The sequence below is a fragment of the Malurus melanocephalus genome, unplaced genomic scaffold (genome assembly GCF_030028575.1).
Source record: "Malurus melanocephalus ecotype Western Australia unplaced genomic scaffold, MMel_1.1 scaffold_669, whole genome shotgun sequence".
In the NCBI taxonomy this organism is placed as follows: domain Eukaryota; kingdom Metazoa; phylum Chordata; class Aves; order Passeriformes; family Maluridae; genus Malurus; species Malurus melanocephalus.
Window position 1 is genome coordinate 573 of NW_026623901.1, and position 69,133 is coordinate 69,705.

Here is a 69,133-nt window from a genome sequence, read left to right on the forward strand (position 1 = left end):
CCACATTTTGATGCTCTGCTGCTTTTTGAAGTTGCAAAGAGTCATGAACATAATTTTTGGTTTGTGTCTGGTTTCTATTTTGCACCGTTTAGTCTTGTAAAGTTAATCAAACACAGGGAAGAATGAAGAGATTTTTTTCTTTCCATGCCCATTGTGTTTATGCAAATTTTTATCCCCAGGGCTGGGCTCAGGACCCCTCTCAGAGCCCAGATACACAGAAATYACCCCCAGCCCCAGAAGGAGTTAAAGGAACTCAGGCTTTCAGGTCTGGCTCAGATCTCCTTGTAGGGTTTTTGTTCCTTCAGCTCCCACRTGTGCAGTGGCCCAGCTGTTGGTGAGAGCAGCACCATGAGTATCTCCTCTCCACAGCAAACATTCCCAGCTTTCCCCTGGGAGTGGAGATGAACCGCACAGTGTAAGGCCTTGAGCAGGGTAAAACCCTCCAGCTCCCTTGGTTTGCTCCCTGTGCCTGTGGCCTGAGCTCTCTCTCCCTCCCTGCAGGGACACTGACCGAGTTGATCAGCTCTGGTGAGCATTTCCAGCAGCATCTGCCCGTTGTCCGTCTGCCTGTCCTGGGTGACTCCTCCCAACTAACTCAGCTCTTGTCCCTCTTTGTTTCTCACTTGCCTGGAAATCACCAGAACTAAGCTGGGGGTGGCCAGCACAAGCTGCTGGGGTTTGGATCCGTGTGAACAGGCTTCTCTCCTCACAGGAAGGCTTTTAGGATTTGGCTTTTGGGAGCTTAACTGGGATGTGGCTCAGACTAACATTCACTGTCAGTCCATGTGTGTACTGCTCACTGACAGGAGACTGGCCTGCAAGTTTTGTATATTTGGTTTTGATCTTTTCCCTTTTCCCCCATATTTTTGGGAGAGGGCCATGTGTTGCCAAACAATTCCAACATTGCTGTGTAGGGTGTTGGCAAAATCCTGCCCCTTGTTTTAGAAGGACTGAAAATCCCATGGCAGGAACMGGTGTCATAGAGCTGCTGGAGGATCAGGGTCACCAAAACTGGATGAACATCTGAGATTTGGGGATGAGGAGGAGGTATGGGGAGCATTACTTTCAGCCCTCCTTCCTCAAATGAGCAACATCCCTTTTCCAGCCTGTTTTTAACATCTCTTTAATCTCTGAAGCAAAGCAGGGACCACCAGCATAGACGGATGAGCTGTCCAGAGCTTTCCAAAGCTCAGGAGAGAGCAGTGTCAGAGCACCATTATTTAGGATAAAACAGTAAAAACCCCGAGCATATGTTAGCAATGGTGAGCTCCAACAGAGAGATCCTTGTTTTAATCCCTCTGGTTGGTTTTCCCCTCATCCATCAGCAGCGAGCTGCTGGGATAATCATTCCTTGAGCAGCAAGGTGGGGCTGTGGGAGCTGGGTGGCACCTCCCAGGGCTGTTCCCTCTCCTGCAGGTGCTTCTGGCAGGGATTCCCAGCAGGGCCCTCCAGTCTCCAGCAGCTCTGSAGAGGGGCTGGTCCTTGTCAGCCTTCCCGTGCTGGGGTTCGGCTCTGAGGCTTGGAGTTGCTGTGTGGAACTGAGGAAATGAGCCCACTGAAGTGGGAAATGGGATTTCTCTGCTGCCTCTCTCCCCATCAGTGACCAGCAGTTGGAAATCTCCTTTCTTGGCAAGGAGGGATTAATGAGAGCTGTTGGGTGTCAGCAGAATTCCCCGGCAGTCTCTCAGCAGCAGCAAATCCCCAGTGCAGAACAATGACAGCACCAGATCCTGCTGCCAAAGAGTTAATGGAGAGGGCAAAACCCAGAGTGCTGCTTCCAGCTCCGTGTAGGAATTGAGGAGCACGGGGGCTCCCAGGTCTTGAGGGGGGCTGCAGGAGAAGGTAATGAATGAGTCTGAGCTGTAAGGAGGTGCATGTGCCGGTGTGGCTCTGCCAGTGCCGGGAATGCTGTGAGTGCCCACCTGTGCATGGAGCAGCTGCCTGCCCACCCCAGGCTTTGCATGGTCCTCCTTGGCTCCATTTCCCGGAGTGTGGGGCTGCTGGAGTGGGTGTGGGGGCAGTGGGAGGATGGCAGCGACCGAGAGCTTTGATATTTCCATGCTTAAACCTTTCCARCTTTCATCAGAGCCTGGGAGCAGAGTCCAGCCTGGATCAGCTGYGTGAGCAGGGCCAGAGCCCCCCATTCCCAATGTTCCCCATCTTGCCCACATCCTCGCTCAGGAAGGGCCCTTGGTGGCTCTGCTTCAGCCCCTCAGCCCCATGCCCCAGGGTGGCACTGGCACCATGCTGGAGCTCCTCTGCAGCACATTCAGCCTGGCAGGGTCCAGGGCCAGGTCCAGGTTGGCTTGGAGCACCTGGGGACAGTGGAAGGTGTCCCTGTGTGGACACAGAGGACACACACCTGTCCAGCATGGCACAGGGCAGTGCTGAACARAGGCATTTCATGGCCTGCAGCTCCACACTGCCCCTGGCTCCACGCTCCTTCCTGTGTCCATTCCTGGATCTCTGCTCCAGCTCTAGAAGGGAGCAGCACAGACTTTAGAGCTGTGCCTGCCTGTGCTCTGGTCCATAGGGAGGTACTGGCATCTCCCCCATCCCAGCACCCAGAATATCTCATTTTACAGCTTGRGTAACTTTGTCAACCTCCTAATCTTTTCCATTTCTCCTCTGTTCCTGCTGCAAGGAATTGTGGCAACGTGTTCTGCTCCAGTTGCTGTAACCAGAAGGTGCCCGTTCCTAGCCAGCAGCTCTTCGAGCCCAGCAGAGTCTGCAAGTCTTGCTACAGCAGCCTCCACCCCGGCAGCTCCAGCCTGGACCTCGAACTGGACAAGCCCATCACTGCCACGTCCAACTGAATTCCTGGCCTGGGAGCGGCGGGGGAGCAGCCGAGCCGACCCTTGCCCACGGACACGCGGATTGCCGGGGGCTGAGGCTGGGAGCTGCGCGTGGAGCCGGGGGCGCTGCTCGGCGGGACAGAGCTCGAGGATGTGCCGCTGGATCGTGGGATTCTCCTTGTCCGGCTCTTCCCCCTTTCCTGCCTGTCCTGTCTGTGTGTCCGTGTCCCCGCGCGTGCGTGTGTGTATATATTATAATATATATATGTTTGTTTGCGGGAGGGCCGTGGAGGTGGGGAGGGAGCTGGTGCCACGGCCGGGATCCCCGGGGTATTTATCTGTCCCGCTGTGGAACTGCTGCAGGCCGAGCATTTGGGGGAGCAGGGAGCAGAGGGAGCYGGAATAGCTGCAGCCTCCAGTGCTTTCAATCACTCCTGTTATTCCAAACCCGAAACTGCTGTTTGGGAACCCGTTGCTGCTAGAAGAGGTGGGAATCTCCTTCCCCAGAGAGCCCTYTCCCTCTGTTCTCACAGCGGGCTTGGCTGCCCGAGGGTTCCTCAGTCAGGTTCCCGTGCTGGTGGCTCTGCCCTTGCGCACACAGCCCTGGAGGTTTGAGCCCTGCAGGGGCACAGCTGCAGTGCTGGCTCAGGCATATACGTGCTGTTGGTCAGAGCTGAGCCAGGCATCACACCGGGCCTCGCCAGGGGTCTGTCCGTGCAATTCCTGATTTGATCCAACTGGGACAGGAGCACACCTTTGCCTTGTCCTTGCCCCATCCGTGTGAGATTCCCTGTGGGAGGCACTGTGGGAGCAGAGCATTGCCATGGTCAGGTCCTGGCCGGTCACTCGCACTTTACTGGACGATCCAAACCAACAGAAGGTGGCCGGGACCCGCCGCTGTCCCCGGGCTCGGCCCGTGTGGAGTGCACTGGTGCTGGGCACCCCCTGGGATGTTCCTCCTTTCCCAGGCTGTGTTCAGTGTACTCCAGATAGGAAAAACCTGCCTGAGGAGCTTAGAACAATCCAAAACACATCATGGATTCCCCTTCCTCCTCCTGTCCCAATCAGGGTCACCTCATTGAAGGGTGAAACTCCCAAATATCCGTTTTAACCGACTGGTAGGTGCTCATCCCATTCCCATCCCATAGATCTTGCTTTGTGCAATCTGGCAAGGAGGAAGAGTAGATCCTGCTCACAGTGCATTCCCTGGGCAAAATCCCAAATCCTCGGTGGTATTCCCAAGAATCCTGCTGGAGTATTTGAGAGTTCTAGAGACAACAKCTCAAAATCTAAGAAACCTCGGGAAAGGAGCATTTCTCTTCCCTGGARTGTCACAATCACATCATCCAAAGGGAGGGTCACGCAGAGAAAGCGTCTGGCAGAGCTCGGTCTGAGGGGCAGTGCTGAGGTGTTGGAGCTTCCCACCCTTCCCACCCTGCCAGGATCCGTGCACTGSAGCGAATGTCCAGGAAGGAGGAGGCTGCGTCCTTGCGGGAAAGGGGTCTGGGGACGGACGGAGCATCTTGGGATCTCCCTGGCACAGGCTTAGAGACAGAGTGAGGGAAAAGCSAAGAGAAGGATGGGTTTTCCAGCCAAGGCGTGGGTAGGATCTGTTCCTACCCCAGCAGTGGAGGCTGGAATGGAYGCACAGGCGGCGCTGTTCCGCACCGAGAGGGCCGAGGGAGCGCCCGGCTCTTCCCGGGAGTGGCGACGGGGAGGTGGCGGGGCCGGGCCGGGGGGACAGCCCAGCCTTGTGGCTTTGTGGTGCAGAATCGGCCGGAGCCTCCGCACGTGCCAAGAGGGTCCGGGCCGGGGCTGGGATGTACAGTGTGAATAAAAGCTTGCAGCTCTTTAGGCTTTTTTGGATCGATGAAGCACTTTTTTTATTAATATTATTTTTCTTTGTATGTAAAGGAGGAAGCCGTCTCTCCGTAGCTGTGTACAGAAATAACCCTTCTCTCCACAAGAGAGTAAAGTGCTCCTATATTTTTCATTTTTGTCAAAAGCGAGAAGTAAATACTTTAGAATTGTTAAATATATAAATAAAAGTGAATAAAGTTTAGACTTTTGCATGGGAGCATTTGCTAACACACTTTCTAMTTTTTTATTTTTCTTCCCTGTCCCTTGGAGGGGATATCTTGGAGGCTCAGCMGGAACAGCGGTGCCATGGAAAAGGAGGCTGCAGCTGCTGCCCTGGGCTTTCTGTTCCATGCTGTGTCTTTCCAAGGAACAACCRACTGTTGCTCCTAAAATTAAATTTTAAATCTTAAGCTTGGTTTTCTTGGGTGCAGGAATCTCCCTGGAATGGGGAAAGGCACAACCCACACATCCTATCAGGTTCTCTTGGAACAATCAGCGTGGTTCTCCGAGGATGGAGAATGGTGCCGAAGTCTCAGCTCCCTCCATACCGAGTTTTTCTTTCTCCCCTTAAGCAACCATTGTATTTCAGTCCAGCGATGTTACCCAGATGTTACCAGACTGGTACCCAGTCCAGCTCAGATCTCCAGGGAATTCCCTCTGCTTTCAGCAGGGTTTGGCAGAGGAAGCTCCACATCTCCCACATGGCAGAGAGGTCAGATCTCCATTCCCACCTGCACCTGCCTTATCTGGATGGTGGATCTGTGCCTCTGGGGGAACAAACCAAACTCAGGTTTAAGATCTTTTTCCTAGAAGGTGGAAAAGTCAGCTGATKATTGTCCTGCACAAGGATTATTCCCGTGTTCCGAGCACTGCCTGCTCGTTCTGGCTGTGCACAGTCCTGTCCCCTCAGCTCCCTCACCATCACATTTTCTCTTAGATATTTGAGGATGTATCCTGTATTCTCAGGGGTCTGAGCAACTGTGATGAAGGACCAGCCCTGTCTAATCATGAGACCTTGAGCACAATCACTATGATTTGTTSGTGTTCATTAAATCAAATTAAACCAGGTTGGGGCAGAGCCGCTGGTGGGATCTGGAGGGGAAAAGAAGCAGAGACCATTTGGTGCTGTAAAGGACACAGGCAGGGTTTCAGTTACCCCCGGGATGGGATTTCCTAGAGCTCCTCTCATGCCTGAGTTTCTGCTGAGCGGTTTCTCGGGAGCTCATTGCCCTGCAGACCTTGGGAGCCCCGGACACGGCGCTGCCGGGATATTTTTTGATCTGGGAGATGCCGAGTGTGGATCTCTGCCCCTGGCGGARGGATCGGAGTTCTGAACTTCCCCGTGGTGCAGAAGGGCTCCTGCCCGAGGAGGACACGGCTGCCCGTGTGTCAAAGTTCATTTCCCCATGATTGGTTCTTCCTGAGGAGCCTCCTTCCCCCTTTCCTTTGTCCCAGCTCCCGGACAGCCCATGGCTCTGTCAGCGGCGCTGCTGTCGCGATGGGCGGCCTCAGTACCCCTCCCTGGGCTGTGGAACCTCCTGAGGCAGAGCGGCTTTGGGTATCTCACAAACAGCGTGAGGAACCTCTGGGAACTGACGGATCCTCTCATCCCCGGCTGGAACAGTAACAGGGCCGCCTGTCCCTGCCAGGGAAGGGGGAAGGTGGCACCGGAGTCACCGGACAGGAGCGATCTCACCCTGGCAGGGCTCAGTTCCCMGAGCTGGGCACAGGTGAGTGCGGTGGTAGCAGGGGCAGGGTGGGAAACCAACAGCTCTGGTGGGGAAGGAAGGACAGGGAGGTGTTTGGGAACTGCTCCACTGCTCGGGAAGGGCTGTAGGGGTGGGAGGGGGCCCACCCTGGGAGAGGTTTGGAGGTGTCGGGAGGCTGCAAAGGGCAGTAGCCACGTGCAGGAAGCTGATCAGGTTTAGGGCCCAAGGAACAGATGGAGGGGTCCTGGAATTACCCAGGACGAGGTTTGGAGTCAGCACTGCCAGGTGCAGGATGGCCCAGGTGTTCCATGGTCCTTGAAGCTGTCCATCCCACAGTGCAGCTGACAGAGCTCCAGGTGTTGCATTTCAGGATTTCAGCTCACCATTCTTTGGACTTWGACATTCTTTAAATGCTGCTGAAGTTTGATTTTATTATTTAACAAATCTGGGTTTTAAACCAATTTCCCACAGCTCTGTCACAGAGTGGTTTTTAGACCTTGCAGTGGCAGCAGGTGATGGGTTTGGTTGTCCTCTTTTTGGGCAGGATTTGTATTAAAATGACGTCTGAAGTCTCAATTACTTGAAGAACATGGACTGTCTGAAACCATGCACAACTCTGAGGGCAGAGCTGTTCAGCAGCACTGGAAGTGTCAGATCCTTGTGTGTGTAACAGCCTTTATTGTGCTGTAGCCTCAGAATGAAGATTCAGATCTTAATAAATTTGTCATTTTCCTACTCGGTGACAATTTCATAATCCCTTGTTCTMTGTGTTGCTGCWTCTGCAGAGCTTCCAGTTTGAGGGKCTTATTTTTAGGCAAATTATAGCCCATTTATGAAGAAAAAATAGTCCTGGTGTTCAGAAATGTAAAATGGGCTGGGAAAAAGGAAAGCCTGGATTGGCAGCAATTGRAGATGAGCCCTTAGGGAGAGCAGGGCATCCCAGGGGTTTATCAGCTCTGCAAACACTTCCAGAGCTGCCTTTCCCTCCTGGGCCATATCCATCTYCTGCTGTGGGATCCATGGACTCATCTGGGGGTGGACATTGCTGCCATCATCACTTAGAGCTACGAGCTGTTCCCTCACTTTCCCCTTCTGCTGAGTTTTACARGGCATTGACACCTGTGACATCTCTGACACCAAACTGAGGGACAAAATGCTGAAGCCAGGACACAGGGAATGGCTTCCCAGTGCCAGAGGGCAGGGATGGATGGGATATTGGGAAGGAATTGTTCCCTGGGAGGGTGGGGAGGCCCTGGCACAGGGTGCCCAGAGAAGCTGTGGCTGCCCCTGGATCCCTGGCAGTGYCCAAGGCCAGGCTGGACATTGGGGCTGGGAGCAGCCTGGGACAGTGGGAGGTGTCCCTGCCATGGCTCGGGGGGGAATGGGATGATTCTTAAAATCCCTTCCATCCCAACCCATTCCATGGTCCTGTGATTCTGTGATGTAGGAGATTGTTCAAACCCAAATTCTCTTTATACCCTGCAAGGCACAGACAACAGAAGCCCTTTGGTGCTGGGGCTGGTTCCTGGCATTTGTGTGATTTTGGGGAAGCTCTGCTTGGCTCAGCCTGTGATCCCCATGCCAGGACCTATTGGGATTGCCCCACTCTGCTCCTCCCTGGAGCCACCACTTGGTGCTTTTGTCCTCCTGGCTCTGCCAGCTTTGAAACTCTGCACAACTCCATGCCCAGCAAACAGCCCCTTCCCACTCAGTGCAGTGGCTGCTGGAGCACTTCCCAGCTATAAATTCCAGCTGTCTTTGGTCTATTAGAGCCTTTCTTCAGCTATTAGCAACTTCTTAATTAAAAACTTGTAGCCAGCAGGGCAATACCAAGCAGGTCGACTGATGGGCTGAGGAGGAGGAGAAGCCCACAGCCAGTGCTTAGGTGGAGAATTACTGGATTTCAATCCAAAACTTCTGTAGGATTTATGTCAGAATAGATTGCAGCATCATTAGGACACGTGCACAGGGAATTAATCAACTTTCTGGAGGGCAGAGAGAGTAAAAATCCCATTTTTCTTCAGAAAGCAGCAGTTCCTGAGGAGGTCAATGTTCACAGCCACGGTGGGYGGAAAGGGCTGCCCCTGGAGCAAACCCCATCCAGGGGTGGAAGTCCTTGGTCAGCACTGGAAAGCAGGGAATAAACAGGGGGAAACTGGTTTTCTGTATTTAATCAGCTCCAGATAATTTTCTGTTTGATTTTTGTTGGTTTTGTTCAAAAAGAACATTGTCGGCAGTTGAAGTGCTGCTGCTTCCAGTCATTGACTGGATTTTATYGCTGGGGCTTTGCCTAAAGCCCAGGGAGAACACTGCAGCTACTTGGAGTGACTCTCAGTCTGTGTCTGCATCAGGAAACCGCCAAGCCGTGGATTTCAGCCCGGGGCAGGCAGGGTCACTCCTAAAGGGTTCGGTCTGGTCCCTTGTGGAACGGGACATTCTGCCACACCTGGAATTTGCAGCTTCCTGAGGATTTGGGGGATTTTTGGATCACAACCCACCTCGTGTCCGTGCTGGGGCTGCGGGGGCTCAGAGCCGGCTGTGCCCGAACACCAGGGCGCTGTCCTGGAGCGCTGCCCCGCCCCTGTAGCTGCCCCTCGCTGACTCCGCGGCCACCGGACACAGCTCCTGGTTGCACCATCTGGATGGAGAGAGGGACGGTCTGTGCCAGCCCTGCACACACACGGGGCTGCTGCCAACCTGAGCCGCGCCCAGGGGGGATCCCGCCCGTCGCTGCGGGAACGGACAACGGGGAACGGAGATCGCCTGAGCAGGGAAAAGCCCCGGGGTTGAGGTGGGAGGGTGGGTCTGGCCATGGCCGGGGGTTGGATCACTCCGGAGGCAGAGCAAAGCCTCCCATATTCCACGTGGAATCATCCAGGGGWCAGGGCTGTGCCTACCTCAGGGCAGCGCAGACGTCCGTGGGGGAAGCGTCAGGCCGAGCTGCGTGTTCCATTARAAGAGCTCCTGCGGGGGAGGAGGAGGTGTCAGAATTCCCAGGCTCCTGCCGGAACAGCCCAGGGCTCAGGAAAGACCGGGGATGGCTGCTCAGCAGTGCTTGGAGATTCCTCAGTGTGAATGGTGGGCACTGATCTGTAAAGCTACACCCCCAACCCAGCGGTGAACCAGGTGTGTACGGCTGATCCCAGCCCTTTCCTGGTCTGAAATCCATCAGCACAAGAAGGATCTGGAGCTGCTGGAGCCAGTGCAGGGGAAGCCAGTGCTAGAGCCCCTCTGCCATGGAGTCAGGCTGGGAGAGCTGGGGGTGCTCACCTGGAAAAGAGAAGGCTCCAGGGAGAGCTCAGAGCCCCTTTGGGGGCCTAAAGGGGCTCCAGGAGAGCCGGAGAGGGACTGGGGACAAGGGATGGAGGGACAGGACACAGGGAATGGCTTCCCAGTGCCAGAGGGCAGGGATGGATGGGATACTGGGAAGGAATTGTTCCCTGGGAGGGTGGGGAGGCCCTGGCACAGGGTGCCCAGAGCAGCTGTGGCTGCCCCTGGATCCCTGGCAGTGCCCAAGGCCAGGCTGGACATTGGGGCTTGGAGCAGCCTGGGACAGTGGGAGGTGTCCCTGCCATGGTAGGGGTGGGATTGGATGGCCTTTAAAGTCTCTTTCCACCCAACCATTCCCTGATTCAATGATCCCAGTCTTTGCCCTGCCTGTGTAGATCCGTGCCAGGCTGTAGGAGAAGTCCCTTGCTGCCAGCTCCATGGTCAGTGCCCGCTCTGAGCCCGCGGCCTCCATGAACTGTCTGAGGCTCCTGATGGCTTCCYGTGTCCTCTGCACGGCCGGGGACAGTTCCTCAGTGCTTGATGCCAGCTCCAGCTTTTTCTGTAGGGAGAAAAAAACATAGGAAAAATTGCAGTGTATTTGCCTTGTGCCAAAGAAGGGGCTGACAGGACCCTGGGCACACCCAACTGCTGACAACAARCTCAGATCCAGGTGGCTGCCATTGGCACAGCAGCAGGGAAAGGGATGTGCCCAAAAGGGAGCTCCCAGTCTTGCCTTGGGGATGGAGAATTCCCATGACCAGAGCCAGCACATTGCTGTTTCCATTCTGGCTTCCCAGCTGCCCGTGGGGACCAGCTCTCACCCCCAATTCTCTCTGACTCCATACCTGTATCAGTGTCTAATTCTCCCAGGGTTWTATTATTACTTCCACAAGTATATTCAAGCTATGTCCAGGCAGGAAATTTCACATTTAATGGACTTTCCTCTGCAAGCTGTGTCAGTGGGAAAGGCCCCAGGACAAGAGGAATTGGCTTCAAGCTCCACTGGAAGAGATTCAGGTTGGATAGATAAAATTCCTTCACTGAAAGGGAGGGTCTGGTCCTGGCACAGCTGCCCAGGGCAGTCCCCATYCCTGGAYTTAACAGCCCTGTGGARGTGGCACTTGGGGACATGGGTCAGTGGTRGCCTTGGCAGTGCTGGGGAAATGGTTGATTTGATCCCAGAGGGCTTTTCCAGCCTAAAGGATTCTGTAATTCTGGTGGGCATCGGCATTTAGTGGTGCCAACAGCACTGCCTGAAAGCTCYCCTGGCTGAGCCAAGCTGTCGTTCTGCCACATTCCAAATCCCTCGTGAAAGCACAAAGGATGCTCTGCTCAGAGTCTGGAATTTTTCCTAGGGCACAGCATTCCCATGGCGTTCATCTGTGTCTCCTTTGCTATTCCCTGTAGGACAGAGGGGGCACTGCCTGTGTTTGGGGTGGTCCTTTCTCGTGGGCTGTGCTCCCATCTTGCCACACTCAAACCCATCTCTGCAGCAGGACTGAGGGATCAGCTCGGAGAGCATTCCCAAAGGCTGGATGTGAGCAGCACAGCGGCTGTGGGAAGTGCTGCTCATTAATTAGCTTCATCAATAACCTGCAGACGAGACTGAAGCCTGTGAGCAGCAGCTACACAGAAGGAATTTTTTATGTTTCTGAAGCTTTCAGTGCTGAGGTGATCCCGCAGCTCCTCTTGCTGGACCAGAAAATCCCTCTGGGCTGAGCTGAGCCCAGGTTTGTTCTGTGTCCTTCGACTGCTCAGACCCCAAACTTCCACAATTCCACACTTCCCAATGCTCCTGTTCTGGGCTCCAGGGCAGAAACATCCCCAGCATGTGCTGGACAAACACAAAAACAACTCAATGCCAACATTAAGCCCGTAAACCTCCGAACCCATGGAATACTAACGAGGTGTTTTAAAGCAGCTCGGAGCTTGCTGCTAATGAGGATCACAGATCCCAAAGATCCCATATTCCCACAGTTTCAGCGGGAGCCTGCATGGCACCAACCAAGCAGGGAGACAACACATACGGCTTTCAGCATCTCCTGCCCATAGCTGGGACATGGACATGTTGCCACAGCTGGAAGGTTTGAACACCCAGAAATATTGATCAGGAATGTAAAAGCATCATTTATCTTTAAGGGATAAAGAAGATCTTGTATTATCTTTGCTCACCAATAATTTACACTTTTTTTTTTTTTAACTCCAACTGCACTTATGCCTTTCCTAACCAAAAGTTCTGGATCTCCTGAAAGGTTTTTCCAAATCCTCTCTGCACTCAGAATGGAGAGGCTGGGAGCTGCTCCAGGGCAATGCTGGAGGCAGGAGCAGCTCCTGTTCTCTCTCCTGGCTGTTCTGCTCCAGCTCTGGGACGAGGCACACACACAGCATCACTGCCCCACCATCCCTCACTGCCTGAAATCAGCAGCAAAGGAGCTTCAGAGCTCCARTAGCTCTGATTCCCTCTGTTTTCATGAAGGAATTTTAAGATGCTGCTCATTTGTTGGCTCTCAGTGGCCCCAAAGCAATGTGGTGAGAGTGGTTTTTACTGAGAAGATTAATCATGAGTATCTGAAAATGCAGTGACAGGAGGAACATCCCAGACAGGGCTAAAAGCACAATTTCATGTCAATGTTTGGAGCGAACACACGGCCCCACATCAATAACCTCCATTTGTTTCCTGCTGCCTGAGAATTGGGGTTGTGGTTTGAAAAGGACCTGAATACACTRTCACGTGTCTGAGATTGCAGGGCTGATTTACAGCCTGAGTTACAGCCTGAATTACAGCCCTATACAGAGATTCTTGAGGCAAGAGTTGATTCTGAGCCTTGCACAACACGTACAGGGCTGGTGCTGAGACCCTGTGCTGGGATGTGYCCAAACTTCACCTGAAGTGACTCAAATGCAATAATCAACAAACTGCCCAGGGCTATTTTAGAGGCACTTTTCAGACTGTAATTGAATTTGAAAGTACACCCAAGGCTCTGGCTCAAAATTCCAGCTAATAAAATTTTAGTACAACATGAAGTGACTTGTCCTGTGCAGTATCCACCTGAAATTCTCACCACGGCAGAGCTGGAATCCAGGATGTGTCTTGGGCTGAGCCCCCAGCATGGGCAGCAGGGGAGGGGGGGATTCTCTGCCCTGCTCAGGTGAGATCCCACCTGCAGAGCTGCCCTGGGGCCCAGCACAGGAAGAACCTGGAGCTGCTGGAGGAGTCCAGAGGAGGCCACGGAGCTGCTCCAGGGCTGGAGCCCCTCTGCTCTGGAGCCAGGGTGGGAGAGCTGGGGGTGCTCACCTGGAGAGGAGAAGGCTCCAGGGAGAGCTCAGAGCCCCTTGCAGGGCYTAAAGGGGCTCCAGGAGAGCTGGAGAGGGACTGGGGACAAGGGATGGAGGGACAGGACACAGGGAATGGCTTCCCAGTGCCAGAGGGCAGGGATGGATGGGATATTGGGAAGGAATTGTTCCCTGGGAGGGTGGGGAAGCCCTGGCACAGGGTGCCCAGAGAAGCTGTGGCTGTCCCTGGCAGTGTCCAAGGCCAGGCTGGACATTTGGGCTTGGAGCAGCCTGGGACAGTGGAAGATGTCCCTGCCCACAGGATGAGGGGATGGAATGAGATGAGTTTTTAGGTCCCTTCCCACCCAAACCATTCCATGATTCCATCCCTGTCTCTCACACTTGCACTTCTCCCCAGATCTTCCAGACTCATGGCCTCTAGACAAGGTGGTTTGTCACAAATTCACCTGTGTATTAAAAACCCTAAAAATTCAGCTTCTCTTAATTACATTGTGCAAGGATTGGGAACTTCTCTCTTTTTCCCCTTTGATGAGAATAATTACAACTCTGGGCTCCAGCTCCTGATCACAGCCTCAGCAGTGCTGGGCATCCCACCAGCAGCAGAGACAACAGATACAGGATAAAAGCAAAACCTGGAGTTACCCTTGATGTGACCTTCACAGAGCCAAGTGCTATCCAGGTACTAATGCTGCTTTCTGCAAAGCATTCTCACAATGGGCACAAGTCCTGCACACTGAGAACCTTGATGGACAAACATAAAATAAATTGTACTCGGTTTGTGTGCATCAATAAAAAGGAAATGGGTTGGAGCAGTAAAAACCCTTTTATGATGGGCTAAATTATTTCCTCACTAGGTAGSATTGGGAGGGATGTTTCAAAATGARCCAGACTCACAGACTGAAAAAATTTGGACACCTGGAGCTCAGAAAGATGTTGTTTATCACCTGTGAGTGAAACCTTGATTGTGGTACAGAAGCTCAGCACGTTCCTGCAGAACTCTGCAGACACAAACCCCTCCCAGGCTGCCTTTCCAGCACCTGGCTGCCTGAGGCATAAAGGAGAAGCTTAAATTGGCCAGATCTGATCTGTTCTATCCATAATCAGAGCATCCAGACTGCTCTGAGCCCGACCCAGCCACTCTCCYTGGAAATGCAGCAGCCTCAGTGTGACATGGACGGTAAAGGCAGCGGCATTACTGGAATTTGGAGACCTTGGAGCCAGCGCTCAACCCCCTCCAGCCTCACCCACAGCATGATTGATGGGAGCACTGAGGAGCTCATTAATTAAATCTCTGTGCTCGTGTTACTGCTCTGCAGGTCCCTGCTCTGCACCACCACACTGCRTTCCCTAATGCTTCCCTGATTATCCAGGTGTTAAGCAGCTGGAAGGGCCCTTCCAGGTGCACCAGGGAGGTGCTCCAGGGTGCAGCACAATACCTTTGTGGGGTGTTTGTTTAGTGTTCAGAAGTGGAGGCTGCTTCTTTCCAAATTATTTTAGAGCCTACTCCAGCTCCTTTACTTCCCCTGCAGYGTCAGCCTGAGCTGCTGTTTGCCAACAGCTGGATTTGCCCTCAGCAGGTACTCTCAGTCGTGCTCCTGAGGAGATTTGGCTTCTTGTTTGGTGGCCAAATTGTTTGAGGTATTTAGTCTTTCTCAAAACTTGTCTGAGRGGATGGCAAAGAGACCCTCATCCCTGAAGGTTGGAGAGGTGCTGTGTACAGAGCACAGCAGGGTTGGGGGGTGAAATGGGAACTGCAGCMCAGCTGCAGCCCAACTGCAGCCACTGGGAGAACTGCTCAAGCTCTGGAAAGCTCTGTCCAGTCCCCAGCGCTTCAAGAATGCAGTGTCCCAGACCCTCATGGGGTCTGTATGGGAAAGTCAAGGCTGCACACAATCAAATGCAGCACTCCAGATCCCCAGGATTCCCTTGCTGTACCACGGCTAACAAAACCTGAATTGCAGTGTCTGGATTAATAATGTCATCTCTGAGACAACACCCTCTAATCCTGCTTCTTGGGCTGGTTCCTGTCTCCCTTTTTGGGACACACCAAGCACCTTCACCTYCATGAAACTCTGAGCTGCTTCAAACTTCTGTCACCTGAGCAGCTTTAAAAGTAGAGCCAAAGAACAGTAAATCCAAAGAGGCAGCAATGGAATTCCTTTGGCTCTTTCCATCTTTTCAGGGAATAAAAATAGAAAGTCATAATGCAGTAGATAGCCCTAGCGAGGTTCAATATTCAGCAGTCCTGTGGTGATTTTCCAGTTAAGAAACAAAACCACAAAATTATTTTGGATTCAGGAAGGTGAGTCACGTTAAAAATATACTTATTTTGGTAGYTGTCATGAGGAACTCTGACAGTGCCAGCTCCTCACTGCTGAGCTGAAAGTATCTGCACACAAGGATCCCAGGATGAGCACTGCTTTTTGTAAGAGATATTTAAGGAGCAAAATTGTAAGACACTGTTGGAATACTTGTCTAAAGCTTTCCATTTGGGCACATTCCTGTCAGTCTCAGCCAGGAGCATAAAACCAAAGGTGGGTGGCTGAGCAGGGCTGCAGGTGTGGGCTCACCTGCACTGTGGACAGGAACACAACCATCACCTGCCCTTGGCTCTTGGCGAGGGACCGCAGCACATCCAGGGACAGGATATTTGTTGTTCCCTCCCATATGGACAGCACCTGTGGGGAAAAGCAGACTGTGGAAGAGGGGAGCCTTTGCAGGGATTGCAACAAAGAATGTGAGTGTGAGTGTGAGGGAACAGACAGGGCAGAAGGAAGGGATRTCAAGGATATCTCCAGAGATGTCTCACAAAAAGTGGAAATAAGCAGTGGAGCCCAGCTGCATTACTGTGCTAGGGAACAACCTCAGCACCAGGAACTCATCCTGTCTCTACCTGGGGGGGACTGGGGTCAGCAGGAAGGCAGGGAGGGAAGAGCTGCCACACCTGGAGTGAGCCTGGGAGGGCTGTGYTCTCCCTGGAGAGCCAGCAGGGAACCAGAGGGCTGTGCAGGGACTTGGTGACACACAGGACCTTCTYCTGCCACCCTCTTACCAGAGTATCCCGGAGAAGGACTGGCAGGCCTGTGTCCTCCATGTAACCTTGGCCCCCAAAACTCTCCATGGCCTCCAGAGCCACAGCAGWAGCCTGCAGAATGCAGAGAGTTGGCATGATCCACAGTGTCTGAGGGGAAAATCCAGCCTCTCCTGCTGGGATGTGCTGACTGGATCCTGCTCATCTCCTGAGGCAGGCAGGTCATTACTGCAGGAGCAGCAGCTGGAGAATGAAACCTGAGTGGCACTGAGAGAGGACCTGCAGGAGCAGCAGCCTCCAGAGCAGTGACTGCTGCAGGTCCTSCAGGCATCCCCTGCTCTCACTGCTGTCACCCACTTCTCTTCCCAGCTCTGTGGGTGCTGATATTGCACATCCCACTGTTCCATACCTGCTTCCCTGTGTACAGTTTGGCSACTGGGGTGAGCAGCCTCAGAAGCAGCTGGTCCTCCTCACTCGCCAGGTTGGTTTCAGCCAGGCCCAGCAGGCGAACGATCTCCATCAGCAGCAGAAACGCCCCTCGTGCCTGCACCTGGGAGCAGGGAACAGGGGGATTCACTGGCAGGGATCTTAGAATCTGGCTGATTCCAGGATTCCATGCATGTGATTGCCTCCAGGACAAAATGCCACTCCTGTCTGCACAGACCCACAGCYTCAGAGACATCCAATCAGACAAGACACAAACCATGGAATATTAAATGTTCTCTGGAGCTGTCACTCTTGGACACAGTGATCTAGTAGAGGAAAGGGGTAATGCATTTCACCAGGCCTTAGCAAAGTTCCTAAAAGGCATCCAGGCCATTTGTATCCACACCCTTTCCAAGGGTAAGGGATGTGAGATGATGGTCAACCTCTGAGCACCAGGAGCTGCAAGATCTGTGACAGATTTCTTCCTGAGTAGCTCACTTTCCTGGCAAGATTTGGGAAGCATCAGGATATGGAGCTCTGTGTTGTGGGACTATACAGGATCTGCCCTTTCTTTCAGAGGGGGAGTTCTGCCCACAAACAAGGAGATGCTGGAGCTTGAAGTCATGTTTAACAGATGTTGAACATTTTTCCTCTCTCCCACCTTGCAAGAGAATTTTTAAATACTGTTTACAGCTCATCTCCCAGTGCAGGAACTCCCAGGGAAGYTGGATGAGTCTGCACCAGTCTTGGACAAGAGTCTGATAACTGCAGTTCYAGTGACTGTTGTGTCAGGCCTGGATTCTGAGGGCAACACCCTACTTCAAAGATCACGTCTTATTATAGTAGGGGCACTCCTTTCTCTCAGGGGAACTTCCGGATAACTGTTTAGGATAACCCAAAGTCCAGCAGAGGAGTTAGGTCTGTAATCAGATCAAATCCCACTAGAGTATGGCAATTCCCTKGTAGCAGGAATGGCCTCCTACATCCAAGTGCCGTCCATAGGCAGGCTGGCTGTGGTCCCTGACAGCACAGAATCTCTGCCTCTTTCCTTCCCCACAGGTGCAGCTCTGATCCCAAAAGCCTCACCTCCAGCCGGGCAATCGTCTGCATGTGCAGGGGATGGTCCCTGAGGAGTTTCCCGAAGGCCACACGCTTGCGGGCATAGTCCCTGCTCAGACTGATCATCCTGGAGAGAACACAGGCAGGGAACAGTTCCACCAGCAGCTTTYCACTTCTGARCATTCCCTTCCAGCCCCWCCACCAGGGGAACCCTGCCCAGCTRTGCCYCAYCTGCCTGGGTYACCCACMCACARGCCACCCTCCTCCAGCACTACTGGCTCCAGGCCTGTCCCACAAGGGTGACCCTGGGATGCAATGCTGAGCATTGCCAAGTCCCCAAGCTGCCCCCTCAGCTCTGAGAGGATACATGCTGCCTTCACCTTCTCATGGAAGCCACTGCGCCAATGATGTTGTGCATCCGAGCGATGTTCAGCATGTTGGAGATGGCRGCCACTCCACGGCCCTCTGCAGAGATCTGCAAGGAACAAAGGCTATCATGAGCCCTTTGCACACCTTGGRTGGGGATGGATATGGAAGTGAAAGTGGTGTCAACAGACATATGGACAAAGGCTGTCCAYTCTGTCCCTGTCTGCCCTCAGGCACTTAGACACTTGCTTGCTTTAAAATACCTCTGTCTCATTGTAGCCAAGTCTGTGGCGTGATGTGGCTGCCCCATCCTTAGAAGTGTTCYAGACCAGGYTGGRCRGGGCTTGGAGCAACCTGGGCTAATGGAAGGTRTCCCTGCCCATGGCAAGGAGCAGAATGAGATGARCTTTAAGGTTCCTTCCAAMCCAGACTGTCCTGGGATTCTGTTTCTATGGCCAGAGAGGTKGCTTTGGAGACTGGGTTAGCATGACCAGTTCTGGTCCCTGCTGCTTGTTCCTATCTGCACACTACACAAACTGTCCTCAGGTGGCTCGGGGGCCTTGATGAAGAAAATGAACAGCCTAAAACGATATTTTTTTTGTTCTCTTTCCTCCCCTCCTTTCCTGAACTCTTCTTAACTCTGCCCCACACAGAGCCCCACTACTGAAGTGTTCTGTGATGTGGATARCCAGCCAAGGAGGTGGTAAAGAGGAACTTTTTCAGTTGGGATCACTGCTGAAACTGCCAGGAGTGTGTGCCATGCCAGGGCAGCCCAGTCCCCAGGGCGGGTGAACCCTTACACACCAGCTCTGCTCTGGCTCCTTGCAGCCAYAGCTCTGCCGTTGCCATCTGCCTTGTGCCCAGTTTGTTCTTCAGCCTTTGCACCTCAATATTGTTCAGCTTCCCCTCCTCATCTCGAACTCTCAGGAAGAACAGGGACAGGCCTCTGGAGCCCTGGGTACACTGAAAGGCAGACAGAGAAGATGTCATTACAATGCAAGAAGGAATTGCATCCTACTCCTTCCCCTGGTTCTTCATCCAACAGAACAGGTTTACCTGTCCTTCAGCATCTGCTATCCTGGCCAGGGTTAATGTCACATCAGAATCAGCTGCTGATGTGAACCACTTAAACCCATACAGATGATAGGTGCCATCCGGCTGCTTCCTGGCCACAGTCTCAGTGCCATTAGCTGAAAGAGAGGAGAAAATTTCCTSGTCTTGTGGAACTTCTGTGTCAATCAATGCTGATTTTCCAGTTTAAGCAGCAGCTCCTTTAAGTCACTCCTTGCTATGAGGATGGAGCATGGGTTAGCTGTTAATCTCTTTCATTGACCCTCGATAAGAAGTGCAGCATGTATAATCCAGTGCCTCCAGTTCTTTAGGGAGAAGGCAAGAGCACAAAGGGCTCTATGGATTTGGGACTCCTGCAGTGATGCACATCTTTCACTTCACAGCTGCTCCTTTCACTGCTTCCATGGGAAACCAACTGCAGCTTCATCAGATGCAGACGACTCCCCTCCACAGTTCTGACTCTGCAGCAGAGTTCTGAGGTTCCCTGCCCATTATTAATGTTAGAAGTAAGTATTGTTAATAATAACAAGCATTAGCCATAGAATAAAAGTTGAAGGTCAAAATGCTTTTTCAGTCCCAGCTGAGATGGGCTTATGTGGCTCAGGGTTTAGATTTTCAAGCCAGAGATCTGTGTGCTGCCCGTGCAAGGAGCAGAGCTCTGTGCCTGCCTGTGTGTCCTGTGTGCACCAGAGGACAGAGACTGGCTTTTTGCTGATTAAAAAGCAGAGCTATGAAGARGATTTGGATAATTTCTGCTCCCTGGATTTTTAAGTTCCACATACCCTTCATTTTCTCAGCTYTCACTGCCATATCTGTTCCCACCTCAGAGCACATACCAACATCTGAGCCACCCCTTCGCTCGGTCATCCACTGGCCGGAGGTCCAGAACTTCTCRGGGTTGCGGGATGTCAGATGGCCAAAAGTGTTTTTCAGAGATCCAGGAATACCCAGTGACTGTTTGAGGGGAGGGAAAAGAAACTGAGATGCTCATAACAACTGTTGAGATTATACAGTTGCCTTAACTGGAGTGTTCAGACCAGTCTGGAAACAGGTGGATGTCCTGCATTGCAAAGCATCTGCAGATGCTGCTGAGAGCCTGCGAGCCAGCCCAGCTCCCACCTGGCTGCTGCAGCACTGTGCAGGCAGAAGGTGCAGACCTGTGTTACAACAGGGAGTGATGAACATCCCTAYACCTTTGAATTTCTGGGCAGAAAGGTCTCAAACAGCCTATGTGCCAGGTTCATGTTTGCTGGGTGTCACCAGCACCCAGAGAGCTGCCAGGAACAGAGAACTGCCTTGTGCTGCTTTAAGTTTTATTGAATTASAATGCCCAGGGTTAGCTACCTAAGGGACATTTTCCTCTGAATCCTACATAGCCACTGAGGCAATGCAAAGGGGGTCACTAAGATGCAGAGCCAAACATTCCAGTAGGAAATGTCTTGGTGGCTTGGTGAATTTACATCAGGCATGGATCTGGCCTAGTATATCTAACTGCACTCCACTYAAATATGGGAAAACAAATTATCTCACAATACAAACATATCAGAGAATCATAGAATTACAGAATGCTTTGGGTTGGAAGGGACATTTAAGCTCATCCAGCTCTACGCCCCTGTCCCTACCTCACCTTCCACTATCCCAGGCTGCTCCAAGTCCTGTCCMACCCAGCCTGGAGCAATTCCACTTGGGACACCTTTCCAACTACCTGCAGTGCCACAAGTGGCATGTGCAGCAAAGGCTATGTTGAACAGAATGCTGTAAGTGAATATAAAAGATGGTCTGGGCACAAAGACTTTGTCCCTAGCAGAGAAAGGCAGTGGGAGACRGAGCTGAGTCACAGAGCAAGGAAGGGCCATGCCCAGAACCAGATGGATCAGTGCTCCTCCATCCTTGGCTGAYGCTCCTGTCTCTAACCAGCACTGCCAGGATGTGGGCAGTGCCCTCAGGGACCAGCTCAGCTCATACCTCAATGACTTTGGCTGCCCCATCAGTCATGGCCAGTGGAACATGGAAACTTCCAGAGGAGCCTGAGAACAAGTACAGTTTGACAGCYTGGTACAGGCGGCTGGGAGAGGGAGAGAGAGAGGGGAAACAGACAGGTTACACAGCAGTGTAACAGCAGGAGGATAAAACATCTCGACTGGGAAAAGAGCAAAAAATACAGCCAGAATGGGGGAGGATCAGACCACTTATTTCTGAGAGAGCAAAAACTGTTCATGCCAGGAAGAGGGAAGAGGAGCAGCAGAGTTTCTCAGCCCCAGTGGGACAGCCAGCATCAGGCCAGCTTGTGCAGATTTTAATATGAAATGAGGGTCTGTTTCCATGGYCTGGAATACCAAAAACCTGCAATTGAAATCCCAGATCTTTAGCTGTATTACAATTAACACACATAAGGCTGGAGTGGTGCAGGGAACTGCCAGGCCCCACAATCAGGAAGGTGACATCAAAGAATATTATGATCAAGTGTGGGCCATTAGTTATGGCTTATCATTGGTGAGGTGGAACATTGCAGTGGACAGACAGAGCTGCTGGGGACAGCAGGAGCTGTGCTGGTGTCCGTGCAGCATCTGCTACCCATTACACAACCAGCTCAGTCCTGCAAAATGCTGAACAAACCTTGCTAAGAATAACYGGGAGGGCACTGAGTCATTCCCATTTTCCCCCAGTTACCTCCAAYTGGAGTATCTTCTTTCATAGGCCTCAGCAATCAGCCCCTCTTCAGCCGAAATCTCCTTCATCCTCCTCCACGCYGAGCAGGTGTGGATGTGATCCACACGCCGCCCCCAGGCATCGTACTGCTGGAACACCGGGGGGTTCAGCTCACATTCCCAGCTCAGAGGTTGGATCTCRGTTTGCAGGCGGTTTCCAAACCTCTCCAGGTCCTGATTTACCTCCTCCAGGACCTGTGGAGCAACAAGGAGAGCACTCCAGCACATCCCAGCCTCAGTACCAGTGGAAAGGCAGAGGACTGACCATGCTGTCCCGCAGTGCCAGTGGTCTCTTGCCACTTGGCCCTTCCATGCATTTCATAACACAGCACGACAGCTCCCTCAGCCTCTGCTGGCACAGCTGTGCTCCACTGTCACTTTTCTCTTTTTTTCCCTCAAAACCATTTTTTCAAGTTACTTTTGGCAGYGTGTCTGGATTTCACAAAAGACAGAAGCACTTTAGTGTCAAGGCTGCGAATGACACAGATGCACAYGAGCAGGGGGGTTGGACGAGACGGTCTCCAGAGGTCCCTCAGCCGCTCTGTGATTTACTGCTGGAGAAGAATGCCAGGGGAAGGGCTGCCAAAAATGGAATGCCTTCATCTGTACAGGAAAACTTCCACTGGGCTCAGCAGCTACCTGCCTGTCAGATTAAAAAAGGAGGGATGGAGCAATCATTTCAGCTTCAGCCTGGCACACGTGTCTCAGTTCAAATCCCCACCCTGTAGCCAGCTTCCTGAAGGATTCATGTGCCCCCATTTCCGCTGGGCTTGGCTGACCTGGATGGAGCAATATGTCCATAGTTAATGGAGGGAAACCAGCACTCACAGAGGAGTGATTCATTCCATACCACTCAGAAGCCTAGTTCAGGGTRACAGGAATTGCCATTTGCAAGTTCTCTTGTCGACAAGTTGACAAAGACCAAGTGAAGTTGCCCATATTTAAATGACCCCAAATACAGATGATTAAAATCAGRTCAGGAGGACCCAGCCTCCAGCACTCTTGGACCTCATTGGCCTAAACTCRTCCAAGGCTGTGTTGGGGGTCAAAGATGCACCTGATTTGCTTCCATCAGAGGAATTGTTTGCTGTTCTCTGCCTCTCAAGAGATGCKCATTCCCTCCTCAATAAAACAATGAAGGAGATGAATGCTGTAGTTGTGGAATCTGAAATTGTGCTGTTATAAACCCCATTAATGTGCTCTTGCTGAAATACAGACATGGCTTCTTCCTTTCCCTGCCTGTCCCTATATTGACTTTTCATTAATTTACATCCTGTGTGAATGATTCCTTCCTCACTCTGCCATTCCACATGTTGATGAGGATCAAACACATCTTGTCCAGGTGCTACTCTGGAAGTCTCCATCCTCAGACCAGCCAGTTTTCCTTCAGCTGAACAGTGAAATAGTGTTAAAAATCTCAAAGCAAGCCAAAACCATGCACAAGAAGCTCACACCACACCCATGTTTGCCATGGGTGTGCATCTCCAATCTTTATCATGACTTGATTGACAACAATTTAAAGGYTGTTTTCAAGGATAATCCAGGAATCCAAAGTTCATGGACTGAACTTGTGCTGAAGCACAATAAACTTTGAGCTGTTGACCTGGTGGGTTTTTTTTGTGGGCAGAAGAACATGAGTCTACCAGGTAGATCTCTATGGGGAACCCATACAACAATCCCTACACCATTACCCATATTTCTTAAAAACCCTCCAGCTGACACAAAAAAACACACAGCCTGACAAACCACCAAATTACTCTCAAAAAAATCTGTACATTTCCAAGGTGGAAGAAGAAAATCAAAACTCCTACATTTGTGACTGCTGAATGTCACACACACCATTCCAAAGAATGGGCACTGAGATATGGAGAAGACAAAATCATTTGGGTCAGGGCTGAGGGTGCTGCATGRTCTCATTCACCCTTTTCTGTCCTTTGATGTTCCAAGCATGAAGACATTGGAAATGTGCAAATTATTGCACATTACGAGTGCAAATAGATATCCTTTATATTAAAGGATGCATTCTTAGGGCAGCAAAGCCCAAGAGATCCCTCTTCACAAAACTTAATTACTTAATTCTGTCTTCTCCTTATATCACCTTCAAACAAAGATTTTTTTTGTGCCATTTCAAGAAAATTTCTGTGTTCACCATGGAACAGCACAACAGGAATCAACCTCCAGCTCCAGCAGGACACCCAAAACTTCAGGGATTGCTGCTGTCCTGGACAGGAAGGTGTTCCCATAGAGAGCCAGTTTTCAGTGCTGCAGGCAGCAGCCCGGGCTCTCCTTTCCAGCAGTGAGGCAACACTGCCCCGCTGGGACCGAGTGCAGAAACTAAAGGAAGATGCTGCTCCCTGATCTCCAGGAGATTTTTCAGCCACTGTTCTCTCTTCGGGGAAGGAGTGGAAGCAGTTTTGTTACACTGATCCTTTCATTCTGTCGAGACCTAGTCCATGCTTCCTCCGAAGGTTCAGATTAGGAGCAGGATCCCCAGAGTTGCTCAAAGGCATTCTCCTTTCCYGTCTTTTCTGGCAAGAAGGCCACAGTGGTGCTTAGGGAGGCCTCATTCCTTTCTTCTGGGCAAAAAAAAAGCTCCAAGCACTGCCACCATGCTCTTCCCTTGCTGTGTCTGCGAGGCCTCACAGATCTAGAGGGCAAGCAGGGCCAATAGGAGCCTCACTGAAAGCCAGGTCTCCTCCCCTCTGGTCACCTGGTGGTTTCAGAGGTCATGGTATTGCATCTACTGGAATAAATCATGGAGAGAGGTCACACGCTGCTCCATGAAAACTGGTCCCTGAAAAGAGGGAMGCACTTGTGGTCCTTGGGGTGATGGCAGAGGATATCCAGTGAGGAGACTGAGTCCTCTCAGGGGTTCCTGTAGGACTGGAGCTCCCAGACCAGAGCTCAGGGTCTCACCTCACTATCTGCACCCCTGAAATCTGTACAGAACCTTCCCTGGCTGAGAAATTAACYCAGAAATGCCACAGACCTCTGCTGAGAACAAGAAAACCCCAAGGGGCCTTTCCACCCTCTTGAGCACTCGRCTGAGAACAGCCCCATTCCTTGGGAATTTTCCCTCTTCTGTGGGGAAGAGACGGGGAAGAACACAGCAGAGTTTGGAAGCACCTTAGTTTGTTCCCTCTCTCAGAATTCCTTCCTCTACATGACCAGACAACAAATGCCTGCAATGCCCATCCCAAAACAACATTGCAACACCCAAACCAGTCCCAGAAACCTACTGAGCTGCTTGCTGTTTATGTCCTGGCAGTGTTAGTCATCCCTGCCCTCAAACACAGCAAGTTTTAAGGAATGCYRATAAATTCCCTCAAAGACACAAAAYGCTCAAAGAYGCAAAAAGGCTCATACAAACATTCAATTAAGAGCCTGAAGCAGCGACTCAGCAGAGTCATGGTGGGTACACACAGAAACACAAACAGACCTTGGGAGGAAGGTGTGTTTTCAGGTAACTCCGAAGCAAAGTGTCTTCCAAGTACCGGTTCCCAGTCTCGGGCTGCTCCTGGAAGAGRGTCTCCATTTCTCTCCTTGCAAGGGGCATTTCCACATCTTCTAACACTCGTTTTTCCTGCGTGACAACCTGTTGCTCCTGCCCCACAGTCTTGTTGATTCCTTTAATACCCAGCATTTGGCACTTGTCCTAAYGCAGAAAGTGACCCGATTCCCACGACTTGCAGGTGGCACTGGACCTCCACYAGGGCAGGCGACAGGCAAATATGATCCAGCAAAGCACCGTGCGCGTCACCAAAACAGCTCACACCTGCAGACCCTTCCTCGCCCCACAGAAGCACCAATCCTGGTTTGTTTGAGTGTTGTGAAGTTAGTCTTGAGAAATCAATGAGTTCTTCCCTCCTCCCTCAGGGAGGAGCTTTCCAGCAGCTGTTGTCCACTGAACTAGGGAAAAGGTCTATAGAAAGAGATCCAAAAACGGCTGGAAAAACACAAGTGTTCGGGAAACAGTGTTCTCCCCTACCAGCTGTACAAACCATCATAACCGGATGGMCTGGCATTTTCAGAGCTGGGGAACTGGGAAGGGAGGGACATGCTCTCACCAGCATCCCCCTGAATTGCTTGGAAAGGTAATTGGAGTAGAGAAGGGAAGGAAAAATATGTTTCCTTATGTGAAGGACAATCAATTGCCTAGAGATGGGGAAATTTGTTTTAGGCATATTATTCTGTAAATAAGATACCAGTGAAATAGAGAACCCATCCTCCTTGTCTAGATTGTGACACTGGCTCCAAAATACTCTGCTCCTTAATGAAGTCACTGATGCCTTTGAGCTGGGATGATACCAAGTCTCCCCTATCTTCTCCAAGGAGAAAAGTACCTTAGAATATTCTGAGAATATGGACTTGCGTAATTTAAAACTGCACTTTCTTTGGGGTGATATATTGCTAGTAAACCCAGTGTTTTACTATAAAATGATTTTAAACAGGTATGGTAACACACCACCACCCTGCCATGGCCCTGCTGCTACTGCTTTTGCAGGACCTTGTCTGGCCCGAATTCCTGGGGTTAGGGTGACAAGGATAAAGATAGGGACAGGAGAGAGGCAGGGTCAGAGACAGGAACAGAGCAAGGGCGGTGAGAGACCAAGTGCTGCGGTAGGAACATGGCCAGGGAGAGCAATGGGGTCAGGGAAAGACACACAAACAGGGGCAGAGTCAAATCTCCGCCTCACGGGCTGGGCCGTCCCCGTCCCCGCCTCCGCCCGCCCCCAGCACCGCCCAGGCCCGGGAGATCTGGCGGAGTCGTGCCAGGGGAGTCTGCGGAGCGGGGTCGGGCAGTGCAGGTACGGGCAGTGCCGGTACGGGCAGTGCCGGCCGGAGCGGCCATGCTCCAGCGGTGCCCTCTGTGTTTCTGGGGAGCCATCCGTGCCTCAGATTCTCCCGCGCCCCAGGAGAGCCCTCAGAGGTCCCTCGGCGCCTCAGGGGATCCTTTAACGCGTCAGGGGTCCCTCAGCGCCTCAGGGGTTCCTTTAACGCGTCAGGGGTTCCTTTAACGCGTCAGGGGATCCTTTAACGCGTCAGGGGTCCCTCAGCGCCTCAGGGGATCCTTTAACGCGTCAGGGGATCCTTTAACGCGTCAGGGGTCCCTCAGCGCCTCAGGGGATCCTTTAACGCGTCAGGGGATCCTTTAACGCGTCAGGGGTCCCTCAGCGCCTCAGGGGATCCTTTAACGCCTCAGGGGATCCTTTAACGCCTCAGGGGTCCCTCAGCGCCTCAGGGGATCCTTTAACGCCTCAGGGGTCCCTCAGCGCCTCAAGGAAGCCCTCGGCACCTCAGATTCTCTCGCGCCTCAGGGGTCCCTCAGCGCCTTACAATTTCCCGTGCCTCAGGAGGAACCTCCCCCCGTCCCTCAGGAGTYCCTCCGCTCCTCACAGGGCACCATAGSCTCTCATTGACCCCTCACCCCTCAGGGCATCCCAGCGCCTCAAAGACCCCTCAGTGCCTCAGGAGTCTCTCTGCTTCTCATGGGCCCTTCAGTGCGTCGGGAATCCCTCTGCTTCTCAGGAGCACCGTCCGTACCTCACAGCTCTTCCCAGCGCCTCAGGGGAACTCCCCGCACCTCAGGGGGACCCCAAGTCCCTCAGGGAGTCCCTCCCGCTCTCCACGGGACCCTCCTCTGCCTCTGGGGCTTCCCTCGGGYCTCGGGGGTTCCTCAGCGCTGCCACCCCCGCGCCACAGGGGACCCTCCCCGGGGATCCCGGTGCCACTCGGTGCCGCCGTGTGAGGGGGAGAACCGGCTCTGTGTGGAACCCGGCCGGGCCTGGGCTTCCCCTCATAAAAACTCCCCAGGAACCTCCCCAAAATAAGACTAAACCCCGTCTTTGGAGCCATGGCTGTTTTTTTTAAGGGCTGCCGTGCCTCATATGTCCAACATCGAAGAATATGTTTGGTGTTGGCACAAGGGTCCGAGTGAGTGGTGCAGGGCTGAGAGTGTTGGGAAGCTGGGGGTTCCTGAGGATGAGATTTATTTTTGACCATTTAATACTAGTTTCCTAATATTCGGTGATGAGGTGGCTGCAGAGTGGGGGAGCATTGGAGTTCCAGGCCATCTTCTGTCCCTTCCTTTTGACTGRTGCCCAAATTCTTGTACCTTGAACCTGAGCAGCTGGGCCAGAGTGGGTCAGCTCAGTCTGGGTGATGTTTCCTTCTCAGTAAATTAATATAAATGCGGTATGGTTTATAAAACATGTTCTCTTACCTCTTTGTCTCACCTAAATCAGCTTTATTTATTTAATAATCTCGTGTTGCAATAACAACACCTTTGTCTGCTTTGATTGCATTCCAGTCCTGCTCACAGTGCCTGGGTAGAAAAAAGCTACTTTGCTAAAATATTTAACACATTAAAAATTTTGCAGGTGTGTATTTGTTTAAATATACTTTTATAGCTGTAATCTGTCCTCATTACTAAATGAAGCACTAAATTTAGCATAAAAGCTGTCACCATGTTCCAATCAACATGCCTTAATGACTGCCAACAAATGGAAATGAGGCTTCCACAGAAAGAAAAGAGCACAAAAGGTACAAATGCAGAACAAGGTTGGATCAGCTGAGTTAATAAAAGGCTGCATTAGGTCAGGAGTTAAATCACCCCACCGTGTTTGTGCTATTACTGTAATTGTTGCTGGGAATATCGACTGGCTGCGGACACGGCAGCGTCCCTCCGGGACCTGTTCATGGTRTTTCCTTTCATTAACATCCCCCGTTAACGACGAGATGTGGAGATCTCCCAGCAAGTCATTTCTCAAACCAGTTAACGCAGGCCTTGTTAATTCCAGCTAATGGAAGTTTTTAATCAAGATTGTCAGATGGTGCTAAATCAAGCACCTCACTCAAGTGAGAAACATGGAATGTCCACATTATCGCCTGTATCAATCAGCTCCCCATTCTGGTAAAATGAGTATTTTCCTCTTCAACCCAGGCTCCTCTAACTGAAGCAATTTGAACTTCTTTTTTTTTTTTTTTCTTTCCTATTTAATTTCGCCCTTCAAGGTGTCCCAGAAGACTCATTCCCTTATTTCGGCCAAGGCTGATGTTAGTGCGTTTCCTGCTTACCCTTGCTAAAATATTAACTGCTGTTGGCAGACCTCCAGTTCTTTCACATTCCCCCTTCACACTTGCTAATGGTTGTAGGAATTAACATTTGTGGTTTGGAATATGAGAAATGCATTCTGAAGTGGCACCAACTGACACCAGGTGCAGTTGTGGCCCTGAATCTCAAACACTATTGATCGTTCACCAGTGAGCAGGAATTTTCATGCACTGCAGGCTYAGTGCCATGGAGTACCCTTGGTTTGCTTTGCTTTACCTGTCCTGCCTGGCAATTAGCTTTCAAACTCTGAAACATCTCATTCTTACTTGAAGAAAGATGAGAAATAGCAGTAACTGTGTTTTCCTTGTGCTGCGTATCTTCTTTATTTTTCAGGGTTTAGTTACAAGTGGAAGGCAGATCTTTGAARCACAGGATGGCTTCTCAGCAGCTACTCAGGCAAAAGAAAAAGCCCACTAAGGTAAAAAATTAAAATAGGATGGTACAGGCAGTCTTAGCTCTCAGTTTGSGACCTGGCACGCCTGTGCCTGCGGAGGTGGGGAACACTTTCTGCTGTCTGCGCTGTTCTTAGTTGGATTATTTCCAATTCACTGAGAAGCAGTGTGGGGCTCTGCCATGGTTTGACTCAATAAATGTAGGCTCATTAAGTGTGCACAGAGCKTTATTAGCAGGAAGAACAGCAATAAAGTAAGAGAAGAAGTAAATTTAGTGTAATGTCCACTGCATTGTTCATGTTGGCATCACACACTGTGTATTTRCTGTAGGTCCAGGTGCTGTTTTACAGCTTGGAGTTAAAATCACTCTACTGGCAACTCTGGCTGCTGTCGGAGCTCAAAACAGCACCCTGGGTGCAACAGTGGCTGCCACAACAGCCATGGCATTTGTGTGACCCTACAATTACAACTACACACCTTTTTTAGGGGTAGATGTCTCTTAAGTGTCAGCATTGGTGCAGTGGAGGGTGTGGGAATGCAATAAAAGGGAGGGAATGTCCAACCTGTGCATCTGACATAATCTGAGTAATGATGTCAGATCTTTGATCAGTACCCTTAAATCATTGAATCCCACCCACCTTAAACATGAGYCTTCCTGCGTAGCTTAAACACTGGAGAAACCTTAAAATTACACTCCTAAGTTACCCTTTTTCCACCTGCTGTGAGTTGTTTCTAAATATAATCCCCGTGTTGCACTTAAAAAGGTGCTATTTTTGGCATTGCCCTGCTTTTTTCAGGAAGCAGCGCTGTTCCCTGAGATCATCACCACAGAGCAGCAGTCCTTGGTGCTGGTGAAGAGGCTCCTGGCCATCTCTGTGTCCTGCATAACCTACATGAGAGGGCTGTTCCCAGAGAGCTCCTATGGCACTCGCTATCTGGATGGTAACCCTTGCCATTTGTGCTGACTGTTTCTTTCTGTCCACTACATTTTAGCTATAATCTGCTTTCTGTGTTACCTCCTGGCTGTGCATACATGTAAGTTCACTTTGGGTGAGAGCTGGCTGCAACATCAATTCTGGGTGCAGACAGTTCTTCTGATAAGAGAGCATGGAAGACAGCCTTGAGATTCCAGCTTTTCTGTTGATGTCTCTCTTGGATTAGAGTCATTTTTGGCATTGCCAGCCCTGTGAATCAGGTCTCAGAGTCAGGAGAGTGACTTAAAAATCTGAAAGTTTAAAAAAAATACTGTTACTGGAATGTTTTGGGTTTTTATGGTTTTTGAACCCATGAGGTTCACATTTTTAGTTTTYACTGGGAGATTGAAAGTAGATTTGTTTGTTTTCGTAGAACTGTAGAATGGTTTGGGATGGACGGGACCTTTTAAAGACCATCTGGTCTAACCCCTCTGCCATGGGCAGGGACAMTTTCCACTAGACYAGGTTGCTCCAARTCCTATCCAACCTGACCTTGAACATTTCCAGGAATGGAGCATCCACCATCTCTCTTGGCAACCTGTGCYAATGTTTTACCACCCTCATTGTAAAAAACTTACATCTAATCTAAATCATCCCTCCTTCAGTTTAAAACAGTTTTATTATTTGCTTTGGGATTTTTTTTCCATGAAAGCTATCTCACATGTGCTTTGGGAATAAGAACTTTTTGAGAAAAAAAGGACCTTTAGAACCAAACTCTTGTCACATGATCCCAAGAATTAGTGATGCTTTGATTCATGAGCGTCTTTATGATCATTCAAAGTATGAAATGCCATCATGCATTCCAGTCCCTTTCCCTGTTGTCCCTTATGGCATTAGTTGCCCTGAAACATKTTCACATGTRCTCTGTAGGTGTGGATGAYGGCACAGAAATCCCAAATTGGCTCTTGATCCCCTACCCCTGAAAGCCACTGGTGAAATGTCAGGTCCTTCTAGTGCCTTTTTAATGGAGGGTGTTGACATCTGGCCTGTTCATGTCTTCACATACCCTTTGGTTGAGACCTAAGGTGTTATTAACACACCTCTTCACCTGCAGAACAGGTTTTCCTTTTACCATTCTGAATCTCTGGAAGCACAGGTAGAAGGAGGTGTGATGAAAAGCTTCACAGAAATAGTTGATTGTGAGCATAGCCATTGAGACATCAACTCACGTGGGTGTTGACAAAGTCTAAAAGCYGAAGGGAAGGTGTTGTTAGGGAATGGTGGGATAGGATGAAGTGGAGGAGAGAGAAGAGAATAAAGTAGCTGGAGTTTTGAAAGAAAGCTGTAACTCCAACCCTTCTTCCAGGAGAGCCCTGAGCTTCTGAGGAAAGCTCTGACATTGGCAAACCCAGCAAGAAGTTGTGTCAGCCCACCTGGGACTTGGTGGAAACTAAACATTTCCGCTCAGGAAGGACCTTCAGATAAAGCTTTTATCCAAAAAAGGGAGGGTGGACTGGCTTAGTTTCAGTGTTTGCCCAAGAGCTGTGATAAGGATTGTAACTATGAGCTAAATCTGGTTTTGCAGACCTCTGTCTAAAAATTCTCCGAGAAGATAAAAGCTGTCTGGGATCACTGCAGATAGTCAAGTGGTAAGTGAGTAACAGCGAAACCAAGACGAGATTGTGCTGAGTAGGAGACATCTGCCCCTGCATTCTTCTTCTTCCTGAGCTGGAAAACGTTGTGCCCTTGTGCCAGGGGAGCTCCCGCTGTGGCCGGGGAGGGGGGCGGGGGGTGCTTGGCCCCTGTGTAAGCAGGACAGAATTAGTGACTGAGATCATGTGAGTTCAAGTTCTGTGGATGTGGTGGCTGCAGTGAGGTCATGGTCAGGCCCCAGAGCACACGCAGCACAGAGGTACAGAGGGAGGGTGAAGACTGTCATGAGATCCTTTCTGTTGTGTTTAGTCTTTTCTAGTTTCACTTTGATAGGGATTCTTRCACTTGTTTTGCAGWACATRCAATATTTTATCTCCCTCTCTGAGTACYCCAGGATGTATTTCACAGTTGGCATGTTCCCAACAAGYAGAAAAACTGTCTCTGATGTGCTAAGAAGATACCTTGCAGCACATCCTTTGGCTCCAAGAGTAAATATCTGGCCATTGCTACTTCAAATAATATTTACTGCTTTGAGAAAATCCATTGCTGTAAACTCTGCATCAGATAACAAAGATTTACAAGACCAGACATGTTCAGATTCAGCYGAGCTCTGTACAAGGCTGATGGGAAAAGAGCCATCAGAGCTCTGGCTGGGGAACTGGAACAGAGCACTGAGCAGGGACACACTCAGAGCCAGCTTTTGGCCTCCRATTCTTGGCTTTGTCAGGATTCAAGCAGGCTCTGGGCTGACAGGATAATGCCCCAGAAGTATAAACAATGCACAGATGCAGAAAGGAGAACACTGCCTTCAGGACTGACCTGGGAAAGGACTTCACAAGCAAGCCCCAAATGTTGGTTGTGTTGTCCTAATTCCAGAGAAAAATGCCCTTTAACCCGCATCTAATGAGAGTGTTTACAGATCAGGAGATAAATGTTGCTGGTTAGTATTAACATGTTTTTTTCCCTGGCAGGATACAAGGTTGTTTTGATGCTTTGGAGAAGCAGTATGTAAGTGGTTTTTTTCACTTTTTTAAATGGAGTGTCCTTTTTCTTCATAAAGTAAGGACAAAACTATCCTTCCATTTCTGCTGTATTTTTGTTGTGGTCTTGGATGCACACAACAACCTTTATAGCTGTGTGACAGCGGGAAGACCCTACCCTGTGTATGAGATTTGGGATTTTATGCCTTGAGCCCAAATCCTGACCACTGTTACTCTCTGGGCTCACCTGTCCTTGGTGTAGGAACCARTCTGCAGCCTGCARKGGATTTCCCTAAGTTCTATCCTCTRCATTTGTGTTCTCTAATGTCTGATAGAAACACTGCCAGGAAGAGCTGAGATCTGGATCTCCTGCCTATTTTCTTGAGAGAGGTTCTGTGCTTCTGCTGTCCTTTATTTCCTTTCTCCTTCATCTCGTCTCCTCTCCTCTGTCCCTTGTGGCTTTTCTCTCAGGCTCAGAATTTAGCATTTATTTACTTTTATTATATAATATTTTTTTTCATTATTCATCGAATAAGGTATGTAGCTGGTTCCAGGACAAAAGCAGCTAGCAGGTGCTCATATTCCTTGCTGATTCCCACATAAAAACTGCCCTGCAGAGGAAAAAGCACCAGCTGCTATCCTCTGTCAGCACCGTGCACCAGCCCAGCTCCTCCAGATCAGGTGGAGCACTGGTCATTCTGACACTGATGATCTGAGTGTTTCTCAGACATCAGTACAACTGTCAAGGTGCACAAAATAATTAATGATGTTGTGAACACAGCTTAGTGTTTGCTGACAGCTCTAGGAGGTATTTAATCCTTTGTTATTTAGGAGAGACATAAATTAATTGTTTGACAAGGATTAAGGAAAAACTGAGGGATTTAGTGCATGTTTTAAGATTGTTTTCAAGGGAAGTCCCATGTGCAATCCCTTGATAGAGTATTATTAAATACCTTGGAGAATTACACAGCAGAAAGCAAATATTAACCTTCATCAGTGATGGGTGTTCTTGTAAAGAGTTTWAAATCAGTATTTGGGGATTTGTTTGAATGGAGTCCCGAGGGAGAATGCTGAGCATGGAGTTCTTTTTTGAGAAACWGTGAGTCAAGCCAGGCAAACTGGCCACTAGGTGTTGCTGATGCTGTGCTGGGAAGAATCTGCAAAAAGGGGTTATAACTCCTGGGTTGTTGAGTGTATCTATTCCTTCTCCCTGTGTAAGCAGTCAGGGTTTGATAGGACTTGCTTTTCCTTGCCTGCTAAGGTTGGATTTTGATTCTGTATTTTGTTTTGATTTTCCCTCCTTAGCTGCACGTGGCTGTCCTTGCAGTAAGTAAATGAATACAAAGTGGTTTTCTCTCCCCTCCCGTGCTTGAGAGAGATACCGAGTCAAGGTTGTGTCAACCCTCTTGTGCCTTTTTTTAAGGAGACACTGAAATRTGTGTGGTTTTTAATAGAGCCATGACCTTTCTTAGATACAGTAAATGTGGAGTTCAAGGCTGCATGGAAACATGTTTCTCAGYGTGTCAGACTTCTGACTGAGGACTTATTTGTATCCTTAAACTCTGAGAAGCACTTTCATGTGACTCCTGTCATGGAACCTGCTGTGTCCTCTCCATTTTCCCCCTGCAGAAGAGTACTCCTTGTTAATCTGATTCTGGAAAAACCAAACACTGGTGGTTCCATAGGCAGCTGTTGGCCCTGGCCCTCTGCAAAGCACCAGGAGCTTTGCTCAGCTTCTACTCTTTGCATCATCTGAGCAGTTAAATCTCTGTGCATCATCTGAGCAGTTAAATCCCAGGCATCAATAGTTGCCTGCAAGGGTTTGAATAGGAATTAACCTCATTCCTCCAATATTATACACATGAGTGTCTTCTACCTGTCTTTGAAGTGGTAAGTATTGACTGCTGATAGAGGAAGACTCTTTCCCAGCCATTCCTTTCTCTGATCCCACACTAAAGATAGCAAAGCTGCTGTAAACTGAAAATATCCTTGTTAGTCACTGGTTYGAGTTGTCCTGGGGAGAATGCCCTCACTGTGCTTTCTTGTAACAGATTTACACCAATCCCGAGGAGCCGGAGGTAAGAAAGAGTCTTAATTAATCTTTGAGGCAGCTGAAGGCATGGGTGAGTACATTTGTATTCAGAGTGGAGTCGTAGGCTTAAGTCCTACCCTGACACAGCTACTTGGTGACCCCATTTCTGTTCTTGTGCCTTCACTCCAAAGTGCCAGCTCAGTGAGCTGCACTGTGATCAAACACCAGGCTGAGGGCCCACCAGGGCCTCAGGCAGGGATGTTAGCAGACAACTAATGGGCATGTTCACAGTTTTGTTTTAGTTTCCCAAAGAGAAAAAAATGGGAAGTTCAACATAACTCATTTGCAAACCCCCTTTTTAACAGACCTCGTGAATAGAGCTGTTTGSTCATGTAGGAAGGTGTAGGACAGAAGTCAAAATCCCTTCAGACCTGGATGGATGTGTTGGGTAGTGCCTGTCCTTGGCCTCTGTGTTCCCTGTTTTCTGTTTTGTTTCATCTGRGGGGTGTGATCTGGGAGTGAGGGTCTGCATCCATGCTGGAGATGAGAGAACAGCTGCAGACCCTTTGCTCCTGAACCTGGTTCCCGTTATGCTGTGTGGCACCTCGGTGTCTGGGGACAGAGCAGGAGCTGAGTTGTGCCAAGGCTGGGATTTGCAAGGAAGGCTCAGAGTTAAGGGCACAGCTGAGCTCCTACCAATCGACCTCATTGTCTCCRGAAAAAGTGAATTATAGGCATGGAATTGGTGTACAATGGACCTTTTCTCTTGGGGGGAAGTTGTCTGTTCTTCCTAATTGTTTTATTCTCTAATCCTTTTAAATGGAAAATCATCCACTGTTTTTGTGTACTTCAAAAAACCTCCAAGACCGGTGAAATTGGTGGCTTTTTCCCATGTAATATGGTTTGGATTTCTTGGTGGGAAGAGTCCTCCAGGCGCTTGTCCCTATACAGAGCATGGGGCCAGGCTTCCTTGCAACACTGGTCACCCATGCTTCCCAGTTTTCCTTTAGCAAGGTAWGCTGTGAGGATTGGCCGGCCCTGGCACCTTGCTAGAGGCAGATTAGAGAGTCAGACCCACAGAGGAAGTAGAAGGAGGAGGCAGGAAGTTTGTAAATTCATTGTGATTCTTTCAGTGCTAGGTAAGATGTGGCTGTTCGGAGAATTTGCCAAAGCTTGTGCAAGCAATAATAGAGTTAAAATTGTCATTGTGTCGTTAAAATAATGCTGTGCTCTGGCAGAGACTGTGAAAGGACTTTCCAAGCTCAGGAGACACCTTGTTACTCCAAGTGACCCATTTCTGCTTCTCCTCTCTTTTGTTCCATCTCTAGACACTCACTGAACTGTATCAGTTCAAATTCAAGTACAAAAACAAGGTACCCCAGATGGACATCAGCAGGTAAGGATTTGGGTTGATTTCTCWGGGTTACACTGAAAACTCTGTTCTTGAAGCATTTAAGAAGCTGCATTTTATGATTGYCCAGAGAGGTTGTGGRCTCCCCATCCCTGGAAGTGTCCAAAGCCAGGTTGGATGGAGSAACCTGGTTTAGTGGAAGGTGTCTCTGCCTGTGGCAGGGGGTGGGGCAAGATGAGTTTTAWGGTCATTCMAAMCCAAACCATCCTGTGATTCTGTGCTTTGAGCAGCTGTAAATACCATCAGAATTGAGGATATTCACCCTACAGGGTATGRCCTGCTGGGAGGATGAGTTGAAATGCTCTTATGTAGCAGCACCATGAGGCTCTCAAAGTGCACCTGAGCCAAGCACAGTTGACAGAAGTGGTGCCTCATCAGGGGGACAATGCAGAAACCAGCCCAGATGCTGAGCTTGCAGCCGTCTCAGCTAACAACAAGGGTTCTTGCACTGCCACCAGACTGCCTTTTGCTTTCAGATGAAGCTGGCTCGGGTTTAAGCCTTTTCACCATGCTCCTGTGCCCAGGACTTTTTTTCCCTCAGGCATTTGCATACATGTGTTCTGCTTGAGCAGCTCTGCATGGGTGACCTGAGAGAACTTTCACTTAGGATGCCTGAGCTSATGGTTCAAAACGTGTGGCAGGAAGCAGCAACTTTTTGCCTCTTTTTGGCACTCCCTGTTAGATTTTTAAAGCTGTGTTTAGTAGGCCGTAATCCTGTGGATCTTCAAATAAATACTATCAAAGGCCATTGGCTATAATCAAAGCAAAGAAAAATAATTTACCCATTTTTACTTTGTTCTGCAGTTGCCATTGGTGAAAGATGGATCTTGGAACCTGCCTGGACAGCAAGAGTGCTCTGCTGTCTTGTGTGCTCCTCAGGAAGCTCCTCCCCMCACACTCAAGTGTGCCCTTAGCTGCTCTTTCTCTAAACACATCCRAATAATTCATACCATAAGGCAATTTTTTTTTTTTTTGGGGGAGAATCTGAGTTATCTGTGGAGTGTACAGTTGGCTGTGCCTTTCTTTCTGCTTTGTAGCTGCTGTCCATTGTCCTCACCACACTGAGGGGAAGAGGAGATTTGGGATTTGAAAGATAATAGATAGTCCCTGAGTACTTTGGGGTTTTATTTAGCCTTACTCATTAGTTCCTAGAAACAAGTACAGTCCCCACATGGAGCTTGGCATCCCTYGGTGTCCATTGTGTCATCCAGGGAGAGGCCAAGCATGTTCCTGTTGTGTTTTRTGTGCTCTGAGGCACTGGATTCCTGAGCTCTGTTCTCTCAGGGATTGGCAGTGCTCTGGAAAGCTCATGCATGTCCCTGCAGTCCTTAATAATCCGACATTCTGGCATGGAGCAGGGAATTGTGTCATCTTTGCTATCAGCTCCTTCAGCTGATAATGCTGCATTTTACACCTGCAGCAGTTGTCCTGTGCAAACTCAGAGTTAATCACTCTGGGAGAGATGTTTTATGGGGCTGCATTATTGTATCCAAGGGATAAGGAGAAAATGTCTCCTAAATGGTCTTTGCCTTATTTTAGATGCATTTTGGAGGAATTCCTTACCATGTATCCCACTCTTTCCGAGGTTCAGTTCCTTATCTTCTGCTTTTTGACTCACTCCAACAAATTCACAGTGTTATTCCCATGYTGGAGCAGTGCTTGACCTGCTAATTCCTGTGGACATCTCGTTTCTTTTTTTCTCATGAACTTTCCTTTTGCCATTTCTAATCTGCTAATCCCATRGTTTGTAAAGGTGATGGATATTACACCTTAGGCACTGCCAGCATTTTCCTCTCACTGTGCATTTCTGAAAGTACAGGACTTAATCTGAGACCACACTGCACACCTAATACCGCAGTTTGAACCTCATGATATTAGAGGGTTTTTTYCCCAGCCTAAATGATTSTGTGATTCCATACTTTGGGAAYTCAAGCTGTTCTACAGCCACCCCATTTTCATGATGCAAAGAAGGCTCAACAGGAAGGGGTAATTGGTCTTAATTTGTTCCTTTTTGTGGTTCACTCAGTCAGGTTCATCCCTRGGATTACTCTTGGGTTACTTCCTACTGCTTTTGAAACAATTTGGGGTGATTGTGTTGGACACCCTCCAGCCTACGTGTAGTGTCAGGGGTCTTCCAAAGACGTAATGAAGGAGCTACACATCTTTGTGACCCCTTCTCATTGAGAGTTAGGGAAGGTCAGGTCCCTTAGTCATGCAGTGATTCATCAGCTCTGTTTGAAGTTAGCTGGCTGCTCGGAGTTGCTCATCTCATCTACCTCTGTTTGAATCAAAGAGAAACAAACTCCTCTGGAGTGCAATTCATCCCACTCATGTCACCCATGGGTYTCAGTCTGCACTGCTGGCTTGGAGCAGCCAGCTGACATTTGGATGGCTGAAGGAGGTGAGAGGAATGTCCCTTCGTCACTGCTGAAAAATGTGCCTCTGAGCTGCTTTTTCTTACATGGAATTGAGTGAGGACATGCAATTCTCATCAAAAACTGTAGAATGGATTTGAAAATARCCCCTGTGATGAGTCGGCTTTAGATGGGACCCTCAACTCATTCCCCTCATTCCCRAAATTGCTTAGGTGAAAGGCACTTGTTTTATGGCCCTTTGATCCAATTTAATCATGGTCAAACAAGTGAGTCATGACATTTGTATAATGGTTGCCCCAGCTCCCGAGTCTGTTCAAATGTAAATGCCAAGCCTCTGAGTTTAGAGTGTTCTGGGGATGCCACCCCATCCCTGGAGCCTGTTCCACTTCCCTGTTTATCTGGAAATCACATAAAGACATTGTAGCTTTTGTCACTGGTGGCTTCAGACAAGTCAGTGGTTGCTCTGTGTGTGTAATTGGATCGTGAATATTCATGACTGAGGATAACAAATCCGTTATTCTTYCAACTGTAGCAACCACACGGAGTTTGTGACGGGGCTGTGCAGCAAGGATGTCAAACAAGCCAGCAGGCGCCTGCTTCGGACACTCTACCTGCTCATGCAGAACCTCAGGCCACTGCCCAATGACATCACCCTGACCATGAAACTCCTCTACTACAACGATGGTAGGTGGAGAGCAGTGTGGTCCTTAGGGGAACATTCCCTTTCCATCAGTCTCTGAAATCAGCGTGAGACCTGTGAATCAAAACGTAGAAAAGGTGAGATGGGAGAAGCTGTGGCTGATAGTGAGAAGTGGTGAAACACAGTAAATCTTTCTGCTGCACAGGGATGGCAGATGCTTTTAGGAAAAGTTTGAAATCATTATAAGAAGTACAGCCATGTGGTGTACAAGGGAGGTATCTTTCTTCCCTAAGGTGGGTTTTTTTTGAGGTTTTTTTTTTTTATGGAACAGACAATATCAGGTTTTGCTCTGGATATGAAGCACTTCAATGGTATCTCAGCATCCTAAAGTCACTCTTTCTTTGAGCTCCCTGATAACATTTGCTCAACTCAATTTTCCCTTTGCATTCTCTCCCTTCCTCCTGAAAAAGAAACAAAACAAAAACACCCAGAATATTTTTAGCAGTCAGTGTTACTCAAAGCTGGTTCACACTTGTTCTTTCTAAATCAGATTAAGGAGAGATGGAACTCAGTTTCCCTGGCCTAAGTGGGTTCCCTCTCCCTGTGCAGTCACTCCCGAGGATTACCAGCCCCCCGGCTTTAAGGAAGATACTGGCTCTGGTGACCTCTTGTTTGGTGGGGATCCTGTCAACCTGAGGGTGGGGTCAGTCTCCACCGACTTCCACCTCATGAAAGTCAAAGTGACAACTGACAAGAAGAGGATGAGGAAGGCTGACAGCAACCTGATCCAGAAGAATGGCCCTACTGAGATCTCCCACCAAGGGTTGGACTGCGAGGAAGAGGAAGAGGAGGAGAGCCCAAAGGTACAGAGATAGCTCTATTTGCTTCTCACTGGAAGAACAGAATTTATCTAGCAAAAAGCTCCTTAAAAGAAACATTTTCTTCATGGATTTACCACCTGGGTGTATTTTTTAGGTTGTGCTATTAAGACAAAACATCTTTGCTTTACAGAATCACCCTCCCCCTGTCAAAGCTGATTTGTGTGAACATGAAGGGGACAAAAGTGACACCCATCCAGGCAGGAAAACAGAAACATCTTCTTGCCTTGAAGGTACAGGTAAATGCCCAGTTTCAAAACTGGAGGAGCTTCTGCTCCTGGTTGTATCCCAGCATAATGTATTCCAGACAATGTCCTGGATAAGGTCTCTCAGTGCTGTTAATAACAGTAGGTTTAGTTGAGGGTTTAGGAAGGAATTGTTCCCTGGGAGGGTGGGGAGGCCCTGGCACAGGGTGCCCAGAGARGCTGTGGCTGCCCCTGGATCCCTGGCAGTGTCCAAGGCCAGGCTGGACAYTGGGGCTGGGAGCAGCCYGGGACAGTGGRAGGTGTCCCTGCCATGGGTGGAACTGGATGAATTTTAAGGTCCCTTCCCATCTCAACCCATTCCATGATTCTAWGATTCCATAATATTTAGGTTTTAAATCAGCAGAGTTTGTCAGGCTGTTTGAATTTTGTGTCAGATCAGACTGAACTGTAACAAAGGGCTGGTTGATTATGCTTGGTTTGTTAACAGAAACATTTAATTTTGTATCAGTATCTTTGCACCGCTTTATCTCAGCAGGGTTTTATTTTTTTTTTTTGAGATAAGGGGAAAATGCAGAGATCATCAAAACTGAGTTACATTATCTCCATGTTCAACAAAACTCTTTTCCTTCAGCTGTTACAGTTTGACTTTTGCTAATAATGTCCATATGGGAAAACATACATGAAAATACATGAGAAAAAAGCCTTTTCTTTCCCTTTAATCAGCCCAGCCTCTGCTATACTATGCTGTGTTTGACCTTTGAGGCTCTGGGATATAGCCTGTGGAACAATACCATCTAGTGACAAAATGGTAAATAGCATTCCTGGGATTGCCAGGCAGTGGGATAAAGCAGCTTCCCTGCCTGTGAAATCACCTTTACAGGTATTCCTTCTTCGGATTCCCYGATGACTAATAAGGAGTGAGCTCATCCCGCCACTGTTGTTTCTCTGGGGATTTAACAGAATCCTCCTCCTCTAAACAGTTGCCTGATCTCACTGGGGCACTTTGGACACCCCCTCAAATTTTATTGAAACTGTCTGAAAGGTTAATAAATATTAACCAGGAGAGATCTCCCCTCCTTTCCTTCACCCCTCACACTTAGAGCATGTGCAGACATAAGCTTTGTTTTCTTAGATCCAGGTTAAAATGGAGTTTAAGTATAATTGATAGAGCTGATATTCAGATGACACTTTATTCTGAAATTTCTCTTTCTAAGAATAAAGCTGCCAGTGGTGGCAGTGCCTGAGACCAAAAGTCACACAATTTTATGGGATGTTGCCTCAGAGGTTTAGTCAGGCTTCTGGATTATTTTTTTCCAAATAAGCACTTTGAAGCTAATTTTACTTTGCTGCTTGGGTTGCAGGTAGAAAAAAGATGGGAATAAAGGAGACAGACAGGATGCTTTGCTCAAGGGCATCTCAGCAGGTGAGGAAACTTCAGTGGTTCTAAGATACACCAGGCATGGTGGAATTCACTGCCATGGATCATTGCATCATCAAAGGTGACATAAAATTCACTAACATTACTGGATTTATTGTGCAGGATCACAATACATAGAGGCTACAGAGAAGCAGAGGATGTAAGCATGAACTGGAAGCATTTAGGGAGAAGCTTTCCATAATCAGTTTATTTCCCCCATCCAGTATCAGAATTTAATTCCATTCCCTGGAGTTGGAACCTGTGAGTAACACACCCAGACTAAGCCTATCTCTGTCCCAGCCCAGGCAGCATTACCTGTGCATGGTTTTGGATTAAGGATCTGAAATCACCACCCTATTTTAAGTTTGAAGGGTGTGCTTTTTTCCTAATATGGTCTTCCCTTCTCCCCTCTTGCTTCCAGACTTTCTTTACATGTGAGTCACAGGTACTTAATGAATCCTATCCCTTTTTGGCGATCCCCTCTGGGGCAGGAATAATTATCCCCTGGAGGTACTGATCTCTTTTTCGATGGTTACTGGGGCAGCCCAAGAATTAGGACAGGCCAGATATGCCATTTTAGATAAGTGAAGTTAATCCCTCCCTGAAGGCTGCCCAGTTAAACCCTGAGTCACCATCAGAGCCCAAACTCATGGGCATGTGCAGAGGTTTTTTCAGTGACAGGGCAAATCTCTGAGTGCCACCAGACTTGCCACTTGATCCTGCTCCCATTCAAATTAGCTGAGAATCATGTGAGCATGAATGGTCACAAACTGCATCTTTGCAGGATAAGTTAACGAGAGTAGGAAATCGCTACTAAAATTTTCCCCGCCTCTGTTGAAAAGAATCCCGGGGTGTCTAACCCAGACAGCAACTGCAGACTGCAGCTTACGCTGTCATTCTAAAGGCATCTGCGAGGTATTTGCCTTGACTCTGGATCTTAGAAATGAACTTCTGTGCCTAGGCTGGTATTTTTCAAACTTTAACCACATTTTTTTTTCCGTGTCACATCCTCCGGTTTCCTTCTGATCATTGTTTGTTCTGTCGTCTGTGAAAACAGGAGCCTTTTTTGTTTGCGACTCATGGTTGCCCCACTGATTCATGCTCTGACCTTCTTTTGGGGCTGTCACGATGGCGAGCAGAGCACCAGACACCTCTCTCAGCATGTGCATTTCATTAGAATTCGGTAGCAGGAGTGAGAGTGTCTGAAGGTGGTGGAAACAGCATTAGTTGCTGAAAAATGGAAGAATCACTTTATCCATTATATGCTTCCAAAGACTCAAAAAAAAAAAATCCCAAGCCCTGGGAGATTCTGCATGGCAGAGGGCTTTCTTAATGTATTATTTGATACTATTTTTAAAACCTCATAGCTTAGAAGCTGGCTAATATTTCACTCAGTTTAGGGAAAAACAGTCAAGCCAGTAGTTAGAATCATCACTACAAAGCCTGCACTAATAAAAATTTGACACTCTTTTCCATATGAGAGGGACTTTCCCTTCCTTTCTGAAGGAAGTGGTTAAAACAAATGATCATTGTATATTCCATGTAAATTGGGAAGCCAAGCTGGTGAGTGAAGTTTGTCTTAAAAAAATGAGGAGAAGCTGGGGTGGATGGGAAGTCTGAGTTAGGTGTTGTCTGACAGGGTCAGGTGTAGGTGAGCTAGGGAAGACCAGGACCTGTTGGGGTGTGAATGTGAACACTTTGTTAATCCAGACACTATTAAAAGTGTTTTCCAGCTGTTGGGGTGAGGTGGGAATGCCAAGATTTTCTGAACTAACCAGAACAGTTTGGAGTGTCCCAGAAAATTGCTGTCTGCACAAGGATTTGGTATTCAAGGAGTTCTGAGTTCGAAACCGTTACCCACAGTCAGAAGTTGCTTTTGGAAATGTGGGTGAGCACATTTCTGCTCTTCATCTGGAGTGAATCCTTCTGAGCGCTTGGTTACCAAAAATAAAAACTGTTGGAATTGAGTTTATTGGTCATTATCTTCCTGACCTAGAGCTCTCTTCAGGAAAACCAGGAATGAAAGTATTAAAGGCTTATTTTTGTCTAATCGGCATGGGAGAGATGAAGGATGTGGATCTGCCAAAAGAGAAGCAGCTCTTCCTGCCCAGTGAGAGCTGGAACTRGCCTTTAGGAGTGGCCACAGAGAGTCTCTGACAGAGGGCTTTGCACATTGGGGAAAAATTTCCATGTACTCCCCTGGCTTCTTATCTGCCATCTCATGATTGATGATCCTCGGGATCGAATGAGAGATTGCCCTTTCCCAGCAGAGCATCTCTGCACTTRATCATCCAGAGTTAGACACCAGCATGTCAATTAGCCCACCTCTGCTGGCTTCAGGAGCCTTCTGATTGCATCAGCCAAGGTTTGTCCTCCTGTGCTGTCTTTGTGCATCTTCCTGCTCTCCACTGGCATCCTAGGAACTGGGAAGAGTTGGAGGAAATAGGGAATTGCTGCCCATTGTTTAGTTATAGAAATGTGCTGGTGAGAGTGAGGCCCTGCATTGAACTTGGGATWATTTTTTGAGTTCTTCAGCAGACTCCTCTACCTTCTTATAAAGAACATCCTTTAATGTCCTTGTCYTGAAAATGGATTTTGGTCAGCTTTGCCTTCATGTAAGCAAACATGCTGCAGTGGAATGAGTTTGGAATGAAACAGGACTAGAAGATGAGTAAAAACTGACCATGTGAACGCCTCTGCAGGCTTTTATCTCCCATCAGGAAGCTGTGGGCTGAAGTTCTGGGGTGGTCCTTGGAGYGCAGTCGCTGTGCACAGTGAGGCAACCCTGGATCATGCTGAGCTGGGAATGGTGGGGCTCTATCAGCACAGCACCAGGCAGCTCTGCCTCCCAAGTTTCTGCCTTCATCAGYTGCTGTCAGACACTGCTCCTGCTGCTGGGCTGGCTGTGCTTGTAGSCTGCTGTGGGACATGAGGGAGTGTGTTGACACTTGGTATTGTTTGGATATCCCAGTTGGGATCAGTGATGGCTCAGGCATTGTGCTCTGGGATTTGTGCTCCTGCCATGTGGATCAGCTCTCCTGACGGGAGCTGTCTGCGCCTGAGATGTCTGGGGAGAGGTTCATACCTAAGTGCTGTGAATCAGGGCTRCTTCAGGCCTCAGAGGACAGTCTGTCTGGCCTCCAGCTGCTGTTCCTTGTGCAGGAGACTTGGCTACCTGGCCATRTGCTCTTTGTGTGGCAGTGATGGAAGCCAGTGTGGACACAGACTTTCTTGGATGATGCAGTAATACCCATGTTGTTTGTCGGGGATCAGTGTCCTGTTGGTGCCCAGGGTCATGGTTACCCTGATGGAGACCTCAGAGCCCCTTGCAGGGCCTAAAGGGGCTCCAGGAGAGCTGGAGAGGGACTGGGGACAAGGGATGGAGGGACAGGACACAGGGAATGGCTTCCCAGTGCCAGAGGGCAGGGATGGATGGGATATTGGGAAGGAATTGTTCCCTGGGAGGGTGGGGAGGCCCTGGCACAGGGTGCCCAGAGAAGCTGTGGCTGCCCCTGGATCCCTGGCAGTGCCCAAGGCCAGGCTGGACATTGGGGCTGGGAGCAGCCTGGGACAGTGGGAGGTGTCCCTGCCCATGGCTGGGTGGCACTGGAAGAGTTTTAATGTCCCTTCCATCCCAATCCATTCCCTGGTTCCTGTGCCCTGCTGAGGTGCAGTGTTGTAGTCAGCTCCCTTCTGGCAGTGAAGGTCAGCACAAGTGAGTTCAACTGTACAACAACAGCTCAGGGATCAAGACCTTTGTTGTCTGATTTTTCCCAGGCAAACCACGTTCAGAAGTGCCATGACAGAAGGTAGTTGAAGGATGAAACCTGCCATGTGCAGAGCAATAGGAGAGCATTTTTCTGTGGCAATGTCATTATCTTACACTTTGGCAGAGGAGAAAAAAAACAGCAGGGTTTATCTCTGTCTGTCTATCAAGAGAGCTGTATCTGATGAGAAGTTCCCAGAACATTTTCTCCTCCAAACCAGCTGAAGCTACACAGACCCAAGCAATGAAGAGAGAAAGATTCAGAGATGATCTTGCCTCTCCTTCCTGTGAGCTCAGGCCATGCTGGGAGGAGTGAGACAGGGAGGTCAGGAAATTCCTGGCTTCTCTCAGTTCACATCAGATCCTTAGCTGTATCTTGGGGCCATTCATCCCTTCCATGAGTTATCCCTGTCTAGCATGCAGGAAACAGTTTCCTAGTGATCTCTGCATGTAGAGGTGAGGCCTGTCACCCCACAGATCCAGGGAGATTTAACCCTTGCACCCTCAGATTCCCTGGCAGCTCCCCCAGGGACATCTGCGGGAAGACGTGGCGCTTCCGTGCTGGCTGCTATTCCGCGTGTTCATGCCGTGCATTCTAGCAGCCAGACCCTCTGGAGAAATCCGCATAAATTATGGTTGGACACATCTATTATCCCATGAGGGGCTGCTGGGTAGCAGCCTAGTAGGCAGGAGTGTCTATTGCCTTTTTCCCCTCAGTTCCAAAGCTGGAATCACACCGRGGAAGGATTCTGGGATGCAACTGTGATCCAACAATCAGGATGTCCATCTTGGAAGTAGACAGTGTGATTGAGCGCCCTGAAAGCAGGAGAGCTTTTGATAATTTTGTCTTCTAACAGGCATTTTTTTTGAAGCTTTCTTCTTTTTTTTTTTTTTTTTTAATACTCTGGAAAGATCTGATCATTAGTCCTTTTAAAGCTACAAAACATATGAGGTGCAGGGCAGGACATGAGACAAAAGAGTGGCACTGAATGACAAGGTTTTATCAGGAACTGAAGAAGAGGACTAGTGTAGTCAGCGATGTGTTGATATGGCTTCCTAGGCACAAAAATCTGGCAACTTTCCACAGTAGCACCACACTGAGGGTTTTTCATCCTTCCACCTGTGTAAGCTGACTTTCCTGTTAACCGGCATGATCCCCCTGCATGGGCACAGATGGAAATCAGGATGGATTCTGTGATGGCAGTGCAACCACAGCACTGGAAACTGATGGGAGTCCAGTGCTGGGTTTAACCACGGAGCCACCCCCGCACAGGGATCAGCAGGGCCAGCTGGGGATCAGCAGGGCCAGCAGACCTGCTCAGAGCACAGGGGAAGGGAGAAGGTTCCTCAGGGCCTTGGCTCCTCAGGTGGTGAATATTTCCAAGGAAGGAGGCTCCACAACCTCCCTGGATGACTTTCACCACTAGTTGGTTGCCCTCACAGTGAAAACATGTAAAGTTGGTTCTTATGTTAAATGGAATTTCTTATATTTCCCTGAAACTGTCCAAGGCCAGGTTGGATGGGGCTTGGAGCACCTTGGGACAGTGGAAGGTGTCCCTGCCCATGGCAGGGGARTAGAATGAGATGGGCTTTAAGATCCCTTTCATTCCAAATGGTTCTGGGAATCTGTGATTCTGTGATTTCAGTTTCTGTCCATCTCTCATCCTTTCACTGACACCATGATGTGTCCGGTGACCCTGGCTTTTTGCCGTGCTTGGGAGCAYGGAGCAGCCAGCTGTCAGTGAGCAGGCGGGAATTAGGTCTTAGGGGACCAATTTAAAGAGTCACTGGCTTGATTTTTGGAAGTGCCTAGAGTTTGCTGTGCTGCTGAGTCAGTGGTAGCTGCTGCTGAAATCACAGGATGCCTCAGGTCACTCTGATTAATGTCCCTCATGATGAAAGTCCCCTGCACAAACTGTGTTGCCCTGACACCTGAGGGTCACTCTGCCTTCTTTCAGCAGCTCAGTCTTGGATCTCAGTCCTTATTCTTCCAGCTTGCTCGATGGAACTGCACTTCTTTTGGCATTCATGTGCTTGTGAGTTTGTCAGGATAGTTACAAGGTACCAAACAAAACCCTCCATGTGCCGGACAAAGGGAACTCTTCTGAGGGCATAAAATTTGCCAAGTGCCAAACCTCAGCATGGGGCAGCTCAGGGACAAAGAGGGACACAGCCGAATGCTCTTGTGCAATTTTAGCAGCTCTGCATAGGATGCCTTGGGAAGCAAAACACATGTCAGGAGAGCTGTAAATTTTCTTCGATTTATGCTGGGAATTTTTKGCCAGAATACTTGGGGACACTGGGGATTGCAAATTGCAGAGCACAAAACTGGGTCCTGATTGTGTCTATCTAAGAATAGCAGTGGTCTGCTCACTCTGCTTCATCCACCAAACTGCCTTGGGAAGGCTTTAATCTAAGTCTAATCTATTTTTAGCCTGATATCTTCTCCAGACAACTTGCAGCTGTCCTGTGAGTTTTATGCCAGAAATTAGTAACACTTGTATGATTCACAAGTTAGTTCTAAAGGAGAACTCCTGCAGCAAAATATTACTTTTTTACATGTAATAAAGCASAAGATTCAAACTCACTGTGTGTTCATGGTATGACCCACACCCTGAATTCTGCYTTGGACTCAGAGTCAGGAGGTCACAGAGCTGCTGCTGCCTTTGCTGCTTGCTCTGGGCTCGTCCCACTTGTCCCTTTGAGGGGTGAGTGTGCAACGAGCWGCCCTGTGTGCTACCTGCTTATACAGCACCTGGCTCATCCGTGGGGTTGAGCTTGTGTAAGAGGAAAAGCAGCATTCTCACAGCCCAAGCTCTGACATCAGCTGTTCAAGTGAAGCATCCCAGTACATGGGAAAAATCAGAATTAATGAACTCRGGGAGGCTTTGATTGTATGTTTAATCAATGGGAGGGATTTCCTGCTTCTCACCACACCATTGAAGAGGTTTACTTTCTGCTGCTAGTCAAATAAGCATACGTCGAAGCTGACTTAATCCCCTTCAGAGCAGCTTTTCTGGGGAAGACATTGGAGTGTTTGGTTAAGGATGGGAGCTGAAGTTGGGCTTGGGGTCTGTTCCTGGCTCCAAATTCCTACGTGAACTTGGGCAGGGACAGGCCAGGACACGTTGGTTCCGTGAAATACCTTTCACTGTTGACGTCTGATTCACTGGGCGGGTGAATAGTGCTTGTCTAGAGCCCTCCATGGCTTCCATGGATGCTTTCAGTCCTCATCTCTGGTTCCTGCGAGGTGCTTGTGCTGCCTGTGGTAAAGGGCAAGAAAACTGGAGAAAGCTGGAGTGCAAGCAGCTGCTCATTGTGGCTATTTCTCCACCTCRCAAGTATCCCACCCATGCAGGAAATTCTGGAGCAGTAGTAAAGGGGTAAAATCTTTGCTGAATAGCAGTCTGGGCTGTGCAAGAACCATTGCTCAATATAGGAAATTAAAGCACCAGCTCTAGCTAGGTTTAGGCTAAAACAGGAGAGCTCCCTTATCCAGGTGATAGGGCTGGGAGACTGAGACTTGAGACCCTGCTTTGTTGTGTGGCTAGCAGGACAGGGTACAAACCCTGCAGTGTGTTAGCACTGCAGAGATTTCGGATGCAGTGTTTCTTCATCTGGGCCCTTTACTTAAAAAAAAAAAAAAAAAAAAATTAAAAAAGCTAAGCAGACAGGTTAAAATGGTGCCAGGGAGAGGAAAGTAAACAGCTGCCAAAAATGCCAGTTGGAGCAGCTGGATATCAGGTGAGGAGCTGTAACACAGAGCCACTCATGGCTCTGTCCTCAAGCAAACATGCCTTGAGCAGCCTTGGAAAGCTCTGTCAGCCTGACTCTGCTGGAGGAAGAAGAACCTGCCCGGCCCACTTTGGCACATTCCTGTTTTCTCTGTTTTCAGGGAAAGGAGCTTGTACTTTTGCATTAAGCAACATTGTGTTGCTCATAATGAAGAGGAGGGAAGAAAAACAATTTGAAACACGATAGAGAGGCGAAGTGAGGTTGTTTCAAAGTATTTTGCTGTTAATCCGTAATCAGAGTTATTTCACACATTAGAAAGCCCATTGCTATGCAGAGATTKCTGAAGCCTCATTCCAAGGTCAGATGGAAAGCAAGCCTCGGTGACGTGAGCGGGGAATTCTATAATGACCACATCTCGTAATCTGGAGACCTTGTGCTCATCCCCAGGATGTGTTCTGGAAGGGCTCTTTATTAACTCCTTGTGCTTCCCCCTCTGCAGTTCCGGGGCTCCTCGTGCCTTGCAGTGACACTAGAGGGAGGTACTCCTGTTTGGGAGCGGGAATTCTGTTAGCACTCCTTTCCCTCTCCACTCACCTCGTCGTCATCCAAGTGAACTTTGTTTTGGAGAAGAAGCTCTGTGCTATGATGTGTCCCCTCAGCTCAGCTCCAGCGAGAGAGGTCACATTGCCAGACCATGCTTCGTCCCTTCTGGGTGGGCGACAACACATGTTGCTCTCAGCAACTCCAGGTTATTATTGTAGAAATGCAAATATATGACATGATAAGGAGGATAAGTGAGTTTGTCACCTGGCATGGCCAACAGTTCAGCTGTCGTCCTGGCTGTCCATCTCCCTGTGGTCTGTCTGAAGTGTCTGTTCCATTGACTCATTTGTATTCTCACATCTATTTATCTGGGTTTTTTAACCTCTTGTTTTGCAGGCTTGGAGTATTTCTGGTGGAGATTTGTGTCTTTCTAGAAGGAATTTAAGCCTTTTGGAAAAACTTATTTTTCACAGGCTCACAGGTAGTTTTGAAGCCTGAGATTGACCAGCTCACACTGAATTCCCTGATGCACAAAACAGAGGGACTGTGTATCTTCTGAAAGGCTCTGACCACTAATTTCACCCAAGTTTCCCCTTCTTTTCCATATGTTATGATTATCTGAGGTTGGTGGGAAAACCAATGTCATATCAGCTATTATATTCCTTAAAGATCTCCTTGCTCCAGCTGTTTTCTGTCAGTGATGGGGAGATGGGTCCTGTTTTCTGTGCCACCAAACCCATTCTATGTCCCTGAAGCTGAACCTGTTGCTTGCACAATTCTTACATTCCCAGCTCCATCCAGTACTCCCATTTTGATTCCCTGCCTAATTGCTTTTCTGGAGAACAGGATCACACTGAGCAAAGCCAAGAGGTTCCAGGCACATGGCAGTTTTTGGAAGCTGCACTTTCTGACTTGTGTTGCAGGAGCCTGTCCTGTGAGAATGATCTCTGTTTCTGATGGTTCTTACAGATAAACCTCCTGAACCTTGCCTTTAGCCAGGAAGAGGTAATAGGACCCGAGAAGAAAAGGAAGGTCAGTGAACCAGAGAAGCTGCTTCTGAACTGCAGGAAATAATGTTCATTCTGACACACAATACATTTTGGAAGGTGTGAGTTTGCACTGTCATCTGACTGGTACAGACCTTTGCTCTCTCCCAGTGTTTAACYCTTCCCCATCCCACATGTATTTCTGCATGTTTATTTGTCTTGTGAATATTCTGGGTTGCCAAGAGACTGCAGAATTGTTGTGGCATTGTCAACCAACTGAACTTGTTTGATGTTCTAAAGCTGAGGATTTATAATTCCATGTAACTGGTGTCAGTGTGCTTCTTTCTGCCTCTTCCTCTCACCCCCCTGCCCCTCACTGGCTAAATCCCCTCCTCTGGGTCTGGRCTGTCCTGTGCCACTCTGTCACCCCTATTTAAGGGCACTATTTCCAGATGAACTCTGAGGTATCAATGCCAGCAGGCAGCATGTCTCGTGATCCACCACATTGTGCTTAACTTCATCCTTTCTGCTGTTTCCGGAGCTTAGATTTTTTTTTCAAAGAAGGGGTCTTATCTATATTGAGTACAGAGATAAACTAATCTGTACACATTTTCTGCTGGTGCTGGATGTTTAAGGTTTTTTTTTCTGACTCTGCAAGTAGTGTTACCATGAYGGTATTATCAGCTTGTTTCTAAACCAGCGCCCCAGTGTGCACCGAGGTGCTCAGCAGTTGTGTGATGTAAATTGTGTTGCAGCACACCCTGTTTAGAACCAGCTGTGAGAAGRATCAGTGGTGGCTGCAGATACAGGTAAGGAGAGCAGCACATGGCAAGTGTCTGACCATGGTTTCTGGGCTGTTGGCACAGTGCAAGGTTGGCTGCAGACATCAAACCCCTCCTTACTGCTGGAACAGTGATCTTGCCTTGCCTGAAGCTGCCAGGAGACGGGATTGATGAGTCCCCCTTCTGCTTTYACTCGGGTTGGTCAGAAAGTTGAAAAGCCTGGGTTGAAAGCCAGGCTTRGAGCTGCCTGACTGAGCAGAGATAACTCCCAAACTGAGATCCCTGAGATGTTCTGCTGCCCTCCTTCTCCAGGTAACCAAGTGATGGATTTGYGATCCTGATGCCAGTCCCACAGCTGTATCCCCTTGGCCCATGGCAGACAGACCCCTGCCTGTCCCTGATCCCCCCACCGTGTCTGGCAGGTTCCATGGCCTGGTACCTCTTTCACAAAACCTGCAGAACACAGGAATTCTCCCTTTTATCCTCACTTTGACTCCCGTGKTCTCATTTTTGCACCTGTAGCCTAATAAGCCAGTTTGTTCACATGCCAGAGTGAGCCAGAAACTTTCYTTCTGCCTGGGTTTTGTAACAAGGTTTGCTCTCAGGGCTGCACATCCACGAGTGAGCCACGTTCTGCACGTGGCCCTGCTGTSACCTCATGGCTCTGCCCCAGCACTGTGGGCTCTGAGGGCCACATTCCTTCAGCCCTGACTTCACCCAAAGCCGTGTCATGTTGCTGGGTCATGCATAGAGGTGAGAGTGAAGCATGCCTATGATTATGGCTGCTCCAGCAAGATAATCTCTCCCTCCAGTCCATGTGATTCCCAAGGTTTAGGGGCACAGCAGCCTGCCTGGTGCCCACTGGGGGATTCCAGGTGTCCTGTCCCCCAGTGAAAGTGCAGCAAGTGTCCTGTCCCRCAGTGACAGTGCACACACAGCCACCACCAAGCCAACACATGCCGTCGCTGGCCACACGATGTGGCCATGGCCAGGACTCACTGTCTCAGTTCACATTGGGTTCTAATCAGCTATTTTACGGTAATGACTTTTAGTCATTTTCATTTCAGGCTTGGTTAGAAATAAAGCAAGTGGTGATGAACTGTCTGATTTTTCTTTCCACAAACTTGTGGTTACCAGATTCTAAGAAAAGTCTTTCCACTGCAGATTGGAATCATCTAAGCCACTTACACATATCCTTTTATTTATTGGTGATTCTGCTTGGCTAGTTAAAGGTGAAAAAAACATTTTTCTTGTGTTTCAGTCGCATTTCTAGTTAATACTCATTAACTGACTTAATGTATGTTACACATCATCAACCTGATTCACTACTGACATAAAACAGAAGCGATTYGTTAGTAACGGTCCCTTGCCAATTAGTGAACTAAATTACGTTTGAACAGTTTCCTTCAAAGATTCTCCTGCTTCCCTCATGCATCATTTGGCAAGTCCCCTGCATGCTTACAGTAATTGTGTGCGTGCAGTGAAAGGAGACTGTTACCTCCTTAACCAAAATAAATGAATATGTGATCCCAGTACTAATGCAGTAGTGAGTAATACAGAGAATCACAGCCATCCTCCCTTTGATCACCCAAAGATCCCAACAGCAATTAAGATTAAAAGCTGCTTTAAAAAAACCCCAGAATATTGGGAAGGTTCTGTAAGGGGAAAGTGAATGYTCCCCCAGGGTTTTTCAAAAAATCATCGAAGAAGGGGAACCTGTTCTCGTTTATCGTGACCGCAGGCTCTTTAATCGCTGTGATGTGGATATCCTCAACCTGCCGAGCCACTGCCGGGTCAGTGGGGCTTCTGGAAATCCTTCCTTCTTTCTGGGATGGCGTTTAACAAGAAGAGCGGTCTGTTTCAAACTGAAAGTCAAACTGAAGTCAAACGGAAAACGTCTCAACCACATCCTTGAATATACCGGCCTTGATAAGAAAATAACCCCAGTTCCTGGTGCTGTGCGGGAATCGGGTGGACAGGTGGCAACATTTGTCTTTCACCTGAAAAGAGAGGATTCTTTTGGGATTTCCACAGCCACATGCAATCTAGGAAGTCATCTGATTTGATCACTGCTGCTGCTGTTTCGGTTTTGGAAGGACGGCAGAGAGGAGAAACGAAACCTGACACAGGAGCAGGAGAAACGAAGATGAGCTCRTGCTAAAAACAGGACAGTTCTGCCATTTATTTTAATGGAGCATGGAGGGGCCTCTATCCATGGTGGTGAAACAAAAATCACTGTCCCAATGAGCTGACTGCTCCTGTTTTCCCTCCAGTGGATTTAGGAAGTGACCCCGGTGGAACGCCTTGGCTATGCTTTGCTCTGAAGGTGTTTAGAAATCAGCCAGTGTTTTCCTGAGCGTAATTCTAATCATCAATCTTTCACCCCAGGGGCTGTTCTGGGAGATTACCATCTCGGGATTTTGGCTGGAAGTTTAATTTTTATAGGTTCTGCATTCTTCCTCTTGAGTCAGCAGGTAAAGTATGTGGCTGTGGCCTGCTTTTGTCGTGCCACAGGGCTGCCATTCTTGGGGGCCAAGATCCTTGTGCCAAAAGCATAATGTCACCCTGCTGGAATCCCACCCACGTGTGTCACCAGGCAAGGCCTTTTCTGTTAATGGATGAGCAAAGTTTCACCAGGCTTTTTGTTGTCATCACGAGGTAAGTAAGAGGGATTTGCATCTGAGCTGGCACATTTTCCAGAGTCAGTTTCCAAGGCTAATTTGAGTCTGGTTGGCATGTAGATCTTTCCTTGAAGCGGAGGCTGAGATTCCGAAGGCTCACAGTTTTCCATAGGAAACGCCGCCCCGGGTATCCGTGTGCCAGACGGGCCTGTTGGCATTTCCCGGAGCATCAATGACCTACTGTTCTAATGCAGAATCGATTGGCTGAGGGTGTGAATACCTGGCTGTGCAGTTGGGTTTTTACAGGGAAAAATAGGAATGAAAATACTCTGGCTGCAATCCATGGATTCAACACTCCCATCCCTGGAAGCATCAGAGGCCAGGGTGGACAGGGCTTGGAGCATCCTGGGATAGTGGAAGGTGTGGAATGAAATGGGTTTTAAGGTCCTTTCCCAAACCATCCCATCATTCTATGATTTAAGATTCTTCAGGAAGGTTCGTGGCTGTTAGAGAGGAAAGCACCCAGACCTGCCCTGGAGACCTTTGAGCAGAAACTCAGCAGAGGGAGGCAAATTCGAGGTACTGGTTTCTTTTCCAAGCATGTCATTCTATACTCTGTTCATGCTACTTGTGTTTCTCTGCAGGACGTGCAGCGAGGGGATGTTTACGCTGATGAAAGTCAGGGTTTGATAACAGGAAACCAAATCCTTTGTGCAGTAGATTGACCTTGAATCACACACAGACCTTTTTTCAGCAACAGAGGGTAAGACTGTCTTAAACACAGGAAAATGGTGTCTCCAGAAAACAAAACTGGCATTTGAAGTTGGCTAGAATGTGCCCAAGCCTCTGCCAGCCTCAGATCCGTGAATGTCAGCCTGAGCAGGTGTTCGAGGCGCAGCCRCTGGTCAGGGCCTCGTAGGAGAATCAGGGGGACAGTTGCTTTTTGTCCCTGAATACTTTTTCTTAAAAGTTCACTCTAGYCAGAAAAACGAAACTGCATGTTCCTGTGGGCGAGGAGCAGCTCTGGGGCGCAGGAGACCCTGCAGTGTGGGCATATTCAGTGGTTTGGGGGGACTCCCTCCCCCCCACGCTTTCCCCACATGGGGAGCGCTGGCCTTTGGGGCAGGAACCATTCATGAGCTCTTGCAGGATCTTTGTTACAGGGCTTCGAGCTGGTTGTGTGTTTCTAGATGCTTCTTCAGCATTAATAAAACAGCATTACAGGATGCAGCTCCATTAATCAATAATTCCAGAGTGAAGCTCTGCTTCCATGTAAAAACATACCTGCAAAAACATGCTGAACTCTGCTCCCACATCTCCAGCTGTTCTCTGCTGCAGCTCTCCAGGCATAGAATCACAGAATGSTTTGCATGCAAAAGACCTAAAGCCCATCCAGTGCCACCCCCTGCCATTGTCAGGTACACCTCCCACTGTCCCAGGCTGCTCCAAGCTCCAAGCCCCAATGCTCCAAGCCTGGCCTTGGACACTGCCATGGATCCAGGGGCAGCCACAGCTTCTCTGGGCACCCTGTGCCAGGGCCTCCCCACCCTCCCAGGAAACAATTCCTTCCCAATATCCCATCCATCCCTGCCCTCTGGCACTGGGAAGCTATTCCCTGTGTCCTGTGCCTCCATCCCTTGTCCCCAGTCCCTCTCCAGCTCTCCTGGAGCCCCTTTAGACCCCAAAAGGGGCTCTGAGCTCTCCCTGGATCCTTCTCTTCTCCAGGTGAGCACCCCCAGCTCTCCCAGCCTGGCTCCAGAGCAGAGGGGCTCCAGCCCTGGAGCAGCTCCGTGGCCTCCTCTGGACTCCYCCAGCAGCTCCAGGTCCTTCCTGTGCTGGGCCCTGGGGCTGGGGCAGCTCTGCAGGTGGGGTCTCACCTGAGCAGGGCAGAGGGAGATAATCCCCATCTTCCAGTGTAAGCAGTTACCTGCCTTTGGCCATTCCTCCTGGAACACACAATCAGCAGGGCTCTGGTGACTCCCAGCTGTGTCCCCTAAGCCAAAGGCTGGGAAGGGACASCACAGGTAGTTACAATCACAGCATTACCTCTGTGTTCCCCTGAAAGCCTTGATCAGCTCCCCATGGGTGGGGTTGGTTTTCATCCAGAGCCTTTCCTGRGCCTGGTTCCCCCATTGCCAATGGCTGATGAGGGTGGAAGAGGGAATTATCCATGGGTGAGGAAYAAGGACCTCTTGTTTTGGCACAAACCTCCACGCTGACCAAGTTCAAGAGGAGCCAGAGCCTCTAGCACTGCACAAAAACTCCCCAGAAACAATTTGGTGTTACTTYATGGCAAAGAGGTTGGGAATCAGTGCAGGCTTCAGCACCTGGAGGATGCTGGTGAGCAAGACATKCAGGCACAGCTGAGCTGCCTGTACACAACCAAGTATTTCCCTTTATACAACCAGATATTTCTCTTTTCTGATAGTTGTTACCTGGTTTCCCTGCTGAAGCACTGGAATTACTCCAAAATAAAAAAAGCAATCAGGCCTKACATCATATTCTATTTTCAAAGTGCTGCACAGAGATTTTAACTGGAAGCTTTGGAGTAGGAATATCTTAAAAAAAAAACCCAACTTCCAGTGTTTCTGTTCGTTTTAGCAAAGGCCAGATGGGCTCATCCAAAGATCCTTTATGCATGTGTTAATTTTGGGGAAGCTTTGTGYGCTTAAAAGCTTTCGGTGACTTGGAAATCTAACCCGCAATCAGCTCCCAGTGTTTCTGTAAAGGAGATCCAAGGATTTGACATGGATGTGTCAATTTTCTGCTTTAAAGAAAGACGTCAGCCTGCAAGTGAACTTGCCATGGCAGTGGTGTGTTGGAGGGCCATTACCTACTTATTTCCAAAAATTATTTAGCCGACTGGCTGGCCGCCTTTCCTTTTTCCCAGGCTGTTTGAGAGAATGTAAGAGCTGAGCTACTTGGCTACAAGAGATTTTCTCCTCTGGAATTGGCAGCGGCTCATTCCGGAAGAACAGCAGCATATTTGGCCACCGACTGCAAAAGAAAAGGGAAAACCATTATTTTTTCATTTTGCTTTTTTAACTATCCAGTGGGAGACATTGACTGTGTTTGGGTGACCCTCATTTCTACAGCATTGCTGAGACTTTCCTATTCCTTAAAAGTAAAAAATTAGGATATTCAGTTCTCAAAAATGCATATATTCCCCTTGGCTGGGCTCGGAGCAAGCGGGTGCCAAGTGTCTCATTGTGTCAGGCCTTACACAGCAGTACATTCAACGTCACGGCTTCATGAGTCAGGATTTTCTGTCTGAAAAGGATCACGTCAAGAAAACCGGGACAAAAATTCCCTATAGCCCCGGCAACAGAGTGTGCAGTGTGAGGAGCTCTGTTCGGAAGGAGTGTGAGATGTGAGAGTCAGATCTCCCCGCCTGGGCATCCGTCCACGTCGGACAAAGGCGGCGTTTGGGATGGTCAGTGAGGCTCTGTGACTCAAGTGTGGTGAGAATCACTCCAGGAGGATTCTGGATCCTGCGGCCGTGCCGGTGGCTGTGCTGATGTCACGGTGCCTTTGAAGCCACTCGTGGGCTGAGGATGCTGTGTGGGACCGTGGCTCCTGTTCAGACCTGCTGGCAGCTCTGGGTTTTGGGTGTGCTACGTCACAGGGGCTCTGCTGGTGTCACCAGCAGCCCCACATGCATCACTGTGGCAGGAAACACTGCCTGTGGGGAGGCTTGGGCTTTTCAGCTCCTGTTTCCTCTGCTTTCCATCAGGAATTCCATGAATCCATCAGTAGCTATTGCACATGCAGGTCACAAGGTGCTTTGTAAAGGAGGTTGAACATCTCGTTTGAGGAGTGCCAGGACAAGGGGGAATGGCTTTGATGGGATTAGAGCATGGTTAGATGGGGTTTTGGGGAAACATTCTTCCCTGGGAGGGTGGGGAAGCCCTGGCACAGGGTGACCAGAGAAGCTGCTCCTGGGTCCCTGGAAGTGTCCAAGGCCAGGCTGGAGCTTTTGGAACAGCCTGGGACAGTGGAAGGTGTCCCTGCCCATGGATGAGCTGGATGAGATTTAAGGTCCCTTCCAACCCAAAYCACTCCATCATACTATGACTTTTATGACCACTATAAAGAGGGAGAAGGTGAAATTCAAAGTAGAAGTGAYCCTCCTGAGGTCACAAATCTTCCCGGAGTGGTTTGACAAAACTCAGTTCTTCCAAGGTTCTCTCAGCAGATGCTTCTCTGCAGTTTCTGGCACTGCATAGATTTCTGTGAGGAATTCCCTCTGGCAGTGTGGAATATTACTGGAGAGCCTTGTGAAGCAGGGCTTTGGAAAATTAGTTTTTCCTAAATTCAGCACTCTGCTGGGTGCCATCTCATTTTCTCCTGTGATCTGCACCTTAATGGTGACATTCGAGGGACACATCAAAGAGAGGTGCCTACAGAGAGATGTTGCTGAASCTGAAACCCTTTCTGATGGTGCACCCACTCCAATCTGAGGTGATTGAGAGCTCTGGTTGAAGGCTAACGGCCCAAACTCCGTATTTGGTCAATGAAGAGAGATCAGCTCTTTCCCAGGGTGATTCAGAGTAGGGACAGACTCCCCTTTTGAATCACTGAAGGAAGTCTTTCAWATCTCTTTCCGTTATCTGCAGAGGGACATCTTCCCCCTTAAACTGGTCTTTGGATGAGCTGGTGTGGATCCTACCTGCATCCCGCTGGTCTTGACAAGAAAAGCCACCTTACTTGATCAGAAGTCCTGCTCAGGGACATTATTATGGTCTGTGCACCAAGGAGTCTTTCACCTTCCTCTGGAGCATCTGTTGGGAGTTATGGCCAGAGGCAGAGATGGGCTGGATGGGTTTTAGGTCTGATCTGGCCATTCCCCTCTTCCTTTGATCTAAAATAATGTTTAGCCATCACTTAGTGGTGCAGGAAGAAGTGCAGCAAAATCAGAAATTTTGCTGATTTCAGTATTTCTGCAGATTTKTTTAAGAAACAAAGAGTCACTTTCTTTGGGTTTAGTGAGTCTGGAGATTAGCACTGATCCCCATGAATGTTGTGGTGTGTGCAGCATTCCTGGGAACTGCGTAGGGACTCCCTGGGTGAGCACAGCCAGCCTTGGGCAGGCTCACAGGGCAGCTGTGAGAGAAGATGCTTTGGTGTATGACAGGAGCAAAGATGGAATGATATGGGGCTGARCTTTGGTTTGTATTCAGGTGGTTTTGGTGTCTATTTTTTCCTCTGAAACTTGGTTTTCTGTTGAAAAAACTGACTGAGGAGGAATTTGTGTGAGGACACTCAGGAGCCACACTACATTGGGGGTCTGACTTTTGAGCCTTATCTGTGGTGTTTTCTGAAGAAGACAACAGGTGAAGGAGGGTGATAAAATTCCCCAGGCTCCAGCCTCTGCTTTCAGGTGGGTAGCACTGGCCTCCTCAAGCCAAGGCAGGAGGGAAAAACACTTAATTCCTGGGAGCCCACCTGCTCTCCTGCTGCTCCCCCAGCCCAGGAGCATTCCTTAGTGCTCAGGAACTGCCTGAGCAGGAGCTCTGTGCCAGGCACTGCCCCCACCCGCGGGGGCTGGGAGGAAGAGGAGGCAGCTGCCCCTCGCCAGGCGGGAGCGTACRGAGAAAGCTGGATCCCTTTGAGGAACACCGAGTTCCTCAGCCAAGCCAGGGTGCCGGTTCCCTTCGCTGGGAGCGAGGCAAGTCTGTTCTTGGTGGAAGTTCCTTCTCGGAGGCTCACCTGGGGAAGAAGGACAGGATATGGGAGCAGCCAGGCTGCGTGGGACTGCGGGGCCGCAACCTGCTCCGTGATGGGACAGGGAGCAGTGGAGTGATTTCCCTGGAATTTCGGGATGGCTCACCCGCTGAGTGAAAAGAGAAGGGGAAGAGCCTTGGGTTTCCCCGTGCCCGAGGTGATTGCTGGTGCTGTCCCATCCAGGCTCAAAGAGAAGCTGCCTTGCCCGCTCCATCCTCCTCCCAGTGCAGCACACAGCTGGGAAGGATCCTCACAGATCCAGGGGCTTGGCTGTGTCCTGCATCAAGGGTGGGCAGCATCAAACAGCCTCCTCTGCTCTTTCTGTAGGATCACAGAATAGTTTGKGYTGGAAGGGACATTAAAMCTCTTCCCATTCCACCCCCTGCCATGKRCAGGGACACCTCCCACTGTCCCAGGCTGCTCCCAGCCCCAATGTCCAGCCTGGCCTTGGRCACTGCCAGGGATCCAGGGGCAGCCACARCTTCTCTGGGCACCCTGTGCCAGGGCCTSCCCACCCTCCCAGGGAACAATTCCTTCCCAATATCCCAYCCATCCCTGCCCTCTGGCACTGGGAAGCCATTCCYTGTGTCCTGTCATCCTTGTAAGTCTTTCTCTATCTTTCTCCTAGGCTTCATTTAGATACTGCAAGGCCACAATGAGGTCACTCCAAAGCCTTCTACAGGCTGAAGAAGCCTTCTCCCAATTCTCTCAGCCTTTTCCATAGCAAAGGGGCTCCATCCCTCTGATTATCTCTGGAYTCCTCTGGACTCCTCMRSMRSYYCMRKTYCYTYCYKKKSYKRRSYYCMRRGSYKGGGSMRSYYYKSMRGKKGGRWYYYMMCYKRRSMRGGSMRRRGGGKWRRAWYYYCYYYYYYCYKSYKSCCMWKSYKGGGGATCAGCCCAGGGCACWGGGRCTTTCTGGGATGGGTYATGTCCTGCCCTCCCCCACCAGSATGCCTGAGTCCTCCTCCCCAGGGCTGCTCCATCAGTTCATGCCCAGCCTAGACTGATCCTGGGGGTCACCCTAACACACTTGAAGCATCAACACTCGATCCTTTTAAACCACCTGAGATTCCCATGGGCCACTGCTCGAGGTTGCCCACATCCCTCTGGATGGCTCTGTCCTTCAGGTGTCACTGCACCCTCAACTCGGTGTCATCTGCACAAATCCTTTCCTCTACACAATTAATGAAGATGTTAACTAACACTGGTCCCACTATGGACCCCAAAAACAGCTGCAGGTGGGGCTGAGAGATGCTCAAGCTCCAGGGAACTGCAGGATTCCACACAGTGCCTGCCTCCTGCCCTGCTCCTYAGGGCTGCCCCTTTCTCCATGTTTGAGCCAAATTCCTGAGCTCCAGACCAGGCTGAGGACCTGAAGGTTCCCTGTGCCAGCACCAGCTGGTGGGCAGGTCTGGCAGTGYCCCAGCACATGGCATCGGGAGCTGCGGGCTGTCCCCGCGGGGCTGCGCCTGCCTCTGGCACCCACACATCGCCGCGGGAAAGGCAGGTGGCAGCGGGCCAGGATTCCAGGCTGCGATGGAGCGCCCTGGCCTGTCCCTGCCAGCTGCCTGCAGTGCCCCGAGGCAGCGGCTTCGCAATTCCGAGCAGCGGAAGCGGCAGCCACACGTCGAGCCACTCCTGGCAGCGCCACGGGGCACTGCCAGCCCCGCCGGCCGCGCTTCCTTCCCCTCCGGCCCCCGGCAAGGGAAGCTGCCCCAGCAAAGTGCCCATCAGCAAAAAGGCTGCGGGGACCGCAGGGACACCCAGCTGCCTTTTGGATCGGCGCCCGAGGAACTTGGCAGGAATTGCGCCACAGGAGTGGAATAGCAGAGCTGGGAGAGCCAGGGGGTTTGGGAGATATAAATGGGATGAATCCAGCCACGAGGCCGGGGACAGTTGCTACCTCAGGTTATTTTTTGGAGGTGTTTGGATATTTCTAGGGAACTGCCCTGCCTGTGTTTTCTGCCCAGCTGGCTCTCTCCTTCCCCTGTGGTTATGGAAAGATGCTTTTCAGCCAAAAGTGCCTTGGTCCCACAGCGCTCCCCGCAAGCCGTGTGACACTGCCTCCAGCGCTGGGATCGGTGCTCAGTGCTTTCCCACAATAGGCTGGACACCGCTGTGAGGACGCCAAAAAACCTTCTGGCTCCAGAAGGGATTTAGTCCAGCAAAGCCTTTCTGCTACCTGAATTCAATCCCTCGTCCTGGCCGTGTCTGAGCTGCTCTTGCTTCCATCTTCTCTCAGCCGAGCTGGTCGTACATTCCAGCTCGGAAACTGAGGTTGGGAGAAAGTCTGTGGAATTGGGGAGTGAAGCTTGGAGATGCTGTGGTGAGCARCTCCTCCGTGGGAGCGAGCTGCTGGCTCTGCATCCCTGTCCTGCCTCTTCCTGGGGCTCTTCCACAGGCAGCAATCTCATCGGAAAATCTCTCCTGAATGTCTCTCGCTGTGGTCAAAGCTCGGAGTGTCTCGTCCCACCCTCCGCTGACGGACAGCAGATCGCTCTGCTCTGCTCCACCACATCCCCTGCACTTCCCACTCCACCTTTTCCAGCCTGAGTGGGCGCTGGGCTTTTCCAGCCTCTCTGCCAGGTTGTTTCCCATGCAGGGTCAGGGCTTTCTCAGTGATCACCTCATCCCATGAGCTGGTGGCCAGGGAAAACATGGTTTCCATGCTCTGCCAGCTGCTGCCAAAGCTGCTGCCAGATCCTGCTCATCCCTGCTCCAAAGCCTGACCACACCAGCTCTGCTTCCCAGTGCTCTCCCATCCCATCCTCGAGCACTATTTGGGGGTCACCCAGCTCAGCCTCTAAAATGGTGCCAACACCTTTGCAGGTGACCAGACCTGTGCCCAGCGGTCACCTGCGGGCAGATGCCACTGGCCACATGCCCACTGAGAGAGGGCGGCATCTCTCCTCCAATTCTCTCCAGGCGTTTGCTGCAGCGCTCGCGTGCAGGCAGCTGGAGGAAATCAGAGAAGCCGCTCAGAGAAAATCTGGGCAAAGACAAGGGAAAAAAAAAAATCCTGGGACCTGGCAAGATCCTAYACAAGTTTCCATGAGAAATCCAACGTGGCCATCCAGCCCGTCTGTGCTGGAGCATTCCCAGGCCTCTCCCGGGGTCAGCAGCGCTGCCARTGCCCACCCAACTTTCGGCACAGCCCTGACCAAGCTTGGTCTCCTGCCCACGGCTCCAGCAGCTCCCGAGCCCCTTCTCCCTCCCTGCTTCCAGTTCCCAGGCGCCCGGGGAGCTGCCTGCCTCCCGTTGCTCCCGTGACATATTTCTTGCTATCAGTTTAGTCTTTAATTTCCTTTGTTTCAGAATATCTGACGGCGCAATTAAGAAGGCCCGAAGGGAAGCGTGTGTGTGCTCGGTCATCAGACCTGCGGTTACCGTCTGTCTGGAAGCGGCGCTGGAGCGGGGCTCGGGAACAGCTGCCCGSCTTCCAGCCTTGTTTTCATTTTCTAAGAGGTTAACGGAGAGCCCGACGCGAAGAGACGCCCGTACACACCCAGAAAGCCCGCCACACACACGGAGCCACACGCACCCGTACGGAAACACACACATAAACACAGATGTGGGCCGGCACGGGGACATGTAAACACAGCCCTGCGCCGAACCAGCCCCGGCAGCGCGGGATGGGACCCGTCCTATCCCGGCTTTTCGCGGGTCGTGGTGTGGCAGGACAGGGCTGGGGAGCCGGCGGCACCCTGCACTATCAGTCCGTGAAGTGCAGATTGTTCTGCCCCGGCTCCGGCGCGGTGGGGCAGGTCCCTCCCGCTGCTCGGCTGAGACCTTCTGGGGGAAGAGCCCGGTCACAGTAGCTGTGAGGAGGCACAGCTGGGGCTTGTTTCCTCCAGGGCTTGGCTGCAAGGCGAGCATGCGAGGATGTGGATGCGCCCGGGGTCGGGGGTGTGGAGCTCTCCCCGCCGGCACCGGGAGCCGGGCTGGGCCCTTCTGCTGGAGGGGGCAAAGGAAGCTTTAATATTAATTACAGCAAGGTTAGGAAAGGAGAGAGCCTTGCTCTTTCTCCCTAGAGAATGGTCAGTCCTGAGGGGCTGCAGCTCCTSGTGCCCTGGAGACTGGTGGTGATGGGGGCCAGTCTTGTTGGGGTGATGGGATCCAATGGTACTGGGGTGAATGGGATGGTGGTGTTGAGGTGATGGGGACTGGTGGTATCGGGGTAATGAGGAGTGGTGGTTCTGGGGTGGTGGGAACTGGTGGTTCTGGGATGGTGGGATGAATGATGTCAGGATGATGGTGACCAGTGAGCCAGGGTGATGAGCACCTTGAGAGCCAGTGCAGCCCCACCGCAGGCTCACACACACACAACACCAAGGTGGGGTGTTCGGCAGCAGAATTTGGCAACGCCAAGGTGGGGTGACCACAGCTTCCGCATGGAAAACCCCATCCCGAAGCCTGGCAGGCATCTCACCAGGGCTGCCAGGAAGAGGCAGACTTCGCCCACCCGTCGCTGTCCTCCCTGCCCCAACAGCAGAGCCYGTGTGGGAAATGCCAGGCCGGGAAAAAAGGAAGCAGAAATCTTTCTAGGAGCAGGTTTGTGCCTCACAGTGCCCGGCTGCGGAGGAGGAGAATTTCCGGTGGCTTTTAAGGGCCGGGTTCACCCTGATGCCGTGGGGGCTCGTTTGGAGCTTGTTCCTCTCCCACTCCTGTCTTCACAAGACGTGTAGGAACTTCCTATCTCTGGAGCCTCGGGCCCTTAGTCAAATCTGGTTGGCAGCCACAGGCGCGCACACGCTCGCCCGGCGGGATTGCACGCACACCTTGTTTTCTTAGGAAACAAGAGGGGAGCGTGACCCAGGCTGGGTAGTGCTTCGTTCTGCTGCAATAAATTAACATGTCAAATGTTCTGGCCCTGAAACCTGCCCCAGATGCAGTGAGAGCCGGGGGGAAGCTTGGCATCCTCRTAGTGTGCTCAGCCGGGTGAGGGAGGTGTGGCCAAGTTCGGTGGGAGCACCCAAAGTGCCCGTCGGGGCTCAATCCCTGCCCTGCTGTGGCCGTGGGCTGGGGTTCGCCAGAGCGGGGGTCCTGCTGGGGCTGGTTGAGGCTCTGAGGGAAATAAAGGGTGACACRGCCCCCAGTTTAATGTGGGAGCATTCCCCTCTTTCCCTGCGGTGCCAGTGAGCTGGAAGTGCTGCTGTTCCCTGGGGYTGGAGAGCGTGGGGAGAGCAAAGGGCAGGGGGGCACTGCAGGGGCAGCCTCACCGATCTCAGTCAGGGCTGCTCTCTCCTCCATCTCCCCTCAACATCGACAGAAATCTCTGCTTCCCTYTTCTCCGTTTCTCCAGGAATCTCCACTCCTTTTTCTGACTCTCTGAGTTAGCCTTAGTGGGAAAAGGGACAGCAGGGGCTCGTATACCCCTAGAGCTGTGCTGATGCGCAGCCAAAAGTGCCAGGAGCCCCCAGCTGGGGCAGCAGGATGGGCACGATGGGCTTCAGTGGCGTGTGCCCACTCTGCTGTCCTGGTTCCAGGGACCCTGGGGACCTGCCACGGCTCTGCTTAGTCCCAGGGCTAGTCCTACCCCACTACCCCACCATCCTGGTGGGTCTCTACCAGTGTTGCTTTCTCCTCTGGGAGCCTGCTGGGGATTTGATTCTCCCCTCTTCACCCTTGSCAGTCCTCTGCCTCATTCCCACATGCCCTCCCTTTCCTTGGATGAGATCTTTCCCTTAAGTCCAGAGTTTCCCCTCCTGGCCAGGAGTTAAGTAGGCTCAGGCCATCTGAAATGCCTTGTTAAGCAGATGTGTCTGAATTTAGGCTTTGGGCTTGGTGTCTGCGAGGCAGATTCCACATCCCATGAGACCTGAGCAGAGCAGGGGTGGAAGAGCCGGGGTGCTGGCTCTCTTTGGGATCCTAATGATCAGTTCTGCATGCTGAGGGGCTGGTCATGGCACCGAGAGCTTTATCGAGGCTCCTCCATCCGTGCCAAGCTCAGCCAGGGCTGCGGAAGCRCCTCGGTCTCTGTCGGAGGGCGATAGCTGCGTCGAGATAAGCCCGCTATCAGATCCCCGGGGCTGGCCCCTCCCATCGCTGCAGGGCGGCTCCGAAGCATCCCCTCCTCGCGGGAGAAGGTCCCCAAAGCCCCGTGCGAGGGGYCCCCAGCCAGCCCCGAGTTGGGGTGCAGCACGGAGAGGCCTCTCCCGCAGCTCCACAGGGCAGGGTTTGACTCCGCTCCAAAGCTCCAAACCATGAGACTAAACACTTGCTGAGCAAAGCTGCCGCCGAGGGTCCCGGGGGACGGCTGGGGATGTGTCATCCCGCTCCCGAGCCAGCCCCGAGCTCCAGCGGTGTCACACAGAGAGTGGCTTTGCCGGGGGGTCCGGATCCTGCCCCTGCCCTCCCCCTGGCTCCTGCGGGGCTGTGCCAGGTCCCCTGCTGGGCACGGGGGCGGCACTCGGAGCCGTGTCCCGCGACAGAGGCTGCGTTCGTCTCGCCTCCAGCCCATTGTCTTGTTTATTTGTCACGGTTGGTCCCCAATTAGGAGTTTGAGCCKTTTGGGACAAGGGACTGTTTCTTCCCATGTGAACGTGCGGTTCCCGCTCCGCCGGGCTGTGATGTGGCCGGCGACCCGCAGGAGCATCTGCTATTGCAGCAACAGTGCCCGAATGCGTTTCAGATGGGCTCGGCTCCGCTTTCCGTGCTCGGGCCGGCGGCCAGCCTGGGATGGAGCCTCCAGCGGGCCCTCGGGATGCGATGTTCCCGTCCTCGGGGACGCGGCTTGGGGACCTGCGGGGGAGATTGTCACCAACCAAACGCGTCTGGCCAGCACGGAGCCTTGGGGGGACCCCTGGATGGGGAAGGGGCACCAGCAGGTCCGACCCGGCCCGGGTGCGCACAGGGGAAGGCGGSACGCTGCACCTGGGGCGTCTCAGCGAACGATCCGACCGCCGTGCCCGGCTCTGCCGCTGCGGTCAGCCCCGCTCGGGATGCTGCCGCCGGCTCAGCCCCGGTCACCCCGCGGAGGGGACGCGCAGCCCCGGCCCCGCACCTGCCCCCGCGGCCGGCAAGTCCCGTCTGGCCGGTGGCCCCGGGGCAGCGCAGGGCCCGTCCGGCCGGGTTCGCGCGGCGTCAGGCAGCACATGATCCGCGCCGCGGGGCCAAGGGCTGAGGTCAGGCAGTCACACCCAGGCAGCGGCACTGACTTCACCGCGGGCAGGAGCAGCTCCTCACGTATCCCGCTCCCCGAAGGCAGCGCTGACCCGCCGCTCGGGGCCCATGGTCAGGCTGCTCCGTTATCGGGGCGCGGGCATCGCTCCCATCGCAGCGGATGGCTCCCCGGAGCCCCTCYTGGCTCTCGTCCCAGCCAAAACGGCTTCTCTGCTCCTGGGGCTGAGGGGAGTCACTGACAGGGTCCTGCCGGTGCCGCCGGGGAAGCCGCAGCGCTGGTTCCTTCCCGGTGCTCCCGGGCCGGCTCGCGGGGCTGGCYCGCTTCCCCGGGGCGCCGGCTGGGTGGGATCAGCCGCTGGCTGAGGTAATTGAAAGCCCTTTCCATTTCTCCCGAGTCTGGGATGAGCAGGGCAGCGCGCCCCGGCTCGCTGGGGCGATGGCACGAGCCGGAGGCCGCCGCCGGCCCCGGTTCCAAAACCCCGGGGGAGGGTAAAGGAAGAGATTTGGGGAATTTTAGGGGCTTGTCCGCGACTTTCCAAGGAAGGAAGAGTTAATCCTCCGCCTGCTGCTAATGAGCCTTAACTGGGAATGACCCGRCACAGGGGAGAAGTGAACCCATTGTCCTCCCCTGTGTTTGACTGTCTTCCAGGGAGACTCATGAAACGCAGAGCCGGGGCGTGAGTTCCCRATTTATGTCAGGAGGCTGTGATTTATTCTATTTATTTATTTTTGCCATCTGGTTGAGGAGGGATGCTGAACGCAAGCGTGAGAAATCCAGATGTGCGCAGCTCCTCGCTCCCGCGCAGGGAGCCATCGTCCCCAGCCCARCTCCCGGCCCCGCCGAGCCCAGCCCTGCCCCCGGTCCCCGACACCCCTCGAGCTCCCCGGGACGGGGTGGTGGCACTCCCAGGCACCTGCCACATCCCTGGTGGGGACGAACTGTGGGTGTTGGCACAAAGATGGGCTAAGTTTGGGTGTCCGGTATAGGAGACTTGGGCTTCCCTAGGAGATGTTGGCCAAACAACGCCGTGGTGACAATAGCAATGAGGACACCTGTGTGTCGCAGCTGCAGGATCAGGGTGACCCTGGCAGCCAATCGTGGTGCCATGGTGACAGGTGCTGCAGGACCTGGCCGTGGGGCACAATGCCCATCCTAAAGGGATGATGCCCTGCCTGCCCCATGCCTGTGTTCTTGGGGCATTGTGTTGCTCTGAGGACRTCGGGTCTCACAGTGCAGGCAGGAAATGGGTCCCACAAATGGGCTGCAACCCAAAAAATGAGCATCCTCCAGGGCAGGGGCACAGGGGACACCCAGGRCCCCTTCCCTGGTGACAGGCTGGGATGGTGGAAGAAAGCCCCATCATGCATGGGGACACACTGTGGCATCCAGGGATGTCCCCAGGTGCTTTGGGTGTGGGATGGGGGATTCAGTTCCATTTTGGCGTTTGCCCCTTCCATGATGGGACATCAGGGCCGGGCTAGAGGTGGGCACTGCTGTCCCTGCTGTCACCACTGTGCAGCACCAGGCAGCAATTGGCACAAGGCGGTGCCAGTTTGGGGTCAAACCCATGCACGAAACCTCCCCTAGGAGCTGGGGGACACAACTGGACAGCACCACCCTGCGGGACAGAGGAAGAGGGGTTTGGGGGGCAACTTCTACATTTCTGCAATGATCTTTAGGTCGGGGCTCCTCTGAGACACCAGAGATGATCACACAGGATCTTAGCTCATCCGCTTGCTGTCTCATGCCTGGGAGGTTTGGCCAGTGGCCCAAGGGCTCCGGAGGAGGAGGAAAATTTCATCATCCTGCTCTAACGTCTCCTGTATAATCAGCCTCTTGTTAACCGATACAGCCCCATGCGAGCCACTTGCTGAGGGCCGGGGCACTGCTGCAGCCTTAGGTGGTCTTGGCCCCGGCAGAGCTCTGCTGAGCCTCTCCCAGCACAGCCTGGGAAGTGACTGGGGTTTTGTCTGCGGTGTCCCCTGCACCTCACGCATGCTCACTCAGCTCTCYCAGCCTCTTCCAGAGCCGGCTTTAGCTTTTCCCTGTGCCCCCAGGAACTTTCAGGGGTGCCAGAATGGGGCTCCCCACATCTCGATACCCCACACACTGCGATGGTTCCCTGATCAGGATGGTACCCATGCCATGATGGTCCCCACATTGCCATGGTACCTACACCCCAATGCTCCCTGTCCAGGACAATCCCTGCACCACGATGGTMTCCACACCACAGGGATCCACACACCACGATG

At 50.8% G+C, this 69,133-nt stretch overlaps 2 protein-coding genes across 6 annotated transcripts; one reads left to right on the forward strand and one right to left on the reverse strand.

Moving 5' to 3' along the window:
* Positions 1-5,292: 5,292 nt before the first annotated feature.
* LOC130584110 (acyl-CoA dehydrogenase family member 11-like) lies at positions 5,293-25,427 on the reverse strand. 3 transcript variants are annotated; one of them, XM_057383909.1, is made up of 15 exons: positions 25,029-25,427; positions 21,552-21,784; positions 20,847-20,946; positions 19,718-19,835; positions 18,867-19,000; positions 18,615-18,773; positions 17,825-17,919; positions 17,472-17,571; positions 16,369-16,509; positions 15,981-16,073; positions 15,499-15,606; positions 10,022-10,193; positions 9,262-9,328; positions 8,863-9,002; positions 5,293-5,422 (listed from the first exon to the last, which is right to left on the reverse strand). In XM_057383909.1, exons 1-14 carry the CDS (start codon positions 25,230-25,232, stop codon positions 8,891-8,893), a joined length of 1,836 nt encoding a protein of 611 aa, XP_057239892.1. In that variant the 5' UTR covers positions 25,233-25,427; the 3' UTR covers positions 5,293-5,422; positions 8,863-8,890. The 3 variants fall into 3 exon arrangements, with proteins under 3 accessions (XP_057239892.1, XP_057239891.1, XP_057239890.1); XM_057383908.1 differs by lacking the exon at positions 5,293-5,422 and adding an exon at positions 7,764-8,490; XM_057383907.1 differs by lacking the exon at positions 5,293-5,422 and having other exon boundaries at positions 8,521-9,002.
* A 913-nt stretch (positions 25,428-26,340) lies between these two features.
* Positions 26,341-51,166, forward strand: HORMAD2 (HORMA domain containing 2). Of its 3 annotated transcripts, none has more exons than XM_057383922.1 (13): positions 26,341-26,397; positions 29,037-29,121; positions 29,893-30,037; positions 31,595-31,658; positions 32,634-32,670; positions 33,948-33,968; positions 34,694-34,720; positions 36,003-36,070; positions 38,993-39,144; positions 39,710-39,963; positions 40,112-40,217; positions 41,546-41,607; positions 50,615-51,166. In XM_057383922.1, exons 2-13 carry the CDS (start codon positions 29,077-29,079, stop codon positions 50,717-50,719), a joined length of 1,086 nt encoding a protein of 361 aa, XP_057239905.1. In that variant the 5' UTR covers positions 26,341-26,397; positions 29,037-29,076; the 3' UTR covers positions 50,720-51,166. The 3 variants fall into 3 exon arrangements, with proteins under 3 accessions (XP_057239905.1, XP_057239906.1, XP_057239907.1); XM_057383923.1 differs by having other exon boundaries at positions 40,112-40,211; XM_057383924.1 differs by lacking the exon at positions 41,546-41,607 and having other exon boundaries at positions 40,112-40,211; positions 50,615-50,713.
* Positions 51,167-69,133: the final 17,967 nt, after the last annotated feature.

Excerpts from the sequence above, each read along its gene's own strand:
- HORMAD2 (XM_057383922.1), top strand. The coding sequence starts at position 29,077 with ATGGCTTCTCAGCAGCTACTCAGGCAAAAGAAAAAGCCCACTAAG. Across the intron at positions 31,659-32,633 it reads TCACTGCAGATAGTCAAGTG|GATACAAGGTTGTTTTGATG; the intron begins GTAAGTGAGTAA and ends TTTCCCTGGCAG. Across the intron at positions 39,145-39,709 it reads ACTCCTCTACTACAACGATG|TCACTCCCGAGGATTACCAG; the intron begins GTAGGTGGAGAG and ends CTCCCTGTGCAG.